The sequence below is a fragment of the Arachis ipaensis genome, chromosome B6 (assembly GCF_059453495.1).
Source record: "Arachis ipaensis isolate K30076 ecotype BB chromosome B6, ASM5945349v1, whole genome shotgun sequence".
NCBI classification, from domain to species: Eukaryota; Viridiplantae; Streptophyta; class Magnoliopsida; order Fabales; family Fabaceae; genus Arachis; species Arachis ipaensis.
In genome coordinates, this window is record NC_142441.1 from 56,491,632 (window position 1) to 56,563,720 (window position 72,089).

General features: G+C 38.8%; 2 non-coding genes across 2 annotated transcripts; both read right to left on the reverse strand.

The window, feature by feature from the left end:
- Positions 1-28,252: 28,252 nt before the first annotated feature.
- Positions 28,253-28,359, reverse strand: LOC148555679 (small nucleolar RNA R71). The gene has a single exon (XR_015888260.1). It is a non-coding gene; the product is annotated as a small nucleolar RNA R71 (small nucleolar RNA).
- A 9,509-nt stretch (positions 28,360-37,868) lies between these two features.
- LOC148555680 (small nucleolar RNA R71) lies at positions 37,869-37,976 on the reverse strand. Its single transcript, XR_015886718.1, has one exon. It is a non-coding gene; the product is annotated as a small nucleolar RNA R71 (small nucleolar RNA).
- Between the last annotated feature and the right edge of the window lie 34,113 nt (positions 37,977-72,089).

The window sequence follows — 72,089 nt, forward strand, 5'->3', positions numbered from 1 at the left end:
GAAAACAAAATTCTTGGAAATATTTATTGTTTTTCATCAAAATTACTTCCTATATGTATGTATGTATGTTGTGATGGATGCAATGCTCATAAAAAATTTTCCTAGTTCTATTCCTAATTTTCAATATCCAAAAACCATCATGAACAATTAGGACAAAATTGAACTAGGCACTATGCCATTCACATTATCCAATCACAACTTCTATCTATAAGCTATATATCAAGTAAAATAAAGTGCAAATGCAATACTAAAGATAAACTAAAGATAAACTAGAAGCAACTAACATATATACAAATGATCAAAATAAAAGTATAGAGTGCATAAGACAAAGTACTAAAAATATTCACAAAAGCATAATAATAACTAAAAATAAACTAAATAACAAGTGTTTAGGAGAGAGTTTTTACACCCAAAAAGTAGAGAATTCTACCCCACACTTAAGCATCACACAGTCCTCTATGCCAAAAAATCGGGATGGGGATGGCTGGCTCTATGAAGCTCCACCATCTAGCGGTGGTTGGTACTATGGTGGCTGGTAGATGATAATGTCTCAGGTCGGTTTAGCAACAACCTCTGCAGCTGCTGGCTCCTCAACTGCTCCCTCAGTCTTGGCCTTTGGCTCAGGTGTATGTGATGAGTGGACTATTGTCGATCTAGAATTTCTTAAAATAAGAATCTCTTCGTTGCAAGTATAGCCTAGACCAACAAACAATCCTCTCAATCAAAGTTTAGTTTTTTTCCAGATTCATATCATAACCGAGAGTAATGAAAGCTCAGATCGTTCTCCCTTGGAATGCAATTGGAAGTGTTACGGTCTTGGTTGTGGGGACAAAAAGGGGGTTTTTATAATCAAAGAACTAAAGATTAAAGGAACTCAAGAAATAAAAGAACTAAACAATGATCAAAATTGGGAATTAATGCAAGTATAGAGAAAACAAGATCAAAACTTAGGGTGGATGCTATAAATGCAATAAAGAGCCGTAACTTGGGAATAAGAGAATCCAGGGAATCCTATCATCGTCATAACCACAACTATGGCAATTATGATGAGTCAATCTCACCTAGTTAACCCGGAACATCGAGGAGTAAGTCAAGCAAGCATAATTGACCTTAATCCATAAGTCATGGCTAACTTAATGATAAACCCCAATTTTGTGGTTTATCTTGTGCTTATTTTAGGGGATTTTATCACCTTTTCCCACATTTATTCAATGAAATAGCATGGTTTTGTAATTCTCCCTTAAATTATGCTTAAGTGTAAAAACATGCTTTGTAGGCCTCTAAATTGGTAATTTTAACTCATTCTAATTCCGTTCGATGCCTTGATGTATTTGTTGAGTGATTCCAGGTTCATAAGGCAAGTATTGGATGGAAGAAATGAGGAGAAAAGCATACAAAGTGGAGAATGCATGAGGAAACAAGAATTAGGAATGCATCGATGGGCGCGCAAGCGTAGAAGGCATGCGCGTGCAGAAGTGACATCGCATATCGATGCACACGCGTACATGACACGTACGCGCAGATGAAGAAACAACCAATCAACGCACACGCACACATGGCACGTACGTGCCGTTACTCGCACGTGACCCACTTAAAGGCAAAACGCTGGGGGCGAGTTCTGAGCTGCCCAGGCCCAAATCTAACTTGTTTCTGAGTGTAATTCATGCAGAATTGAAGTCTAAGCAAAGGGGGAGCAATTAGTTAATCAACATGAGCCTTTAAATAGTTTTCTAGAGAGAGAAGCTCCCTCTTCTCTCTAGAATTAGGTTAGGATTAGGTTAAATTGTCTTGGATCTTGAATTAATTACTTGATTTCATCTTGTTTCTTTTACAATTTCTCATCTTGACTTTCTTAGTTGTAATGTTAATTTCTCATTTTGCTCTCTATTATGTTGATGAACATTGTTGGATCTAATTTCTTTTAATGCAACTTTATGTTTCCATGTCTCTTTTATGTTTGTCTTCATTGATATTGTTGAGTTCTTGCTTATGTTAGTTATGGGTTTCCTTAATTTTAGCATTTTATGATGTTTACTTTTATTGCACGTTAGGTGTTTGATAGAATGCTTCCTATAGTTTTTGAGTAGTTCTCTTGACCCTTGGCCTAGGCTAAGGGGATTGAGTGATCTTGAGTCCTTGGGCTTCATTGAATTGGTAATTTTAGAACCCTTAGGGATCAATTTGATAACCATTGACTCTACCCTACTACTAAGTTAATTGGTAGCTAGGTTGGGACTTATGGATTGATGTTCATCAAGCCATTTGACGTACTCCAAGCCTAGGAGTAGACATTACGTACTTGAGGCTTTAGTGAGTAAACCTAATGTGCTCGGTTCCTCATAATCATCAATATTTGAATTGTTGACAAGGATAGTGATCTCAGTTACCTAAGTCTTAGCCAGGAGTTCTTCATCTTGCTTTCTTTAATTACTTGCTTGATTTACTTTTTCTTTTTCCTCTTATAAACCAGAACCCTTTTGCCCTTTATAGCGAATAATTGACCACTTCATTGCAATTCCTTGTGAGACGACCCGGAGTTCAAATACTTTGGTTAATTATTATTTAGGATTTTGTTATTCGTGACAACCAAATTTTTGATGTGAGAATTATTTGTTGGTTTGAAGCTATGCTTACAACGAAGTTCTTATTTCTATGAGAGAAATTCTAGACCATCGACCAGAGCTCGCCCATCAAAATGGCACCGTTGCCGGGGAATTGCAATGGTGCTATGTTATTGGCTATTGTATATATTGTGAATAGCTTGATTTTTGGGTTGTTTGTTAGTTTTTGCTAGTTTTAGAATTTGGTTTTCTTTGCTTCTTATTAGAATTTGTTTTTGTTTTCTCTCTCACTATGAATTCTCATCACTTTGGCTATGAGTTTGGTTCAAACTATGTTGTAGAAAATGGAAGCTTCAATGAGGATGTGCATCAAGGATTTGGAAATCAAAGATGGGAGGAGCCCCAAGCTTATGGACAACCTTCTTGGCAACAACCTCCTCCGAACTCTTATGGGTATAATCCTAATCCTAATGCATACCAATCCAATGTGTGCGATGACCCTTATTGTGATTGTCAACCACAACCACCACATGCATATGAACCCCCTCTTCAACATTGCCCTCCACCACACTCACAAGCCTTCTACCACCATCCACCTCCATATGATCCTAACCCATATCCAACATTCCAACACCAATATGCACAAGAACCACAAAGTCCATACACACCACCTCAAGAATTTCACCAACATGAACCACCTTCCAATTACAACAACCTTCCCTCAAATAATGAACCCTCTCTTCCACCACCAATTCTTGATGAAGCCCTCACGCTAGACTTAAGAGATCTTGAATCTCATATCTTAAGGCAACACGAGGAGGATGAAAAGAAGTTTAAGGAGTTGAGAGCTAAGATGGCTATCATGGTAGAAGCCATTGGCAACATAGTCTCATCCTGTCTAAGCCTATGCGATCAAGGCACTCCCATTGTTGAATGTGAAGAAGCAACCAAAAAGCTTAGTGAGGGAGTGAATTTAAAGCTCCAAGGTGAGAAAGAGAAGTTAAAGTAAGAAATGCAACAAGAGGAGGAGGTGGAGATTATTGAACAAAAGGAAGTAGTGGTTGGAGCTTTAGGATATGTTGATTACATAGAGGAATCACAAATTGAAGAGCCTTCTTTCGTGGAGTTTGAAGTTGATGTTGAGGAGGAGAGTGCACAACCTCCAAGGCACAATGTGATTGGAGAATTGGAAGAAGTGTTCCAAGCAACAAGCCCTCCTATTTATGATGATTCCGAATCAACATGTGATCCTTTTGAGTATGATGAGTCCTTCCCCAATATGCTTGGAATTGATAATGAGGAAGACTTCACTAAGCCTCCTATCTATGATGAGAGTGATGGGGAAGAGGTAGAAGAACTTGGTGAAGAAGAATGTGAACTTGAGGAAGCTTGGCAAGAGGTAGAGCTTGAAGAACCTTGTCAAGTGGTGGACGCATCTAGAAGAGGATGGACGGGAGTGGAGTGTGCTTTGTCAAGATCGTTGGGAACTCCTCTACCTAGGTTGTCATCTAATCCTTCATTTGAGTGGGTAAAACTTCTAACTCTTAGCTTTATTATCCCACTTGAATATGGTTTGCTTGAGACAGATGGCCAACTTAGAGCGCTTTGTTGAATTAAGCGTAAGAAGAGGATGTTTAGTGGTTGGCGTTGTAAGTCTAGGCTCATTATGGTTGGAAGCTCGAAATTAAGGAGCATGGATTGGTGTAGTGCTCAATTGAATGGGTCTAGGAACATCGTTTGGTGCTTTCATGAGAATTCGGCTTTCTTACCACCCGGACGGAATCAAAGCGATCAATTTAAAGACGGGTGTGAAAACAAAGTATGGGATCCCAGATTTCAAAAGGAGGGTTAACTATGGGAGCCCATGGTTTGTGAAAGACTCCATCAAAGCTTGGAGTTATTAACTTTGAATGATGAAGCACAATGGAAGTCCAAGCATTGGTGGATGTTCAAGGATGGATTCAAGCCACCTTGATGAAGAGCTCCCCAAAAGTCCAACTTAAGGACAATAAACAAAAGTGCTAGGTGGGAGGCACCCCACCATGGTAAAATATGTCCCTTTTCTCTTTTGTAAATAATGGTAATTTAGGTTTAATTTCATGTTTTGTTTAGTTAGTTAGGTTTATTTGGGAGTCTAGTAGGTTAATTAAGGTTTTATGATGTTTTAGTAGCTATTTGGACGCTTGAAATGCTTGGTTTGGTGCAAAAATATAGAAAATTTTTGAAAAACAGAGCACCATCCACGCGCACGCGTGCTTCACACGTACGCATGACCCAAGTATTTTCGGCCATCCACACACACGCGTCATGCACGCGTACGTGTGGATTAAATTTTTCCACTTCCCAGCCATTTTTCCGAGAGTTGTGCCTGCAATGTGCGCGTTTTGTTCCTCTCGCGCAAAGCTATGCACGCGTACGTGCACTTCATACGTACGCGTCACTCTCGAAATAACCCACGAGGCGCACGCGTGCCTCACGTGTACGCGTCGTTTTCCCTTTACCAATCCATGCGCACGCATCACGGACGCGCACGCGTGGAATGTCCTGCATCCAACTATGTTCTTTTCTCATCTCTTTTCTATTTCTTTCCTTCTTCTCTCTTCTCTTCTTTCCTTCCACCCTTCAAACATCATCCAACACTACCAAACACCATGTAACACCATTTCTTTTAGCAGTTAGTTAGTTTAATTTTTGTTTTCCATTATAAGTGTTGGATTACTAATCTTGTTTATTGTTTACTGCTGCTCATTACTAAGAGGATGTTAGTTTAACATCATTGTTGTTATTGTCATTGTTGGATTCCTTTATTGAGGTTACAATTTATTACTTGGTTTTGGATCTTCATGTTGAACATTTGTGAATACCAAGTACATGTTACATTGCCTTCATGCATCTTAACTCTTTGAATTGCATGTTTTGGCCACCATGCATCCATCATCTATTGTTAGGCAATTGTACATTATCAATGCATTTTTTTAGGATGCTTGTTCCGATTGAGCATCACCTATTTCATGAATTGAGATTGTGGAATTGCGAAATTGGATCGAAAGCTTACCTAGTGACATATTTTTGAGCTTTTTAAGCTTTGTGGACCATGCTTGCTATGTGATTGATTTTGACTTCTATATTCTTTTTCCTAAGTTCCATAGCATCCATGTGTTCCACCTCTATGTCACTTAGGTGTTGCAACAACTTCAATATGTGTCATTGTTTGTTGTGTAAGTCTCATATACCATTTTGTTCACTAAGTTAACTTACACATCAATCAATGTCCATTAATTATCCAATTTCACAATTCCTTGACTTTTAGCTTGAATGCTTTTATGCTTCTTCACTACCTGTTTGGTTGCCTTAACCTACAAGTCTTTTAAAGTATCTCAAGCACACTAGAATGAGTGAAGTACATGTTTTTTTTTTGTGTGATTGGGACATAACTTTTTGTACTAGTGTGTGTGTATTCTAAACTGCGCACAATTTTAGAACCCACACAACTATCTTTCATCAATGTTACACCAATTCACCCACTCAATTCTAGTGATTTACCTCATTCCAATAATTCACGCTTCCTTATTTTTGTATTTTCTCATCTTACGGTGTGTATTTTGTTTTTCATGATTGATGCACCACAAGCAAAAATGGAAGCGGAAGGAAGAACACGCAGCACCAGGTGACCTACCAGATGAAGGTGGCAACTCGGAGAGTCACTGTACCCCTTTGCTCATTTAGTGCACCGAGGACGGTGAAAACTTTTGAGTGTGGGGAGGTTGTCTGACCATGTGGCATTTTTGGGTGACAAGTTTCTAATCCCAACACTTTTGCATTTCATTTTAGGATTCTTAGTTACATTTTCTTATTTTTCATATGTATATATTAAGCTTAGTCAAAATCATGATATTTTCCAAGGATTTTATCTATAAGGCACCCCTATTGATTGAAAAAAAATTTTTTTTAGAACTTGCTTGAATTATATACTTTGTGGAACATGATTTTTGAGCTAAGAACACAAGCATGCGAGTTTTGAGCCTTAATTGTGTGGTTACATTATATAAAACCACTTATTTTCATTCTTGTGTGCATTATTTTCTTCCTATGATTGTAATCTTTGATTTGTTTGATTTTTTATGTCCATTATTTTGTGTATACATGCATGTATATGATTGAGGCCATTGTTCAAATAGCTCACTTACCCAAATAGCCTACCTTTTATCTTCCATTGTTAGCCAATTTGAGCCTATGCTTAACCCATTTGTTCATAATTGTAGCACATTACAAGACTAAGTAAAAAACAATAAATGTCCCCTGTTTGGATCTTTGATTAGCTTAGGCTAATGAGAGTGTTCATTACTAGATTTTGGGAAAGTTGGGTACATTGGGTAAGAGATGAAAGCATGTTTTGTAGTTGGGTTGAAAATCTTGGGAATTGGGTACACACTCATATATTAATCATGTGTAAACCATATGCATTGATGCTCTTGTACATATTTTAGTTTAAAAAGAAAAATTAATGATAAAAGAAAGAAAAAGAATTGCAATAAAAAAGGGACAAAAATGCCCCAAGGTGAAGTTCAATAATAATCAAAGCATATGTATGGTGATCAAAAGAGAATGCATGAGTGTGTGAAAAAGTGAAGAATGGATAGCTAGGATTGTTTAGAATTGTATAGGTTGTCATAGGTTAGGTGGGAAGTTTAAGTTAATCAAAGATTCAAATCTCAAGCTCACTTGACCATATGCCCCCTACCTTGACCCTAGTCCCATTACAACCCATGGGAAAGTCCTCATGATATTTGTATGCATGCATAAAGTAATTGTTGATTGTTAGATGAAAAACAAATCTTAGAGAGCATGATTAGGGAAGACTTGAGTGAATCAACCCCATACACTTGAGTGCCTAGAGCGGATACACATCCGGCGAGAGTTCGATCGCTCAATTACATGTTTCCACCCATGATCATCTTTTCTTGCAAGTTTGTAAAATCTTTCAATGATTCAATTCAATTGTGGGTTGATTTGATTGCTATTACCTTAGCCCTTGTGTTTGTATATGTATTCTTGGAAATTGACTTGTTTTGACCAAGTGGATGCATTCATGTAGATAGATTGCATATAGATAGATTGCATTTAGTTAGTTTGCATTGAATAAATGTTGATACCCCTTTGCTTCTTTCTTGATTTTAGCATGAGGACATGCTTAGTTTAAGTGTGGGGAGGTTTGATAAACTCCAATTTTGTGGTTTATCTTGTGCTTATTTTAGGGGATTTTATCACCTTTTCCCACATTTATTCAATGAAATAGTATGGTTTTGTAATTCTCCCTTAAATTATGCTTAAGTGTAAAAACATGCCTTGTAGGCCTCTAAATTGGTAATTTTAACTCATTTTAATTCCGTTCGACGCCTTGATGTATTTGTTGAGTGATTTCATGTTCATAAGGCAAGTATTGGATGGAAGAAATGAGGAGAAAAGCATACAAAGTGGAGAATGCATGAGGAAACAAGAATTGGAAAAGCATCGATGGGCGCGCAAGCGTACAAGGCGCACGCGCGCAGAAGTGACATCGCATATCGACACACACGCATATATGACGCGTACGCGCATATGAAGAAACAGCCAATCGACACGCACGCACACATGGCACGTACGCGCCATTACTCGCACGTGACCCACTTAAAGGCAAAACGCTGGGGGCGATTTCTGAGCTGCCCAGGCCCAAATCCAACTTGTTTCTGAATGTATTTCATGCAGAATTAGTTAGTCAACATGAGCCTTTAGTTAGTTTTCTAGAGAGAGAAGCTCCCTCTTCTCTCTAGAATTAGGTTAGGAATAGGTTAAATTGTCTTGGATCTTGAATTAATTACTTGATTTCATCTTGTTTCTTTTACAATTTCTCATCTTGACTTTCTTAGTTGTAATGTTAATTTCTCATTTTGCTCTCTTTTATTTTGATGAACATTGTTGGATCTAATTTCCTTTTAATGCAACTTTATGTTTCCATGTCTCTTTTATGTTTGTCTTCATTGATATTGTTGAGTTCTTGCTTATGTTAGTTATGGGTTTCCTTAATTTTAGCATTTTGTGATGTTTACTTTTATTGCACATTAGGTGTTTGATAGAATGCTTCCTATAGTTTTTGAGTAGTTCTCTTGACTCTTGGCCTAGGCTAAGGGGATTGAGTGATCTTGAGTCCTTGGGCTTCATTGAATTGGTAATTCTAGAACCCTTGGGGATCAATTTGATAACCATTGACTCTACCCTACTACTAAGTTAATTGGTAGCTAGGTTGGGACTTATGGATTGATGTTGATCAAGCCATTTGACGTACTCCAAGCCTAGGAGTAGACATTACGTACTTAAGGCTTTAGTGAGTAGATCTAATGCGCTCGGTTCCTCATAATCATCAATATTTGAATTGTTGACAGGGATAGTGATCTCAGCTACCTAAGTCTTAGCCAAGAGTTCTTCATCTTGCTTTCTTTAATTACTTGCTTGATTTACTTTTTCTTGTTCCTCTTATAAACCAAAACCCTTTTGCCCCTTTATAGCCAATAATTGACCACTTCATTGCAATTCCTTTTGAGACGACTCGGAGTTCAAATACTTCAGTTAATTCTTATTTGGGATTTTGTTATTCGTGACAACCAAATTTTTGATGTGAGAATTATTTGTTGGTTTGGAGCTATGCTTACAACGAAGTTTTTATTTCTATGAGAGAAATTCTAGACCATCGAGCAGAGCTCGCCCATCACTTACCAAACTAGTTGGTAAAAAGCTAGCGTCAATGAAAACAAGAGTCAACTAACTACCCAAGAATTGCCACTAAATGTCAGAAATTATGACTTTAGTATCCTAGGAACTCAAATCCTAAGCCAAGGTGTGAAAATCTACTCAAATTCTAAGGTTGGCATTTTCACAAACAACTTGTGGGCATAAAGTAAAACATGGAAAATTGCAAAGACAAGTGAAAGCTATAACCCAAATATTCACAATATCAATAATTAACATTCAATCAAACATAAAGGAAGCATAAAACATTAAATTCATCTATCAAAATTCCAAGAAACCAAAATTGCATGTATAAACAAAGCATCTTGAACCATAAGAAAATAAAAGCAAAAGTAGTGGAATTAAAGAGGAAATTTAAGAGTACTTACAAAAGATGAGCAAAATCTAAAAGCAAAGTTTCCTATAAAATGCTACAAGGAACCCTAATTAAAAACCCTAAGAGAGCTCTCCCTAATCTACACTACTCTTACTCCTACTATATGAAAAATGTAAAAATAAAGTTCTAAGTCCTAATGCCTTCATATGTGTTGATACTCCCTTCATATAGCACTTCAATTTAGCATTGGAGCTTCCAAAATTGGGCCAAAAGTCCTCAGAAATTGCGCAGCACGTGTTTCATTAATGAAACCACGTGCAAGGTCTTGTGCGTACGCACAGATGATTGTGCGCATGCACAGATGGTTGTGCGCATGCACACATACAAATTTCCTCTTGTGCGTACGCACAGGTACTTGTGCGCACGCACACTTGCCTCTGTGTGCTTTTCGTTGTTTTCTTCATGTGTTCTCCCTTGTACATGCTTTCTTCCACTTTTGGCTATCCATTCTTGCTTAATTGACCTGAAATCACTCAACAAACAAGTCGTGGCATCAAATGGAATAAAACTGGAATTAAATTACTCAATTCAAGCACAAAATTGCATGTTTTCACATTTAAGTCCAATTTAGGGATAAAACAAAAAGTATGCTATTTTGGTGCTTAAGTTTGAGTTTATGTGATGAAATTCATTCAAATCAAGCTAAAATATATCGAAAAATATGGACTCATCAATTCTCCCACACTTAAACAATAGCATGTCCTCATGCTAAACCAAACAAGGAGAATAATCAAAGGGGTAGCAACTTATTGAATGCCATTATCTATTGCTGAAGAAAAATTTGATGGTATAGAATTTCACAATAAATTCTCGTTGCAAGTATAGTTTCTAAACCAACAAACAATCCTCACATCAAGTAAAATATGGTTGTCACTAGTTCAACCCCAATAAAATAACCGAGAGAATTAATCTCGGGTCGTTCTCCCTAGGAATTACAATGAAGTGTTTTGTTATTGGCTATGAAGAAATGTTTTGGGATTTTTATAATAAGAGATAAGAAATGTAAATAACAAGAGAAATAAGCTAATAACTATGAAAGCTCTTGGCAAGGAATGAGAATTAGAAGTCCTATCCTCATTATCATCATCAATTGTGACAAGAATTGTCCATTGCTCCATTTAGTTAACCTCTAACTATGAAGGGAAGTCAAGTGGATATAATCAAGTTGAGTCCACAAGTCCTAGTCAAATCATAGTGAAAGACTAGCTTTAGTGAAATTCAAGTCAACTAGTAACTTTCAATTATCAATCAACAAAAGAGTTTGATAACTCAAGAGTCTCCAATTACTCAACCCAAGCCAAGAGGAGAAAAATCTACACTAAAACCCAACCAAGCATTTTATCAAACACTTGGAAGGCATAAAAGAAAAGCATAGTAAAATGACAAGAAATATAAAATCTAACACTACCAAATGCAAGGAAATAACAAGAACAAAGCAATTAAACAATAAAAGAACATAAAACATAAATTACATTAATTGAAATCAAAGGGAACAAAAGTGCATGAACATAAAAATGACTAGAATAAGAAATTAACAAAAGGAACTAAAAGAGTAAAGATATAGCAACAAGAAATTGAAAGAAAGAATAGATGAAAACAAGAATTAAAATCTAGATCTAAGAAGAGATTTGAATCTAATCTAACCTAATTCTAGAGAGAAGAGAGAGCTTATCTCTCTAGAATTCTAACCTAAAACATGATGAAAACTAAACTATGACTCCTTGGTTCATTCCCCTTCAATTCTTAGGTTCAATAGGATCAGAAAATGAGTTGGATTGGCCCCAAAATGAGCTAGAAATCGCTGGCCATGTTTTCCCCAAAAATGGCCCACGCTGATCTGCGACGCGTGCGCGTGAATCTACATGTACGTGTCACCAAACGCAGAGAAACTATGACAAATTTTATATCATTTTGAAGCCCCGGATGTTAGCTTTCCAACGCAACTAAAGCCGCCGGATTTGGACCTCTATAGATCAAGTTATGACCGATTAAGTACGAAGAGGTCAGGATTGACAACTTTGCAATTCCTTCTTTTCTTCATGAGTTCTCCCACTTTTGTATACTTTTTCTTCATTCCTTCAACCCAATCTTTGCCTTCTAAACCTGAAATCACTTAACAAACATATCAAGGCATCGAATGGAATTAAAGGTGAATTAAAATTAACCAATTAAGGGCCTAAAAAGCATGTTTTCACACTTATGCACAAATTAGGAAAAAATTACAAATCCATGCTATTTCATTGAATAAATGTGAGAAAAGTTGATAAAATCCACTAAATTAAGCATAAAATGCACCACAAAATAGTAGTGCATCAAATCTCTCCACACTTAAACCAAGCATGTCCTCATGCTAAGAATAAAGAAGGACAAGAAAAGGGGGGTATGGACATTTATTCAATGCAAAGAAACTATATAAACCTATCTATATGAATGCAACTAAATGCAAAGTGATTCTACCTACTTGGTCAAAAGTAAATCAATCTTCAAGAATATATATGAGCAAATAGGGCAAAGATAGTATGACGATTCATGAATCCCACCAATTCAAATAGAAAAAATGAAGTTCAAATAGACTTGCAAGAAGAAAGCTCATGAAAGCCGGGAACAAGGAATTGAGCATCGAACCCTCACCGGATGTGTATCCGCTCTAGTCGCTCAAGTGTATAAGGTCGATCCACTCAATTCTCCTCCAATCATGCTTTCTAAGGTTTGTTTTTCATCTAACAATCAACAATTATTCAATGCATACATACATATATCATGAGGTCTTTTCATACGTTGTAATGGGGCTAGGGTGAAGGTAAGGATGCATATATGGTGAAATGGGTTTGAAATTTGAATCTTTGATTAACCTAAGCTCTCACCAAACACATATAACAACCTATACAATTCTAATACAATACCTAGCTACCCATGATTCCCACTTTTTTTTTCCATATACTCATGCATACTCTTTAATTCACATTCTATATGCATTGTTATTGTTACTTTACTTTGGGGCATTTTTGTCCCCTTTTTATTGCTTTTCTTTTTCTCTTTTTCTTTTTTTCTTTCATATATTTTTTTCTTTTTATTTTTCTTTATCATTTTTTTTCTTTTCAAGCTAAAATATATACAAGAGCATCAATGCAGATGGTTTAATATTTAATACATGAGTATGTACCAAATTCCCAAGATCTTCAATGAAAATAAAAACACACTCTTACCTCAACCAATGTCCCAAGTTTCTCCACACTTGAATGATATACACTCACTAGCCTAAGCTAATCAAAGATCCAAATAAAGGACATTTATTATTTTTTCACTTTAAGGCTTGTAATGTGCTAATATTAAGAACAAAATGGATTAAATAGGCTCAAAATTGGCTAACAATGGTTGATGAAAGGTAGGCTATTTGGGTAAGTAAACTAAATAAAATGATGGCCTCAATGATATATATGCATTCATACACAAAATAATGGACATAAAGAATCAAACAAATCAAAGATTACAATCATAGAAAGAGAAAAATCACACACAAGAATGGAAATAAGTGGTTATATGATATAACCACGCAATTGGGCTCAAAAACTCGCATGCTTGTGTTCTTAGCTCAAAAACCTTTTCCAAAATACATTCTTCAAGCAAGTTTAACAAAAAAATTTTCAAATTGGTAGGGTGCCCTAAAAACAGTTCCTTGGAAAAGAAATCATCACCCTAACCAAGTAGTCCTAACATAAAGAGAAGTAGTAAAATATGTACAAAGTCTAACTATTATGCAACCTATCATGCAATGCAACAACTAACTACAAAGAAAATTAAGAATTGGTGTTGAAAAAGGAAATTGTTACCCATAGAGATCGATCGGACAACCTCCCCACACTTGAAGATTACACCGTCCTCGGTGCATGCAAAGAAGAGCAAGGTGGATGGGTTGCTACAATTGATGAGCTTCCTCAAAGGATTGTGCAGGTGGAGTTGTTTGTTGCCCCCCATTTAGAAGCTTTTCCTTTTCCTCTTTTGGTGGTCAACCTAAAAGGAAAGAAAAAGAAAGAAAATTAAGCCTACAACAAAGATATCAAAGCAATAGAACATAGGCGGGGGCTAATGCCCAATAAGCGTAGGGTTCTCACTACATGTTAGCTACGCATGTAAGTGAGAGAGAAATATAGGCAAAGGGCATATCAACTAATACTTGATGCAAGAGTAAAGTCAAAGCATAAGTGAATAACATGAAGAGCGTGTCGAGCATCAAGTTCAAACAAAAGAGTGGGTCATGAAAGACATGTACGCTCATATCAATGCACAAAGGATATAAGGATCATCAAAGGTTAAGCATTGAATTAGAGATTTCATTACCCATCAATGTCAAACAATTCAAGGAGCACCAAGATAATCCAAAAAGTTCTCAACAATTGAGTAAGAGAATTCAACGGCATTATTAAAAAAGAAATTTAGAAAATAAAATAAGAACAAGCTATAAAAACAAAATTAAAATACAATGAATGAAAATAAGCAAATGCAATAAAAGAAAATAGAAGAAAAGAAAAAGAAATTTTTTTAGTATTTTATTTATTTATTTATTTATTTATTTATTTATTTATATTATTTATTATTATTTTTTTTATGAGAGGTAAAAGAAGAAAGTAAGAAAGAAAGAAGAGAGAAGAAGAAAGGTAGAAAGAAAGAAGAAGAAAAGAAGAAAGAAGAAGAAAGGAGAAAGGAGAAAGGAGAAAAATAGGGTGCAATCCACGCGTACGCGTCGCCCATGCTTACGCGTGGATTGCAGCAGGGACAATCCACGCGTACACGTCGCCCATGCTTACGCGTGGATTTTCACACAAAGTTGGCGCAAAGTAAGCACAACTCTCTGGTTTTTGTACCAGGAGTCCCCATATGGCAATCCACGCATAAGCATGGCCCACGCTTAAGCGTGGATTAACACTTTTTTTTTAAAAGAAGCCTAAAACATAATTTAACGTTCTCCTAACCTATAAACATTCTAAATCATCCAAAATTCAAATTTAACAACAAATCTTTTGCTTTTTGAAAAATTTTCAAATACAAAAACAAACAAAACTTACACTACAAGTAAAATACAATCTAACAACAACTAACCTACAACTTAAGGCACAATTCTAATCAAACAAACTAGCAACTAAAATACTAAAGCAAAAATATACAAAGAAGAAAATTACCTAACAATGGCAACTCAATTCATTCATTGATTATATATACAAGAGAATGGAAAAAGTTTACCATAGTAGGGTGTCTCCCACCTAGCACTTTTATTTATTGTCCTTAAGTTGGACGTTTGGTGGGGTCCTTGCTATGGTGGCTTATGCTTGAACTCTTCCTTGAATTCCCACCAATGCTTGCATTTCCAATAGCCTCCGGGATCCCAAACTAAGCACGTCAAGCTACCAAGAGATCTCAAGCGAGTACCAAGGCCCCAAAGTTGATGATTATCTATGTATATTCCGGGGTCCTATACTTTGTTTGTCAACCCCCTTTCTTCTTGATCTTCATGCTTCCATTTGGGTGACAAACTTATTGAATTCTCCTTGTAACTCCTACTCATCATCCTAAATTCCTTGAATTGAGCTTCACTCCAACTATGAATCCTAAAATTTGAGCTTCCTTCCACTATGCACCTTGATCCTTGTTGCCAACCAATACCCAACTCTTTTCTACTTTCTAACCCACACATAGCTCTAAGTTGACCATCCGTTTCTAGCAATGCATATTGATATGGGCCAAGGACATTAAAGGATGAGATGGTTACCCATTCAACTTGTAATTTGGATGGTGCCTTAGCAAGGAAGATATCTATTGGTCTTGACATTGTAGGCTCCACTTCCTTTGGTTCCTCCTTAGTGACTTCCATCTTTTGACAACCTTCTTCAATCTCCTCTTGTTTGCTAACTTCTTGCAATTCTTCCTCATTGATCAAGTCATGTGTTGGAGGTTGCGCACCCTCCTCAACATCGGTTTCACATTCAATGAAAGAAGCTTCAACAATGTAACCATTGTCATTTGATGTAGAGTTGTCTTCAATGATGGAGCTTCCTTCTTGTTCAATCTCCCCTAGATCTTCTTCAACTATTCCTTCATCTTCAAGGGTCTCTACTAACTCCACCTTTTGGGCCTCCTCTTGCTTCCCTTAAAGTATGATACGTGAATCCGATCCATTAAGTTCCTAAGACGATCCCTTCTCTCTTGTTCCATGTCAATCACATAATTGGGATCTTGTTGCTCTTGGCTTGATGGATACGGATGTTCTTCCATGGAGGGTGGTGATGAAAAGGAGAATTCATCATGTGGTTGGAAAGGAGGTTCATCCAAGCTTGGAGGTTGGAAGGTGTTTTGGTTGTTGGTAAAAGATAGGGGTATACGGGATATAAGCTCTTGGAAGGCGGAGGTGAAACGAGTGAGTGTGGTTTGGAGCTCTTCTTGGTCTTGAGAAATGATACCAAGTGTATCATCCATGGGGTAGTGATGTTGAAGTGGTAGTGGTTACATGGGTGCTTGTTCATAATGGTTGTAAGTGTGTGCATATGGAGGATATGGATTAGGATTGTATGGAGGTGGTTGATGGAAATAGGATGTGGGTTGGGAATATGGTAGTTGGAATGATGGTGTTTGAGGACTATATTGAGAGTATGGTGCATGGAATGATGGTGTTTGTGTGGCATAATCATAATAAGAACCATCATATCCATTGGAATGATATGCATTATAGGAGGGGTTGCAATCATAATAGCTTGGATGAGGAGGTTGCCATGGTGGTTGCTCATATGGATATAGCTCCCTTCTCAAGAATTCATCTCTCCCATAATGTGAGCCATCATTCAAGTTTCCATTACCTACAACATAGTCACAACCATATCCAAAACCACAAGGATGAGAATTCATATGGACAAAAGGAATTCAAAACAAAAGGAATTCAAAACAAAAATATCAAAAAGCCAAAGAAAAAGTAAACTCCTAAATACTAGCAAAACCAAGAATTAACCAAAAAGCAAGATATTCACAATATTAACATATTCACAATAGCCAATAACATAACACCATTGCAATTTCCCGGCAACGGTGCCATTTTGATGAAGAAAAATTTGATGGTATAGAATTTCACAATAAATTCTCGTTGCAAGTATAGTTTCTAAACCAACAAACAATCCTCACATCAAACAAAATATGGTTGTCACTAGTTCAACCCCAATAAAATAACTGAGAGTATTAATCCCGGGTCGTTCTCCCTAGGAATTACAATGAAGTGTTTTGTTATTGGCTATGAAGGAATGTTTTGGGGTTTTTGTAATAAGAGACAAGGAATGTAAATAACAAGAGAAATAAGCTAATAACTAAGAAAGCTCTTGGCAAGGAATGAGAATTAGAAGTCCTATCCTCATTATCATCATCAATTGTGACATGAATTGTCCATTGCTCTATTTAATTAACCTCTAACTATAAAGGGAAGTCAAGTGGATATAATCAACTTGAGTCCACAAGTCCTAGTCAAATCATAGTGAAAGACTAGCTTTAGTGAAATTCAAGTCAACTAGCAACTTCCAATTATCAATCAACAAAAGAGTTTGATAACTCAAGAGTCTCCAATTACTCAACCCAAGCTAAGAGGAGAAAAATCTACACTAAAATCCAACAAGAAAAGCATAAAAGAAAAGCACAGTAAAATGACAAGAAATATAAAATCTAACACTACCAAATGCAAGGAAATAACAAGAATAAAGCAATTAAACAATAAAGGAACATAAAACATAAATTGCATTAATTGAAATCAAAGGGAAAAAACGTGCATGAACATAAAAATGACTAGAATAAGAAATTAAAAAAAGGAACTAAAAGAGTAAATATGTAGCAACAAGAAATTGAAAGGAAGAGTAGATGAAAACAAGAATTAAAATCTAGATCTAAGAAGAGATTTAAATCTAATCTAAGAATTCTCTCTCTAGAATTCTAACCTAAAACATGATGAAAACTAAACTATGACTCCTTGGTTCATTCCCCTTAAATCCTTGGGTTCAATAGCATCATAAAATGAGTTGGATTGGGCCCAAAATGAGCTAGAAATCGCTGGCCACATTTTCCCCAAAAATGGCCCACGCTGATCTGCGATGCGTGCGCGTGGATTGACATGTACGCGTCACTAAACGCAGAGAAACTATGGCAAATTTTATATCATTTGAAGTCCCGGATGTTAGCTTTCCAACGCAACTAGAACCGCCTCATTTGGACCTCTATAGATCAAGTTATGACCGATTAAGTACGAAGAGGTCAGGATTGAAAACTTTGCAATTCCTTCTTTTCTTCATGAGTTCTCCCACTTTTGCATGCTTTTTCTTCATTCCTTCAACCCAATCTTTGCCTTCTAAACCTGAAATCACTTAACAAACATATCAAGGCATCGAATGGAATTAAAGGTGAATTAAAATTAACCAATTAAAGGCCTAAAAAGCATGTTTTCACACTTAAGCACAAATTAGGAGAAAATTACAAATCCATGCTATTTCATTGAATAAATGTGAGAAAAGTTGATAAAATCCACTAAAGTAAGCACAAAATGTACCACAAAATAGTGGTGCATCATCTATATACATGCAAGTATGTATATACTACATATACCTATCCATCTATCTATAGTTCCTATGATTTGGTGAAAACAAACAATCAAACTCCAAGCAGACATATAGGACCAAGCAAAGAAGTAATTCAATGCAAACAAAATCTAAAGAATTTATTTAACTCATCAAAATGAAGTAACTTGCAAGAATACATGATAAGAGATGTGGAAACATAGAATTGAGTAGTTGAACCCTCACTAGGTGTGTGTATACACTCTAATCACTCGATGTTTAGGGTCAATTCACTCAAGTCTCCTCTAATCATGTTTTCAAAGATTTGCTTTTCATATAACAATCAACAATTATGTGCATGAATGCAATTATCATGAGGACTTCATAGGGTTGTAATGGGGTTAGGGTTAAGGTAGGATAAATATGGCTAAGTGGACTAACCCAATTGAATCCTTGATTAGTTTAAGTATCCAACTCAACCTATATTACCCAAATCACAAAATATACAACCTAACTTTTCCATTCTCACTTTTCACACACACGGTTCTTCATTTACATCACATATGCATTCCTTATTCTTTTCTTTTCTCGTTGGGGGTAACTTTTGTCCCCTTTTTGATTTTTGATTTTTTTTTCAATCAAAATAAATGCATATGGTTCAATAGTTCATACATGAATGCACCCATTTTCCAAAATTTCAATGAAATACCCAAGGCAACATTTTCATTTACTACCAATGTTTCCCAACATTCTCCCACACTTAAATGAAACACACTCCTCAACCTAAGTGATAAACCACTATTTTATGGTTTATCTTGTGCTAATTTGAGTGGTTTTTATCAAGTCTTTGCACACTTATTCATATGATTTTCATGATTTTACAATTCCTTCCCAGATTTTGTTCTATGATTGAAAACTTGCTTCCTAGACCTTTAAATTGCATATTTTTAATTCCCCTTTATATCATTTGATGCCATGATCTGTGTGTTCAGTGTTTTCACGCTTTATAGGGCAGGAATGACTTAGAGGATGGAAAGGAAGCTTACAAAAATGGAATGAGCACAAGAGATAAAGGAGACAACCAGGGAGCATCGACTCGCACGCATGGCTCATGCGTGCGCGCGAATTGGAGTTTTGCACGGCGAAGCGTCCGCGTGCCTGACGCGTAGGCGTGACATGGAAGTTCGCCAAACGACGCGCACGCGTGACCTACGCGTAGGCGTGACATGCACGACCTGCAGAAGTCGCAGAAAATGGTGGGGGCAATTTTGGGCCGAGTTTGGACCCAGTTTTCGGCCCAGAAACACAGACTAGAGCCAGGGGACAAGCAGAGACTCAAGGGACATTCTCATTCGCACAGTTTTAGTTTGAGTTTTGAATCTTAAGAGAGAAACTACTACTTCCTCTAGGTTTTTCACATTCATAGATTTTTAGTTTTTATGCTTCTTATGCTTTTGCTTTGGATATTGAGAAGAGTCACTACCTCTGTTGAAGTTTCATTATTCTAGTTTATTTTCCTATTCCTTTACTCTTTTTATTGCCCATTAACCCTGTTTGGATAAGTATGTTTATGATTTTGGGATTTATTAATGCAAAGAACTATTTTTACTTTTAATTAATTTTCAGTTATTTTTATCATGTCTTCCTTTTATTCCCTTTTTAATACTCTGCAAGTAATTTTCATGTCAATGGAGTAGACTCCCAACTTGACTTAGGAGTTGATTAAGAGGAAACCCTTGAGTTGGAATATTCAAGTGTTAATTTTAATTGGAAGTTGTTGGCTGGCTCTCTAGTCTCTGACTCTAATCCTTCCTTGGGAGAGGATTAGGACTTGAGATATAGTTGGTTAGTTAGTTACTTAACTTTTCTTTATTCAGTAAGGGATGACTAAGTAGAACAGCAACCTTTTAATATTACACTTGGGAAAATCCAACAAGGATAGAACTTCCAATTAATCTTCTCCCGGTCAAGGCTTTTATTTGATTATATAAATTCTCTTGCTAAATTTTATTGCTTTCAAATACAATTATTTATTTTTCTGTTCTCCAACTCTCAAAATTTCTTGAAAAACTCCTGACTAATAAAATAGCACTCTTTTGTCAACTCGTTGGGAGACGACCTGGGACTCATACTCCCAGTATTTTCATTCTAAAATTTGTGACAACTCTTTCTAAATTGATAAGCGGATTTTCGTCGATTAGGAACTGTACCCGCAACGTTAATTCTATATTAATTTCTTAATCGACTAATTTCCGCCACGTCAATTTTTTGCGCCGTTGCCAAGGTATTGCAAACGTGTGCCTTATTATTGGTTATTGTAAATATTTGCTTCTTGCTTATTTGTTAGTTTTTGTTAGTTTTAGGATGTAGTTGCTTATTTTTACTAGTTTTTGTTTTTATTTTCTTTAGCTACTATGAATTTTCACCCCTTTGGCTATGAGTTTGGTTATAATTATGTTGCAGGAAGAGGAGATTACAATGAGAATATGCATCAAGGATGGGAGAATCAAAGATGGGCCCTCTTGGCAACAACCTCCACCAACATACTATGGTCAAGAGCCATTCCAAGAAGCATACCAAGATAACGGCTATGGTGAGCACCTTTCTGATTATCAACAACCACCACCATACACCTATGAACCCCCTCCTCAACATAGCTTTGAACCACCATACTCACAAGCTCTTTACCACCGAACACCCCCATATGACCCTAATTCTTACCCACCATACCAAGAACCTTATGAGCCATACTTAGAACCACCTTAATCCCAACACAACTACTCTCAAGAACCACCACCTCAATATACGCCATCTCCATATCCTTATCAAGAAGAACCACTCCGTATTATGAGCCCTTTCTCCCAACAAATGAACCCTCCTATCCACCCCAACCTCCATTGGATAACAACACACTTATCTCTAATCTCATTGGTCTCACCTCTAAACTCCAAAATCTTATATCCCGCAGGGACCAACCCTCTACCTCCAATATTCAACCCTCTAGCTTTAGTGCACCACCACCCTTCGTGCAAGAATACCCATATCCATCAACCCAAGAGCAAGATGATCCTAATTATGCTATTGACATGGAATAAGAGGGAAGGGATCGTCTTCGCAAATTCATACTTCATAAGAAGCTAGAGGAGACCCTATAGGTGGAGGTAGTAGAGACCCTTGAAGATGAAGGAGTGGTTGAAGAATTAGTGAAGGAAGACATTAAGGAGGAGTCTGATTTTGTATTAGAGCAAGTGGAGAAAGCCAAAATTATCACACAAAAGGAAGTGGTTGAAGACTTAGGAGATACGGAACCTCCATGGGAAAGTCCAGTCATAGATACAAGGGGTGGTGTAGAGCTCGAATGAATGGATCTAGGAAGCTGTTTTGGATGCCTTAGTGAGAATTCGGATTGCTTACCACCCAGATAGAATCATGATGATCAACTTGAAGACGGGTGTAGAATCAAGATTTGGGATCCGGGCATACAAGAGGATCGACTTTGGGAGCTCAAAGCTTGTGGAGAACTTCATCAAGGCTTGGTGAATTTATCTGGAGATGTTGAAGCTTATTGGAAGTCCATGCGTTGGTGGAAGTTTCAAGATGAATTCAAGCACAAGCCACCATGACAAGGAGCTCACCAGATGTCCAACTTAAGGACTTTAACTAAAAGTGCTAGGTGGGAGACAACCCACCATGGTATGATCTTTCATTTTTATTCTTAGTTTTATTTTTATCTTATTTTTATTAGTATTCATTCATAATCTCTGCATCATCACCTACATTCTGCATATAAAAAAAAGGGGCAACCCACGCGTGCGCGCAGGCCACGCGTGGGCGTCGATTCCAAATTTTGTTATCCCATCCAACGAACAGAAAGTTGTGATGGAATCGTGCGGCTGGTGTGCTCTACGCATACTTTGACCCACGCGTACGCGTCTAGAACGCGTGCGTGTCACTTGCAATATGGGAAACCCACGCGTACGCATCAAGCACGCGCACGCGTGGATATAGCAATCGACGTAAATGGGTGTTTGACCCGAGAGTTGTGCTGACCTCGCGCTGGAACTGTGCTAGAAGCACAAAACCACCCCACGTGTACGCGTCCCTGACGCGGGCGCGTCCTTTCGCTTCCAGACCATCCACGTGTACGTGTGGGTGACGCTTACACGTCGAATGGCCAACTCAGTTTTCACACGTGCGGGTGATGCTCATGCGCGTCGCGCTCTATTTTTCAATTCTTACTTCTTTCCTCTCTCCTTTCTACTTCTCTCTTCCCCCTTTCTTACTTCCTTCTTCTTTACTTCTTTACCTTCTCATCCTTACTCCCTTTCATTCCATTTTACTTAATTTATTTGCATACTTTCATTCACTGCATTTTAATTTTGTGCATACTTTTATTTTCTTTTCTAAGTTTATTATTTTTCCTTTAGTGTTAAATGCTCTTATTCAACTGTTGTCTCTTTTCTTGTATTATTTTGGTGCTTAGTGACTTGTTTTATATTGCTGGGTATTATTATTCATAAGTCAATGCTAATCTTTTATGATACTTATATTCCATTTGTATTTATATGCACTTACACTATCTTTCAGTACCCACTCTCTCTCCCATTATTGCATTTTTGCACTATTGGCATGCCATGTACTTCTACTATCTTCCTACTTGCATGTTGTAGCTACCATGTAATTGAGACTCTCATTATTTAGCATTAACCCACTCATACTTTATTTGTTTTTCTCATCTTTTTTTCTGGGTTACTTTTCTTCCCTTTTCTCTTCTTTCAGGATGGCCATCAAGAAGGGAAACAGAAGAACTTCTATATGGGACAACAGACAAGTCCCTCTGCACAACCTTTGGAGAAAAACATCAGTTGGAACAACCTGTCCACTGGCACATCTTAGCATGCACCGAGGACGGTGCAATCTTTAAGTATGGGGAGGTCGATACCGACTTCCATGGGTTAGTCATTTCCTATTTCAACACCAATGTTTAATTTTGTTTAATTTTCCTTGTTAAATTACTTATTGCATTTGCATGTTTGATTGCATGTTGCTTGATTTTGTGCATATTTTACCACTACTTGGTTGGAGTGATAAATTCTTTTAAAGACCCTATTTTAGAGCATTTCACTAATTCAAATTAAAAAATTTGTGTTAAACTTATCTCAAGATTGTAAATTAGAACATGGTTTTTGAGCTAAGAACACACAACCTGTGAGATTTTGAGCTTAATTATATGGTTACATTATTTAACCATGAATTTTTATTCTTGTGTGTTTTCTTCTCTATGATTGCAATCTTTACTTTGTTCCATTCTATATGTCCATTGTTTAGTGTATTTACATGCTTGCATATGATTGAGACCATCATTTGTTATTAGCTCACTTATTCCAAATAGCCTGCCCTTTCAATCACCGTTGTTTGCCACCTTGAGCCTTTTTAATCCCCTTCTGTTCTATATTTTACCACATCACTAGCCTTAAGCGGAAAAACAATTAATTACCCCAAGTGAATCTTTGGTTAGCTTAAGTTAGAGATTGTGTATCAATTAAGTGTGGAAAACTGTGGGAACTTGGATTGATGAAAGTGTGTTGTGTTTTAGTGACAAAAGTATTGGAAATTTGGGTGCATACTCATATGAGACCAGAAAAATTAAAAACTCATGTGTATTGATATGTTATGTTTGCTTTCAAAAAAAAGAGAAAGACAAAAAATATTCAAATAATTAAGTAAATAAGCGAATAAGGGGATAAAATTATCCCAATGCTAAGTTTAATAAAAGATCATTGCATATGGGGTGAAATTAAAAGTTGATACATGAGTATGTGGTGTAAAAGTAGGAATTTTGGGTAGCTGGCATAATTTTAGAGTTATATAGAGTGTGTGTGTATTAGGTGAGAACTTAAGTTAGTCAAAGATCCATATTTTAGCTCACTTGGCCATACATATATCCTCACCCTTGATGAAGGAAAAATTTGATTCCACACAAACTCACCAGTAAGTGTACCGGGTCGCATCAAGTAGTAATAACTCACAGGAGTGAGGTCGATCCCACAGGAATTGATGGATCAAGCAACTTTAGTGAGATGATTAGTTTAGTCAAGCTAACAGTGGTGAATTAGGTGAAATTAAAGCAGTAGAAAGTAAATTGCAAGAATTATTAATTACAGAAAGTAAAATGACTGAAACTTAAAGAGCAAGAAAAGCAAATTGCATCAAATGTAAAGGGAATTGGGTGCTGGGAAATTAAATGAAAGTAGTAAATCAGAACTCTGAACAATTGCAGAAGACTTAAATTGCATGAAAAGTAAATTCAGATCACAATAAGCTCAAATGTAAAATTGCAGAAAGTAAAATTGCAGGAGAGAAGTATCAGAAACTAAAATTTCATAAACCAAATTGACAATTGCAGAAAGATAAAAGTGTATCAACTATGCTAAGCTCTCTAGAGTCTCTAATCCTCCAAGAGAGATCTGGAGTCTCTAATCCTCTAGCCTGAGCTTCCTATTCTACTCCTACTCCTACTGTGCGCTTCCTTTTTCCTAACAGAACTAAAGCCTTTTTATAGGCATTCCTAAATTACAAAATGAAATTCAAATTGAAAACAAATGATACTAAAATGCAAAATTCCTATTCTAGATAATCCTTGAGCCTTTGAGTGATGTCAATTGGGCTCTGCTTGCTTTGAATTTCACTTGGGCTTTGAATCAGATAAATTGAGCAAAAGTGATGCTTCTAGGAGAGTGGTGATGCCAGGGCATTTTGGCCAGTTTCACTGACCTTTTCTTTACTATTTTAGGGTAATTTCATGCATTTTCTTAGGAAATAAGCAAGTTTTGGGCAGAATTTCACTTACATCTTGATTTTTAGCATACATTATGCACTTTATATGATTTCATGAGAATTTTGCATGAATTAAATGACAAATTGGATGATGCATGTCTCATGATGTGGATTAGAACTTTGATGCACTTTATTGCTTGATTTTAGGACAAAGGAAGCAAGAAAGAGCCACGTTAGCAGCCACGTTAGTCTAACTAACGTGACCACCAATGCGGAATGGGAGCTAGCTTGCAACGTTAATAAGAAAAGTAATCGCCAATAACGTCCTCGAAAGCCATCATAGCCCACGTTAAGAGTCACGTGAACTCTAACGTGGAAGAAAGAAATAAGGCCAACGTTAGTGACACTCACCTTTGTCACTAATGTTGGACCAAGCTCATAAGTGGCCACGTTAAGAGCCACGTTAACTCAGTTAACGTGGACTCTAACGTTGGGAAGCAAAAGAGAAGCCAACGTTAGTGACACTCACCTTTGTCACTAACGTTGGCCAAGCTACAATGAGCCACGTTAGTTGCCACGTTAACTTAGTTAACGTGGAAGCTAACGTGGAGAAAGCAAACAATCGCCAACGTTAGTGACACTCACCTTTGTCACTAACGTTGGAATGAGCCACAATGAGCCACTATGAGCCATGTTAACTTCCACGTTAACTTAGTTAACGTGGAAGCTTACGTTGAGGATAGGATGATGAGCCAACGTTAGTGACACTCACCTTTGTCACTAACGTTGGAGATGGCTATCATTACCACGTTAGAAGCCACGTTAACTTAGTTAACGTGGACTCTAACGTGGGAAGTAGGGGTACCTTGGAACGTTAGTGACAAAGGTAAGTGTCACTAATGTTCTCGAAGAATTGGCAAGCCTACGTTAAGAGCCATGTTAACTAAGTTAACGTGAACTCTAACGTAAGGAGGGAGGACTCTCAACGTTATTGGAAAAGGTGAGTCCCAATAACGTGTGCGAAGGACCAAGAGGCAACGATAGTGGTCACGTTGGTGCCACTAACGTTGAAGTTAACTTGGATTATCCCTGGGTGAGGAACGTTAGTGAAAAAGGTGATTGTCACTAACGTTCTCGAACCCACACTCTCACTTAACGTTAACGTCACTAACGTCCTGAGCTAAAGACCCTTCCTACTTCACACTTTCTCTCTGCAAGTAAAGCTAAGCCCACTGCAGAAGATAACTACTTCAAACTCAAGATCCAAAGGCCCATATCCAAGACTTGAAGAATCAACTAGAAGATCAGAAGAGTAGTATATATAGGGGTAGTTTTGAATCAGGAAATAGCTTTTGGGAGGGATAGAAAATTGAGAACTACTCTCTGTATAATTTACTTTCTCTGCACTTCTAGTTCTAGTTTTCATGATGTATTCTCTATCTTTGTTTTCCATTTCTAGAGCTATGAACAACTAAACCCCTTTCATTGGGTTAGGGAGCTCTGTTGTAATTTGATGGATCAATACTAATTTTTATTACTCTTCTTCTATCTTTTCTCTTGATTTTACTAGAAAGCTTTCAATCTTCATCCAATTGGGTAGTTATCTTGGAAAAGAAGCTATTCATACTTGGATCTCTTCTGAACCTTGGAAGAGGAATGAAGAGATCATGCTAGAAATGCTTTCTCATGTTGGACCAAATTGGGTTTGGTTGGGTATGGTGACTATAATCCTACCAACACTTGATTTGGGAATGCATGTGGTATAATCAGTGACCATACTTCATCTCTTCTCATGAGCAATTGACCGAGGAATTGGCTATTAATCAAGATTTGAGAGATTCAATTACCAAGGAATTGGAATTCGATCACTTAAGATTTCCAAGGAGATCAATGAATACATTGATTGAGGAAGAGATGAAAATGAACTTGATCCGGAGAATGCAACATCTCCTAAGCCCAATGAATCCCCATTTCTGATCTTACCCATTCTCTTTAATTTCTGCAATTTACTTTCATGAGCATCTTCTCCATTCCCATTTACAATTCTGCAATTTACTTTCCGTCATTTACTTTCATCTCTTTACTTCCAGCATTTACATTTTCTGCTATTTACTTTCCCGCCATTTAATTTCCGGCAACTCTCAAACCAAATTCTGCTTCGCTCAACTAGAACATTCCTCTAATTAAAGTTACTTGCCCAATCAATCCCTGTGGGATTCGACCTCACTCTATTGTGAGTTTTTACTTGACGACAATTCGGTATACTTGCCGAAGGAAAATTGTTGAGAGACAAGTTTCCGTGCTATCAAGTTTATGGCGCCATTGCCGGGGATTGATTTTGTATCAACAATGACTAAATTGGAGGATAACTAGATTGAGCATTTTTCTTTTGTTTGATTTAAATTTCTGTTTGAGTTAATTACTTTCAGTTTTGGTTATTTTCCTCCCTTCCCCCCTACTCCTTTTTTTTTAGTTATTTACCATTCAGTTCACTAACCCACTAACTGTTTGATATATTGCATCACTCACACTAACAGCAATTTTAACAAGAGTACTTTCTGCATCTATTTCCTTGCTTGTGCCTTGTTGGTTGTATGACAGGGAGAAGAAGCGGGGCTTCAACTTCCTTTGATTCTGAACCTGAGAGGGCCTTCCTTAGATTAAGGAGGAAAGCAAGAGGAAAGAGAGTAGTTGGTGCTGAGGAAGAGGAGGAGTACTTTGAACCGGACATGGATGAAAACATGGAGAACCATCATGAAGAAGAGGCTCACAACCATGGCAGAGAAGGTCCAGCGCATCAAGCTGGACAAGAGAGAAGAGTTATGGGTTCTTACATCAACCCAAACCCAGGAAACTGTGGAAGTAGCATCCAAAGGCCAACCATACATGCCAACAACTTTGAACTAAAGCCACAACTCATCACCCTTGTTCAGAACAATTGTTCATTCGGAGGAGGTGTCCAAGAAGACCCCAATCAACATCTAACCGCCTTCCTGAGGATATGTGATACTATGAAGTCTAATGGTGTTCATCCTGACACCTATAGACTACTTCTATTCCCTTTCTCACTTAAGGACAAGACTTCTAAATGGCTGGAATCCTTCCCAAAGGAGAGTTTAGCAACCTGGGAAGATATGGTGAACAAATTCTTGGCAAGATTCTATCCTCCTCAACGGATCAACAGGCTGAGAGCTGAGGTGCAAACATTCAGGCAGCAGGATGGTGAGACTCTATATGAAGCATGGGAGAGGTTTAAGGACCTGACAAGAAGGTGTCCACCAGATATGTTCAATGAATGGGTGCAACTACACATTTTCTATGAAGGCCTCTCTTATGAATCAAAGAAGGCAGTAGACTATTCATCCAGGGGATCTCTGAACAAGAAAAAGACCATTGAAGAAGCCATAGATGTCATTGAGACTGTAGCGGAGAATGACTACTTCTATGCTTCTGAAAGAGGCAACACTAGAGGAGTAATGGAGCTAAACAATGTGGGTGCACTGCTGGCCCAAAACAAGCTTATTATCAAGCAGCTGGCTGACCTCACCAAGAAGATGGAGAGGAACCAAGTGGCAGCAATCACCACCTCATCAGCAACCCAAGAGGGAGTGAATGCTGAGGCAGAGGTGGAGCAAGAACAAGCCAACTACATTGGAAACTCACCCAGGCAGACCCATGATCCTTACTCCAAAACGTACAACCCTGGTTGGAGGAATCACCCAAACTTTGGGTGGGAAAATCAACAAGATCAAAGCCAAGATCAGAGACGTCACAACCCCAACAACCATGCAGCTCACCAACATTCTACACAGAGATCATATCAACACCACCCTAACAACACCTCTCCACATCCATAACAAAACCAAAATGACCCAACTCACCTATCTACTCTCAACTCACCATCTTCTGAAGATAGACTCTCCAAAATTGAGACTCTGCTTGAGGGCATATGCAAAGAGATTCAAGACAGTAAGGCATTTCGAGAAGAAGTGCAGTCCAATATGCAGAATCAAGATGCTGCCATCAAGAAACTTGAGACACAAATTGGCTACCTATTCAAGAGAATTTCCAGCCACAACCCTCGCAGCGATACAGACTCAAACCAAAGGGAGGAGTGTCAGGCTATAACCCTCATAAGTGGAAAAGAATTGAAGGAGACTCCCAAGCAACCCCAAGAGAAAGATTCAGTTGGAAAGAAGGAGGAACAAGATGAAGTTCAAATCCCCACCTCCAACTCACGTCAAAAGGAAGGAGAGCTGAAGCCATATGTTCCGAAAGTACCATATCCTCAACAACTGAAGAAGAAGGGGGATGATAGCCAGTTCTCCAGATTTTTAGAAATCTTCAAGAAATTATAGATTAATATACCCTTTGCTGAAGCAATAGACCAAATGCCGCTCTATGCCAAGTTCTTGAAGGAATTGATGACAAAGAAGAGAAGTTGGAAGAGCAACGAGACGGTGATACTAACCGAAGAATATAGTACTATCATTCAGCATAAACTACCCCAGAAATTGAAGGATCCTGGGAGCTTCCAGATCCCTTGTATTATAGGGGGGATCACAGTGGAGAAAGCTCTATGTGACTTAGGAGCCAGCATAAATCTGATGTCAGTAGCTATGATGAGGAAAATGAAGATCGAGGAGGCTAAGCCAACAAAAATGGCCCTACAACTGGCAGACCGATCGTTCAAGTTCCCTCATGGTGTAGTGGAAGATTTGCTGGTGAAGGTGGGGGATTTCATTTTCCCAGCAGACTTTGTGGTGTTGGACATGCAGGAGGAAGCCAAGGCCTCTATCATCTTGGGAAGACCGTTCTTAGCTACTGCTGGAGCTGTCATTGATGTCCAAAAAGGTGATCTCACCTTGAGATTGCATAATGAAAAGATGACATTCAATGTGTTCAAGGCCATGAGTTACCCACCAGAACAATGGGGAGAATGTATGAGGTTGGACTCACTGGAAGATGCAATGCAGGAGAGTTTTGAAGAAGAAGAACCTGAAGGGTTAATAGAAGAGGGATCAACGTCTAGTGAAGAGGTTGCAACAGCAGAGATTCATATACGAGGTGCACCAAAGGAAGAGAATGAAAAGTTAGAAGCACCCAAACTTGAACTCAAAACACTGCCATCCACTCTCAAATATGCATACTTAGGAGAGAATGAAAGCTACCCAGTGATCATAAACTCATCCCTCAGCCAAGATCAATAGGATGAATTACTCCAAGTGTTGCGAAAGCATAAGGATGCCATTGGATGGACCCTCGCTGACTTGAAAGGAATCAGTTCGGCCATATGCATGCATAAGATACTGTTGGAAGATGATGCCAAACCATCCATTCAATCCTAAAGGAGGCTGAACCCAATCATGAAGGAAGTGGTGCAGAAAGAAGTTATGAAGTTATGGCAGGGACGGGTAATCTACCCGATCTCAGACAGCCCCTGGGTCAGTCCCGTGCATGTCATGCCTAAAAAGGGAGGGATCACTGTAGTCCACAATGAGAAGAACGAACTAATTCCTACAAGGACCGTCACAAGATGGCGAATGTGCATAGACTACCGAAAACTCAATGAGGCTACACGAAAGGATCATTTCCCCCTCCCATTCATGGATCAGATATTGGAAAGACTCGCAGGACACGTATATTATTGTTTTCTCGACGGTTATTCAGGATATAACCAAATAGTGGTTGATCCCAGAGACCAAGAGAAAACCTCATTCACTTGCCCATATGGAGTGTTTGCCTACAGGCGCACGCCATTTGGGCTATGTAATGCACCAGCAACTTTCCAACGCTACATGCTTTCTATCTTCTCAGATATGATAGAGAAATTCAATGAAGTTTTTATGGATGATTTCTCAGTATTCAGAGATTCCTTTCCTAGCTGCCTGAATCACCTAGCCTTGGTATTGAAAAGGTGCCAAGAGACCAATCTGGTCTTGAACTGGGAGAAATGTCACTTTATGGTGACAGGAGGAATAGTCCTTGGCCATAAGGTTTCTAACCAAGGCATTGAGGTGGACAGAGCTAAAGTGAAACTTATTGAAAAACTTCCTCCACCTAGTGATGTCAAGGCAATTAGGAGCTTTTTAGGGCATGCTGGCTTTTACAGAAGATTTATTAAAGATTTTTCAAAGATAGCCAAGCCCTTGAGCAATCTCCTTGTATCTGATACACCATTTATCTTCGATGAAACATGCATGCAAGCATTCAAGAATTTGAAAAAAAGATTGTCCTCTGCCCCTATCATTTCCCCACCTGATTGGAACTTACCCTTTGAATTGATGTGTGATGCATCTGACTTTGCAGTTGGGGCCGTGTTAGGGCAGAGGAAAGATAACTTAGTCCATGTGATATACTATGCTAGCAAAGTCCTCAATGAAACTCAAAGAAATTATACCACTACTGAAAAGGAGTTGCTAGCAATAGTTTTTGCATTTGACAAGTTTAGATCATACCTCATTGGTGCTAAAGTGATTGTTTTCACAGATCACACAGAACTTAAATATTTGTTTGCCAAGCAAGAATCAAAACCAAGACTAATAAGATGGATTTTATTGTTACAGGAATTCAATATTGAAATCAGAGATAAGAAGGGAGTAGAGAACAAAGTAGCGGATCACCTATCCAGAATCCCTCGTGATGAAGGTAGAACACATGATACTAGTGTAAATGAGCTCTTCCTTGATGAGCAGTTGATGACAGCTCACCAAGCACCATGGTTCGCAGACATTGCCAACTTCAAGGCAACTGAGGCCTTACCTCCAGAGATCAATAAACATCAAAAAAGAAAGCTCATAAATGATGCAAAATATTTTGTCTGGGATGAGCCATATCTCTTCAAGAAATGTTCAGATGGAATCCTGAGAAGATGTGTTTCAGAAGAAGAGGGACGGGAAGTCCTGTGGAATTGCCACGTCTCATGCTATGGAGGCCATTTTGGAGGGGACAGAACTGCAGCAAAGGTGTTACAAAGCGGATTTTTTTGGCCCACCCTTTTCAAGGATGCTAAAGAACTAGTAAAGAGCTGCAATGAGTGCCAAAGATCTGGAAACTTGCCCAAAAGAAATGAGATGCCACAAAATTTCATCTTGGAACTAGAACTGTTTGATGTGTGGGGAATCGATTTCATGGGACCATTCCCAACCTCATATTCAAACAAGTACATTTTGGTAGCAGTAAATTACGTTTTCAAGTGGGTAGAGGCTATTGCAACTCCAATGAATGATAACAAGGTGGTCATGAACTTCCTCGGGAAGAATATCTTTAGCCGATTTGGAGTCCCACGAGCACTCATCAGTGATGGAGGGAGCCATTTTTGTAACAGACCACTAGAAGCTCTTCTCCTACGATACGGGGTAAAACATAAGGTGGCCACTCCTTACCATCCCCAAACAAGTGGGCAAACTGAGATATCCAACAGAGAGCTAAAAAGGATCCTGGAAAAGTCTGTGGGTGCATCAAGAAAGGATTGGTCGAAGAAGCTGGATGATGCTCTTTGGGCATACAGAACAGCATTCAAAACTCCACTTGGAATGTCCCCATATCAACTAGTGTATGGGAAAGCTTGTCATTTACCACTGGAGCTGGAACACAAAGCTCTCTGGGCTCTCAAGATACTGAATTTTGACAGCATTTCTGCTGGTGCAAAGAGGATCTTGCAGCTGCAAGAAATGGAGGAATTTAGATTGCAAGCCTATGAAAATGCCAAGATTTATAAAGAAAAGGCGAAAAGAAGACATGACCTGCACCTTGTACCCAGGAGTTTCGAAAAGGGGCAGCAAGTACTCTTCTACAACTCCAAATTGAGACTGTTCCCAGGAAAACTCAAATCAAGGTGGTCAGGACCCTTTTTGGTCACAAAGATCTCACCATATGGGCACATAGAAATCATGGATGAAAGATCGGAGAGGACTTTCACTGTGAACGGACAAAGGCTCAAACACTATATGGGCAACATGGGAGAAAACCCCAAAGTGAAGTATCATCTCAAGTAATGAAGGAATCGTCGAGCTAGCGACGCTAAAAGAGCGCTTTGTTGGGAGGCAACCCAACCTGAGGTAGTTTCTTTTTCATTCTCATTTCAATAAAAATCACAAGTTGTTTCCCTTGTATTGCGAGGAGCTAAGTTTGGTGTTCTACATCAAGAAAAAACCTAAGAGTGAAAGTGTAGTTTTAAGTTTGGTGTTCTACCAAAGATATTAGTTATAATCACACTACACTCCAATGACAAATTGCTAGCTCCAACCACTCAAGGGGACTACTTGGCAGTAGTTTAGTCTGAAGTTAATGGTTGTTTTGTTAATAACAACATATGAGGATCTCTGCAAGTATGCAATTTGTTGTACAAGGCAAAGAACTAAGTTTGGTGTTCACACACCAAATTAAGTTCAGAAAATTTGCAAGCATACATGCAAGCTAACTATGTCTCAAGTGCTTTGGAAACAAGCAACTTCCAATGACTTTGCAGGAACCTTATGAGGAAATGGTGCACCATCATCCACGAAAGTGAAGGAGCAAAAACTATGGATGAGGACAACAAAGGGACAGCAAGAAACCATCACCCGAAGGTTCTATTGTTACTTAATTCCATAAACTTAAAATGCTAAAAATTGGAAGTCAGAAGGAACTTGATTTATAGTTGCTCATTAGTTTAGATGATTAGAGTTTAATGGTTGCTTTATTACTTTTGTCATATGTGTACTGTCCACGATACCTGCTTCAATTCCATCCTGCTTATTGTGTTGCTTGTCTCCTTTTGAATCAAATAAAAAGAGAATGATTGTTATCAAAGACCAGAGTGGAGTTCATATTGTGGAGTAAGTTCCTTAGTGTGTGATGTGGTCATAAGTTAGCTAAGTTGATTCACCAACAAAGGTGGGAAGACAACTATCTGTCCTGAATCATATGCTTAAAACACACCCCATGAGACTAGTGATGAGCGGATAATTTATACGCTTTTTGGCATTGTTTTTAGTATATTTTTAGTATATTTTAGTTAGTTTTTATTATATTTTTATTAGTTTTTAAATAAAAATCACTTTTCTGGACTTTACTATGAGTTTGTGTGTTTTTCTGTGATTTCAGGTATTTTCTGGCTGAAATTGAGGGACCTGAGCAAAAATCTGATTCAGAGGCTGAAAAAGGACTGCAGATGATGTTGGATTCTGACCTCCCTGTACTCAAAGTGGATTATCTGGAGCTACAGAAGCCCAATTGGCGCGCTCTCAATTGCGTTGGAAAGTAGACATCCTGGGCTTTCCAGCAATATATAATAGTCCATACTTTTCCCGAGATTTGATGGCCCAAATAGGCGTTCCAAGTCAGCTCAAGAATTCTGGCGTTTAACTCCAAAACTGGCACAAAAGCTGGAGTTAAACGCCCAAACTGGCACAAAAGCTGGCGTTTAACTCCAAGAAAAGTCTCTACACATGAAAGGTTCAATGCTCAGCCCAAGCACACACCAAGTGGGCCCGGAAGAAGATTTCTGCATTAATTACTGATTTCTGTAACCCTAGGCTACTAGTTTTCTATAAATAGGACCTTTTGCTATTGTATTTTTCATCTTGGGACGTTTAGTCCTTAGACCTTTGAGGCTGGCCATTCGGCCATGCTTACACTATTTGTTCTTATGTATTTTCAATGGTGGAATTTCTACACACCATAGATTAAGGTGTGGAGCTCTGCTGTTCTTCATGAATTAATACAAGTACTATTGTTTTTCTATTCAACTCAAGTGTATTTCTTCTCCAAGATATTCATTCGTTCTTCAACTTGATGAATGTGATGATCCGTGACACTCATCATCATTCTCACATATTAACATGTGCCTGACAACCACCTCTATTCTACTAGCAATGGCTTGAATGCGTATCTCTTGGGTTTCTAATCTAAGATTGGAACCTTCGTGGTATAGGCTAGAATTGTTGGCGGCCATTCCTGAGATCCGGAATATCTAAACTTTGTCTGTGGTATTCTGAGTAGGATCTGGGAAGGGATGACTGTGACGAGCTTCAAACTCGTGATTGTGGGGCATGTGACAGACGCAAAAGGATCAATGGATCCTATTCCGACATGATCGAGAACCGACAGCTGATTAGCCGATGTTGTGACAGAGCATCAGGACCATTTTCACTGAGAGGACGGGATGTAGCCATTGACAACGGTGATGCCCAACATAAAGCTTGCCATGGAAAGGATTATGAATGATTGGAAGAAGGCAATAAGAAAGCAGAGGTTCAAAGGGAACAAAGCATCTTCATACGCTTATCTGAAATCCACCAATGAATTACATAAGTATCTCTATCTTTATTTTATGTTTTATTCATCTTTTAATTATCAACCCTCCATCACCATTTGAATCTGCCTGACTGAGATTTACAAGATGACCATAGCTTGCTTCAAGCCGACAATCTCCATGGGATCGACCCTTACTCACATAAGGTTTATTACTTGGACGACCCATTGCACTTGCTGGTTAATTGTGCGGAATTGTGACAAAGTGTGATTCACGTTTGAGAGCTCCAAGTCCTTTGGCGCCATTGTTGATGATCACAATTTCGTGCACCAAGTTTTTGGCGCCGTTGCCGGGGAAGGAACGAATGAACGAACAACAATTTCGCATTTGTTTCCGGCAACAACAATGCCAAGTTTGGTCCGGCAACAACACCAAGTTTTTGCCGCCGTTGCCGGAGATTGTTCGAGTTTGGACAACTGACGGTTCATCTTGTTGCTTAGATTAGGTATCTTTTTCTTCAGAATTTTTAAGAATGAATTCTAGAGTTTCAAGGTGATGTTCCCACCATCACAAAAGCTGATTGATTCCCATCAATTTAGCTATTGAATGTAATGTCCTGCTGAAGCTTGGCCAAACATGTCTAATCTTTTTAGACTGAAGCTTTAGACTAACATTGCATGATTCCTGGAATTCTTATTAAAAGTTTTGATTCTCTTTATTTTCTTTTCTATATAATTTTCAAAAAAAATACAAAAATAATTTTAAAATCATAAAACCAAAAAAATTTTATGTTTCTTGTTTGAGTCTAGTATCAATTTTTAAGTTTGGTGTCAATTGCATGTTTCTATTTTTCTTGCATTTTTCGAAAATTACATGCATGTATCTTCATTAATCTTCAAGTTGTTCTTGATGATTTCATTGCTTTGATCTTCAAATTCTCTTGTTTTGTATGTTTTGTTGTTTCTTACATGCATTTTTACATTGTTATAGTCCTTAGTATACAAACTTTTAAGTTTCGTGTCTTGCATGCATTGTTTACTTTATCTTAGTTGCATTTTTATTATTTCTCATCATCAAAAATTCAAAAAATATTTTTAAACTATGTCTTTTCAAGTCAATAATACAGAGAATTGAAGATTCAGAACATTCAGCAGAGGAATCAAACAGAAAAAGCTGGGCGTTCAAAACGCCCAGTGAAGAAGGAAAACTGGCATTTAAACGCCAGCCAGGATACCTGGTTGGGCGTTTAACGCCCAAAAAGGTAGAGATTTGGGCGTTAAACGCCAGAATGGGCACCATTCTGGGCGTTTAACGCCAGGATGACACTAGAGGAAAGATTTTGTTTTTAATTCACATTTTTTTCAAGTTTTCATAAATCAAATCTTTTTCAAATCATATCTTTTCAATCATATCTCTTTCAAAATCAATTTCTTTCCATTTTATATTTATTTTTTACTATTTTCAAAAATCCTTGCTTCAATTCAAGATTTACTTCAAAATTTTCAAGTTGTTACTTGCCTATTAAGAAAGGATCAAACTTTAATTTTTAGAATCATATCTTTCAATTTCTTGTTAGTCAAGTAATCAACTTCAATTTTAAAAACTTTCTTTTTCTAAATTGATTTTTCAATCATATCTTTTCAACCATATCTTTTCAATCACATCTTTTTCAAAATTAATTTTCAATCATATCTTTTTAATTTCTGATTTCAAAATCTTTTTCAAAAATCACTTTATTTCTTTCCCAATCTTAGTTTTCGAAAATCTCAATCAAATTTTCAAATTTTTTTTTAAAATCTTTTAATTAATTTTTGAAAATTCTTCCCTCTTCTCACATCCTTCTATTTAAGGGACTAACACTCCTCCTCAAGGTACAATTCGAACTCTATTCCTCTTAATAAGTTCGAATTCTCCTCTCTCTACCTCCTCCTTCTATTCTTCTTCTCCTCTGACACCTCAAGGAATCTCTATACTGTGACATAGAGGATTTCCTACTTTCTTGTTCTTTTCTCTTTCATATGAGCAGGAATAAAGATAAAAGCATTCTTGTTGAAGCTGATCCTGAACCTAAAAGGACCTTGAAGAGAAAGCTAAGAGAAGCTAAAGAACAATTCTCTTTAGAGGGCATAACAGAACTCTTCAAAGAAGAAGAAACCATGGCAGCCGAAAACAACAACAATGCCAACAATGCAAAGAAGGTGCTTGGTGACTTTACTGCACCTACTCCCGACTTCTATGGGAGAAGCATCTCAATTCCTGCCATTAGAGCAAACAACTTTGAGCTTAAGCCTCAATTAGTTTTTCTAATGCAACAGAATTACAAATTTCATGGACTTCCATTGGAAGATCCTCACCAGTTTTTAGCTGAGTTCTTGCAAATCTGTGACACTGTCAAGACCAATGGGGTTGACCCTGAAGTCTACAGACTTATGCTCTTTCCTTTTGCTGTAAGAGACAGAGCTAGAGCATGGTTGGATTCACAACCTAAGGAAAGCCTGAACTCTTGGGAAAAGCTAGTCAATGCCTTCTTGGCAAAGTTCTTTCAACCTCAAAAATTGAGTAAGCTTAGAGTGGAAGTCCAAACCTTTAGACAGAAGGATGGTGAGTCCCTCTATGAAGCTTGGGAGAGATACAAGCAATTGATCAGAAGGTGCCCTTCTGACATGCTTTCAGAATGGAGCATCATAGGAATCTTCTATGATGGTTTGTCTGAACTATCCAAGATGTCATTGGATAGCTCTGCTGGAGGATCTCTTCATCTGAAGAAGACGCTTGCAGAAGCTCAAGAACTCATTGAAATAGTTGCAAATAACCAACTCATGTACACCTCTGAAAGGAATCCTGTGAATAATGGGACAACTCAGAAGAAAGGAGTTCTTCATATTGATACTCTAAATGCCATATTGGCTCGGAATAAAATATTGACCCAACAAGTCAATATGATTTCTCAGAGTCTGTCTGAAATGCAAGCAGCAACAGGTAGTACTAAGGAAGCTTCCTCTGAAGAAGAAGCTTATGATCCTGAGAACCCAGCAATGGAAGAGGTGAATTACATGGGAGAATCCTATGGAAACACCTATAATCCTTCATGGAGAAATCATCCAAATCTCTCATGGAAGGATCAACAGAGACCTCAACAAGGTTTTAACAACAATAATGGTGGAAGAAACAGGTTTAGCAATAGCAAGCCTTTTCCATAATCTTCTGAGCAGTAGACAGAGAATTCTAAGCAAAACTCATCTGACTTAACAACCATTGTCTCTGATCTAATCAAAACCACTCAAAGTTTCATGACTAAAACAAAGTCCTCCATTAGAAATTTGGAGGCACAATTGGGTCAGCTGAGTAAGAAAATTACTGAACTCCCTCCTAGCACTCTCCCTAGCAATACAGAAGAGAATCCAAAAAGAGAGTGTAAGGCCATAACCACATCTCACATGGCCGAACATGGAGAGGAGGAAGAGGCAGTGATTCCCACTGAGGAAGACCTCAATGGACGCCCACTGACCTCCATGGAGTTCCCTAATGAGGAACTATGGGAATCTGAGGCTCATACTGAGACTGTAGAGATTTCATTAAATCTACTTCTGCCATTCATGAGCTCTGATGAATATTCTTCCTCTGAAGAGGATGAAGATGTTACTAAAGAGCAAGTTGCTAAGTACCTTGGAGAAATCATGAAGCTAAATGACAAGCTATTTGGTAATGAGACTTGGGAGGATGAACCTCCATTGCTCATCAAAGAACTGGATGACTTGACTAGGCAGAGATTACCTCAAAAGAGACAGGACCCTGGAAAGTTCTCAATCCCTTGTACCATAGGCACCATGACCTTTGATAAGGCTTTGTGTGACCTAGGGTCAAGCATAAACCTTATGCCTCTCTCTGTAATGGAGAAACTAGGGATCATTGAGGTACAAGCTGCAAGAATCTCACTAGAGATGGCAGACAATTCAAAGAAACAGGCTTATGGACTTGTAGAGGATGTCTTGGTGAAGGTTGAAGACCATTACATCCCTGCTGATTTCATAGTCCTAAAGACTGGGAAGTGTATGGATGAATCCATCATCCTTGGCAGACCCTTCCTAGCCACAGCAAAAGCTGTGATTGATGTTGACAGAGGATAATTGATCATTCAAGTGAATGGAGACTCCCTTGTGTTTAAAGCTCAAGGATATCCCTCTGTAACCATGGAGAGGAAGCATGAAGAGCTTCTCTCAATACAGAGTCAAACAGAGCCCCCACAGTCAAACTCTAAGTTTGGTGTTGGGAAGCCACAACCAAACTCTAAGTTTGGTGTTGAACCCCCACATTCAAACTCTAAGTTTGGTGTTGGGAGGTTCCAACATTGCTCTGAACATCTGTGAGGCTCCATGAGAGCCCACTGTCAAGCTATTGACATTAAAGAAGCGCTTGTTGGGAGGCAACCCAATTTTTACTTATCTATGTTAAATTTCTATTTTCTATTGTTATTTTATGTTTTCTGTAGGTTGATGATCATGTGAAGTCACAAAAACAATTGAAAAATCAAAAACAGAAGGAAAAACAGAATGAAAAATAGAACACCCTGGAGGAGATAGTTACTGGCGTTTAAACGCCAGTAAGGGTAGCAGAATGGGCGTTAAACGCCCAATCTGGCACCATTCTAGGCGTTTAACGCCAGAAAAGGGCACCAGACTGGCGTTTAATGCCAGGAATGGGCAAGAAGTTGGCGTTAAACGCTAGAAATGGGCAGCAGCCTGGCGTTTAACACCAGGATTGGCAGAAAGGGGAGTTTTGCACGCCACTTGGTGCAGGGATGAGATATCCTTGACACCTCAGGATCTGTGGACCCCACAGGATCCCCACCTACCCCACCACTCTCTCTCTTCTTCACCCATTCACCAATCACCTCAATTCCTCTTCCCCAAAAACCCCTCACCTATCAAATCCTACTATTCTCTTCACCACTCACATCCATCCTTCATAAAACCCCACCTACCTCACCATCCAAATTCAAACCACTTTCCCTTCCAAACCCACCCTCTATAGCCAAACCATACACATCTCTCTCACTCCTATATAAACCCATCTTCACTCTTTCATTTTCACACAACCTAAACACCACTTCTCCCCCTTGGCCAAAACACAAAGCCCACTCCATCTCCTCTATTTCTTTTTCTTCTACTCTCTTCTTTCTTTTTTTGCTCGAGGACGAGCAACCTTCTACGTTTGGTATGGTAAAAGCTAAAGCTTTTTGTTTTTCCATAACCATTTATGGCATCAAAAGCCGGAGAAACCTCTAGAAAGAGGAAAGAGAAGGCAAAAGCTTCCACCTCCGAGTCATGGGAGATGGAGAGATTCCTCTCAAGGGTGCATCAAGACCACTTCTATGAAGTTGTAGCCAAGAATAAGGTGATCCCCGAGGTCCCTTTTAAGCTCAAAAAAGGCGAATATCCGGAGATCCGACATGAGATCTGAAAAAGAGGTTGGGAAGTTCTCACCAACCCCATTCAACAAGTTGGGATCTTAATGGTTCAAGAGTTCTATGCCAATGCATGGATCACCAAGAACCATGATCAAAGTGCGAACCCGGACCCTAAAAATTGGCTTACAATGGTCCGAGGGAAATACTTAGATTTTAGTCCAGAAAATGTGAGGTTGGCATTCAACTTGCCCATGATGCAAGGAGATGCACACCCACACACTAGAAGGGTCAACTTTGATCAAAGGTTGGACCAAGTCCTCATGGACATTTGTGAAGAGGGCGCTCAATGGAAGAGAGATTCAAGAGGGAAGCAAGTTCAACTAAGAAGGCATGACCTCAAGCCCATGGCTAGGGGATGGTTGGAGTTCATCCAACACTCAATCATTTCTACTAGCAACCAATCTGAAGCTACTATAGACCGGGCTATCATGATACATAGCATTATGATTGGAGAGGAAGTGGAAGTTCATGAGGTTATATCCCAAGAACTCTACAAGGTGGTGGACAAGTCCTCTCCTTTGGCAAGGTTAGCATTCCCTCATCTTATTTGTCACCTTTGCAATTCGGTTGGAATTGACACAGAGGGAGACATTCTCACTGATGAGGACAAACCCATCACTAAGAAAAGGATGGAGAAAACAAGAGAACCTCATCAAGAGCATGAGGAAATTCCTCATCATGAAATCCCTGAGATACCTCAAAGGATGCATCTTCCTCCACAAAACTATTGGGAGCAAATTAACACCTCCCTAGGAGAATTAAGTTCCAACATGGGACAACTAAGGGTGGAGCACCAAGAGCATTCCATCCTCCTCCATGAAATTAGAGAAGATCAAAGAACCATGAGAGAGGAGCAACAAAGGCAAGGAAGAGACATTGAGGAGCTCAAGCACTCCATAAGATCTTCAAGAGGAAGAACAAGCCGCCATCACTAAGGTGGACCCGTTCTTTAATTTCCTTGTTCTTTATTTTCTATTTTTCAAAAATTGTGCTTTATGTTTATTTATGTTTGTGTCTTTATTACATGATCATTAGTGTCTAAGTGTCTATGCCTTAAAGCTATAAAAATGAATCCATCACCTTTCTTAAATGAAAAATGTTTTCAATTGAAAAAGAAAAAGAAGTACATGAATGAATGCTTGAATAGTGCATATTTTTTAATTTGATTGTTTATGAATGTTAAAATTGTTGGCTCTTGAAAGAATGAAAGGAAAAGGAGATATGTTATCTGATGATCTGAAAAATCATAAAATTGATTCTTGAAGCAAGAAAAAGCACTGAAAAAGCTTGCAAAAAAATAAAAAGGATATATGCGAAAAAAAAAGAAGAAAAAAAAGAAAAAGAAAAGCAAGCAGAAAAAGCCAATACCCCTTTAAACCAAAAGTCAAGGGTGATAAAAAAGGATCCAAGGCTTTGAGCATCAGTGGATAGGAGGGCCCACAGGAATAAAATCCTGGCCTAAGCGGCTAAACCAAGCTGTCCCTAACCATGTGCTTGTGGCGTGAAGGTGTCAAGTGAAAACTTGAGACTGAGCGGTTAAAGTCGAGGTCCAAAGCAAAAATAAGAGTGTGCTTAAGAACCCTGGACACCTCTAATTGGGGATTCTAGCAAAGCTGAGTCACAATCTGAAAAGGTTCACCCAGTTATGTGTCTGTGGTATTTATGTATCCGGTGGTAATACTGGAAAACAAAGTGCTTAGGGCCACGGCCAAGACTCATAAAGTAGCTGTGTTCAAGAATCAACATACTTAACTAGGAGAGTCAGTAACACTATCTGGATTCTGAGTTCCTATAGAAGCCAATCATTCTGAACTTCAAAGGATAAAGTGAGATGCCAAAACTGTTCAGAGGCAAAAAGCTAAAAGTCCCGCTCATCTAATTAATAATGATCTTCATAGATGTTTTTGGAATTCATTGTATATTCTCTTCTTTCTATCCTATTTGATTTTCAGTTGCTTGGGGACAAGCAAGAATTTAAGTTTGGTGTTGTGATGAGCGGATAATTTATATGCTTTTTGGCATTGTTTTTAGTATGTTTTTAGTATATTTTAGTTAGTTTTTATTATATTTTTATTAGTTTTTAAATAAAAATCACATTTCTAGACTTTACTATGAGTTTGTGTGTTTTTCTGTGATTTCAGGTATTTTCTGGCTGAAATTGAGGGACCTGAGCAAAAATCTGATTCAGAGGCTGAAAAAGGACTGCAGATGCTATTGGATTCTGACCTCCCTGCACTCAAAGTGGATTTTCTGGAGCTATAGACGCCCAATTGGTGCACTCTCAATTGCGTTGGAAAGTAGACATTCTGGGCTTTCCAGCAATATATAATAGTCCATACTTTGTCCGAGATTTGATGGCCCAAACAGGCGTTCCAAGTCAGCTCAAGAATTCTGGCGTTTAACTCCAAAACTGGCACAAAAGCTGGAGTTAAACGCCCAAACTGGCACAAAAGCTGGTGTTTAACTCCAAGAAAAGTCTCTACACATGGAAGGTTCAATGCTCAGCCCAAGCACACACCAAGTGGGCCCGGAAGAAGATTTCTGCATTAATTACTGATTTCTGTAACCCTAGGCTACTAGTTTTTTATAAATAAGACCTTTTGCTATTGTATTTTTCATCTTGGGACGTTTAGTCCTTAGACCTTTGAGGCTGGCCATTCGGCCATGCTTACACTATTTGTTCTTATGTATTTTCAACGGTGGAGTTTCTACACACCATAGATTAAGGTGTGGAGCTCTGCTGTTCTTCATGAATTAATACAAGTATTATTGTTTTTCTATTCAACTCAAGTCTATTTCTTCTCCAAGATATTCATTCGTTCTTCAACTTGATGAATGTGATGATCTATGACACTCATCATCATTCTCACTGATGAGCGGATAATTTATACGCTTTTTGGCATTGTTTTTAGTATGTTTTTAGTAGAATCTAGTTACTTTTAGGGATATTTTTATTAGTTTTTATGTTAAATTCACATTTCTGGACTTTACTATGAGTTTGTGTGTTTTTTCTGTGATTTCAGGTATTTTCTGGCTAAAATTGAGGGACTTGAGCAAAAATCAGATTCAGAGGTTGAAGAAGGACTGTTGATGCTGTTGGATTCTGACCTCCCTGAACTCAAAGTGGATTTTCTAGAGCTACAGAACTCAAAATGGCGCGCTTCTAATTGCGTTGGAAAGTAGACATCCAGAGCTTTCCAGCAATATATAATAGTCTATACTTTGACTGAGTTTAGATGACGCAAAAGGGCGTTGAACGCCAGTTCTACGCTGCTGTCTGGAGTTAAACGCCAGAAACACGTCACGAACCAGAGTTGAACGCCAAAAACACGTTACAACTTGGCGTTCAACTCCAAAAGAAACCTCTGCACATGGAAAGCTAAAGCTCAGCCCAAGCACACACCAAGTGGGCCCCGGAAGTGGATTTATGCATTTAAACTTAATTCTGTAAACCCTAGTAACTAGTTTAGTATAAATAGGACTGTTTACTATTGTATTTAGCTATCTAGGGACGTCTGGTTCTTAGATCATGGGGGCTGGCCATTCGGTCATGCCTGAACCTTTCACTTATGTATTTTTCAACGGTAGAATTTCTACACTCCATAGATTAAGGTGTGGAGCTCTGCTGTTCCTCATGAATTAATGCAAAGTACTACTGTTTCTCTATTCAATTCAAATTATTCCGCTTCTAAGATATTCATTCGCGCTTCAACATGAATGTGATAAATGTGACAATCATCATCATTCCCTATGAACGCGTGCCTGACAACCACTTCCGTTCTACCTTCGATTGAATGATTATCTCTTGGATCTCTTAATCAGAATCTTCGTGGTATAAGCTAGATTGATGGCGGCATTCATGAGAATCCGGAAAGTCTAAACCTTGTCTGTGGTATTCCGAGTAGGATTCTGGAATTGAATGACTGTGACAAACTTCAAACTCGCGAGTGCTGGGCGTAGTGACAGACGCAAAAGGAGGGTGAATCCTATTCCAGTATGATCGAAAACCTCAGATGATTAGCCGTGCTGTGACAGAGCATTTGGACCATTTTCACAAGAGGATAGGATGCAGCCATTGACCACGGTGATGCCTCCAGATGATTAGCCATGCAGTGACAGCGCATCGAACCATTTTCCAGAGAGGATGAAAAGTAGCCATTGACAATGGTGATGTCCTTACATAAAGCCAGCCATAGAAAGGAGTAGGACTGATTGGATGAAAACAGCAGGAAAGCAGAAGTTCAGGGGGACGAAAGCATCTCTATACCTTTATCTGAAATTATCACCAATTATTACTTGGACGACCCAGTGCACTTGCTGGTTAGTTGTATCGAAGTTGTGAATGAAAAACGATTTATTAAGACGGCGTACAGAGTTTTTGGCGCCGTTGCCTGAGATCACAATTTCATGCACCAAGTTTTTGGCGCCGTTGCCGGGGATTGTTCGAGTTTGGACAACTAACGGTTCATCGTGTTGCTCAGATTAGGTAATTTTCTTCTTATTTTGTTTTCAAAAAAAAAAAATATTTTCAAAAATGTTTCAAAAATTTTTCCTTTATTTTCGAAAAAAAAAATTATAAATCTTTTCAAAAATATATTTGTTCCGAGGGTTACCTGAAACGGGAGGTCGATCTCGGACGAGATCTTCTGTGCTGGTCGGAGCTGTTGTGTCCGACTTGTTGATGGTGGCCGGAGCCGCCGCGTTCGACTTGTTGGACTGGCTGCATTGCTGCTCCTTGGTCACCGGATGGTGGGGGGTACCTGCAAGAGACTCCGATGCTTAAGTTAGCATGGGTATTAAACAGGTTTTATGTAGAATCAGAGTATGAGTTATACCTGGGTGCTCCAGTGTATTTATAACGGTGAGATGTGACCTTTTGGATAAGATAAGTTAGTTATCTTATCTTATCTTTATCTTTGAGTTGAGGTCAGCGTATCTTTCAGCGGAACCGCCTTCATCTCTATAGGCATAAGCCGCCTTAGGATTCGGGTCGTGCTCCTCTATTTGGGCCCTTAACTGGGCTCTCCTGTCGATTTGGCCGAGCTCTTTGAGGAGAGGTCGGATAGTCTGACCTGAAGAGTTTGGTTGCTTTATCTTGAATCATCCCAGATCAGACAGCTCGACCTAGGGTATGAACAGTGCCCCTGCTTGAGCTTGATCTTCTTTTTGAGGTCGAGTCCTTGACTTCGGTCCTTCTTAAAGTCAAACTCAAGCATTTGTCGATTCCTTCCTTTGTAGAGTCTTTTTGAATGTAGAACGTTTTCCTCTAGAAGCACGCGCTTTTGTATTAGCACTTTTTTGGGAACGCAAGCGGTTTTAATATCCGCATTTAATTGGCATTAATTTTGCCCTTCATTCTCTCTTGGCTTTTATTTTGAATTTTGCGATCAAAAAACGGTTTCTCTTCTTCATTTCTTCTTTGTAACTTCTCCCTTTACTCTCTCTTTTTCTGTTTCTCTCATCTTCTCTCTGTCTTTCGCTTGCGTTTCTGCTTTCTTTGTGTTTGCGGCGTCGTTTGGCGTTTTTCTGGGCAGCCTTTATTCCTGCGCTTCCGTTCTTCCTCGAAACTTCTTCTGTCTCCAGGTTAGTCCCATTTTGTATTTTCCTCGCCGTTTTTGACTTTGTGATGGAGTTTTTGATCTTCTTTTTGGAGAAAGTTTGGATCTTTCTGTTTTTATCCTGCTTGACTTTGTTGCATGCTCTTGGAATTTCTTCATTTTCTGCATGATTGCTTTTTGCTTAATGCTTTTAAGGTTTTTGCATGCTATCGCCTTTTCTGTTTTGTGCTTTCGATGGTGGTTTTCACCTAATTCTGAGAAAGGTTGTGTCTTTGGTGATTTTATGTTTGGCATTGTTGACGTTCGATAGTGCTTTCGTTGGTAGACTGTAGAAAGATAGTTACTTTTGCGTTTTTTAACTTGATGGACGAAATGCTTGCTACTTTAGGTCTTCTTTCCTTGTTTTGAGAGATACTGGGATGTAGGTTTTTCCTAGGAACCTTGCTTTGTTATTGCCTCCAAAGGATGCCCCAGGACTTTTGGTTTGAGTCTTGGGGTTTTCCTTTTGTTTATCCGTCCGTCGAGATGTTTTGACCCATGCCCGAGATGTTTTTGAGTAATCCGCTCTTCTTTTCTTTTTGTAGGATCTTAGTTGACCTCATGTCTTCCCGAAATAATGTCGTAGCGACGCCTTCCCAGGTCCCTACGGGTATGGCCGTTTGGGTGGACTCCATGGTTCTCATGTGTGTCTCGCTGGTTGACTCTGAGTTTTGTTCTCAGCTTAGGCAGTTTCACAGCGTCTGTAGTAACTCTGGTGATGAGAAGAATTATGAGTTTTGTTCTCCATCATTTGGAGTTTATGGCTCAGAATCATGTGAGGATGGCTTTTATGTCGACTGCACTTCATCGTACTGCCCAGAATCTTCCTCTTCACGCTACCAAAGCGTTTATGGAGGAGGCGAAACGAGAGTTTGACCGGATGAAGGGTTTGAAGGAAGAGCTCGAGGTGAAAGTGGTCAAGTTGGAGAAGGACCTCGAAAATGAGAAGGCGAGTTCTGAGGCGCTGGCTACTTCCTTGAGGTTGGCTGAGGATGCGGCCATGATGCACAAAGACAGCTATGTGACTTCCTATAGGGAGGGGAGGCGCCTGAGGGAAGAGCTTGACAATGCCCGGGAGGATTATGCTGAGCTCCAAGGTCATCTTGTTGGCAGCGTAACTGCTGCTTACGAGAACTTGAAAGAACAAGTCCGAATTATTGCTCCCGAGGCCGATCTTACCCTTTTTAGCTTGGATAATGTTGTCAGAGATGGCAAGATTGTCCCTGATGATGAGGGTGATGATGATGAAGTTGTTCCTCCCCTTGTGTCTTCCACCAAAGCGCCGACTTCTTCCGCTCCTCCTGTTGTGCCTGACCTGGATTGCCAGATCCCGAATCGGGAGGATGGGACTGTTGATGCGGTGCCGATTCAAGCTCACCCTCCTTCTCCTGGTCCTGATGTTGCCAAGAAAGCTCATGATGCTGCCGGAAAAACTTCTGATGTTTGTTGATTGTAGTTGGTCCGGCTTGTGGGCGTTTTTTGAAACTTTATTAAGATGTTGACTTTTTAGTTGCTTTCCTAGTAACTTTTTATTAAAAAATAGTAGCTTGCTACCCTTTGGGTAGTCAGTGTTGGTGGCCCTTCGAGGCCTTTATAACTTTATATAAAGCCTGCGGATGTTGAACTCTCCCAATTCGGACTTCTTGAGTTTTTGACTCTTTGTAGCTGTAGGGGTCCAATTTGGTTTTCTTGCTTTGTGTTCTTTAGTGCCTTGTGACCGACTTCTTTGCGTTGGTCCCCTGATAGACTCCTTTTTGTAATCCTCTTTCTTGGACCTTCGTGAGGTCTCTTTCAGGGATTGCTTGGATTTTTGTAGGGGACCGACTTCGTTAGGTCGACTTCTTCTAAGTTATTTCGTAATCCTCTTTCTTGGACCTTTGTTAGGTCTCTTTCAGGGATTACTTTTATAACTTGTCTTTTGTAGGAGATCGACTTTGTTAGGTCGATCTCTTCTAAGTTATTTCGTAATCCTCTTTCTTGGACCTTTGTTAGGTCTCTTTCAGGGATTACTTTTATAACTTGTCTTTGTAGGAGGTCGACTTCGTTAGGTCGATCTCTTCTAAGTTATTTCGTAAGCCTCTTTCTTGGACCTTTGTTAGGTCTCTTTTAGGGATTATTTTTATAACTTGTCTTTTGTAGGAGATCGACTTCGTTAGGTGGATCTCTTCTAAGTTATTTCGTAATCCTCTTTCTTGGACCTTTGTTAGGTCTCTTTTAGGGATTACTTTTATAACTTGTCTTTGTAGGAGGTCGACTTCGTTAGGTCGACCTCTTCCTAGGTTATTTCTGTAATCCTCTTTTTTGGACCTTTGTCGGGTCTCTTTCAGGGATTACTTTTATAACCTTTTTATCTTGGGCTGACTTTGCTAGGTCGAGCCCTTCTAAGTTAAAGTAATCCTCTTTAATAGGGTTGGCCAGACCTCTTTCCAGGGTTTACTTGTAACTTGGGTTGACTTGGTCCGACTTCTGGACGTCGGCCAGTCTTTTAAGTTTTTTTTATTAGCTATCCGTAAGACCTCGTCAGGTTCTTTTTGAGATTGCTTTCTATAACTTCTTACATTATTCTGTGTTCATCTTTGCCGATTTGTAGAAAGTGGTTGGCATCTCTAACTCGTCCTTTGGGTGAATCGCATTTTCACCTTTATCGGACGACTCATCTTTATCGTGGTCGTGCAGTGAAATTGTTTTTCACTTTCTGCCGACCTGTAGCTTTATAATCGGACGATGAATACTTCAGATTAATGCGTCTTGAAATCTTTGTAGAATACCTAGATAAATTTTATTCAAAGAAAAATGCAAATATATACATATGGGAATTTTTTCATCCTCTTAAGTTGGGTATGATCTATGTCTCAACCTGGTGCCTCATTAAAAAACCTTCTCAGGAAAAAGAGTGCATCCACTGGTGAGATCCTTTACCTTTTCTAACTGTAGTACCTTCTTAGGGTGCAGGCGTGCCATGACCTTGGGAGCTCCCGTCCGCTGAGTTCGGACACTCTGTAGTAGCCCTTCCCGAGTACTTCTATGACTCGGTATGGTCCTTTCCAATTGGCTGCCAGCTTTCCCTCTCCGGGTCGAGTTGTTCCGATGTCGTTTCGGATTAAGATGAGGTCGTTTTCAGCGAAACTTCTTGGTACTACCCTTTGGTTATATCTAGAAGCCATTCAGCTTTTTAGCGCTTCTTCTCTGATCCGAGCTCTTTCCTGAACCTCTGGTAGTAGGTCGAGTTCTTCCCTCTGGAGTTGGGAGTTTGCTCTCTCATTATAATGGACTGCCCTATGCGATCCTTCCTCAATTTCTACTGGAATCATTGCCTCCGTTCCGTATGTTAGTCGGAATGGGATTCCTTTGTGGTGGAATGTGGCGTCGTTCGATATGCCCATAGGACTTGTGGGAGTTCCTCTGCCCAGGCTCCCTTCGCATCCTACAATCTCCGTTTTAACTCTGCCAATATGACTTTGTTGGTGGCTTCGGCCTGTCCGTTAGCTTGGGGGTGTTCGACAGAGGTGTACTGGTACTTTATATTTAAGTCGGCTACTAATTTTCTGAAGCCCGCATCTGTGAATTGGGTGCCATTGTCTGTAGTTATTGAGTACGGAACCCCAAATCTTGTGATAATGTTTCTGTATAAGAATTTTCGGCTTCTTTGGGCAGTGGTATTGGCTAATGGTTCTGCTTCGATCCACTTTGTAAAGTAATCTATCCCTACTATGAGGAATTTAACTTGCCCTGATCCCTGGGGAAAGGGGCCGAGAAGGTCGAGTCCCCATTTCGCAAAAGGCCAAGGCGCAGTTATGCTGATGAGTTCTTCTGGCGGGGCGATGTGGAAATTGGCATGTTTCTGGCATGGTGGACATGTCTTTACGAATTCTGTAGATTCTTTCTGTAAAGTTGGCCAATAAAACCCTGCCCGGAGTATCTTTTTGGCAAGAGCCCATGCTCCGAGATGATTGCCGCAAATGCCGCTGTGTACCTCTTCTAGCACTTCCCTGGTGTGGGAGGTCGGTACGCACTTTAGTAATGGTACCGAGATCCCTCTTTTGTACAGGATGTTGTTTATGATGGTGTAGTATTGTGCCTCCCTTTTTAGCTTCTTTGCTTTCTTTTCTTCTGCGGGGAGCGTTCCTTTTTTGAGGTAGTTAATTATGGGGATCATCCATCCTTGGTCCTGGCCTGTTATGGTTAGGACTTTTTTTGTTTCCGAGATTGATGGGTTCTGTAGCATTTCCTGGATGAGACTTCTATTATTGCCCCCTGGTTTGGTGCTGGCCAGTTTTGAGAGTGCGTCAGCTCGAGCATTTTGCTCACGGGGTATGTGGCAGATCTTGTATTCCCCGATTTGTTCGAGCTGTTGCTTGGTCTTATCCAGATATCTTTTCATGGTGGGATCTTTGGCCTGGTAGCTCCCTGCTATCTGTGATGTGACCACCTGCGAATCACTATAAATGTTAAGTTTTCGAGCTCCCACCTCTTCAGCCAATTTTAGACCAGCTAGCAATGCTTCGTATTTCGCCTGGTTATTTGAAGCCGGGAATCCGAACTTGAGGGAGAGCTCAACTTGGGTTCCCTGGTTGCTTTCTATTATAACTCCTGCGCCACATCCCGTTTTATTCGAAGAACCATCTACATACAGATTCCACTCTATGGGGGCTTCTAGGGCATCTGTGAATTCGGCGATAAAATCGGCCAGGTATTGTGATTTGATGGCGGTCCGAGCTTCATATTGGAGGTCGAATTCTGACAGCTCGACTGCCCATTGTAGAATTCTGCCTGCTAAATCTGTTTTTTGCAGTATTCCCTTTAAGGGCTGATTAGTTCGAACTTTAATGGTGTGGGCCTGGAAGTAGTAGCAGAGTCGCCGAGATGTTAAAACGAGAGTGTAAGCAAATTTTTCTATTTTCTGATAGTTCAGCTCGGATCCCTGCAGTGCTTTGCTAATGAAGTAGACGGGTTGTTGCCCGTTTTCGCTTTCTCGGACTAGTGCTGCCGCTACTGCCTTGTCCCCTACTGCGACATATAGTATGAGTGGTTCTCCTTCTTGAGGTCGGGATAGGATAGGTGGCTGTCCTAAGAACTTCTTAAAGTCTTGGAACGCTTGTTCACATTCTGTCGTCCACTCGAACTGTTTTCCCTTTCTTAAAGTAGCATAGAAGGGGAGAGATCTTATTGCAGCTCCTGCTAAGAATCGGGATAGGGCGGCCAACCTCCCGTTGAGTTGTTGTACTTCTTTTACGCAGGTTGGGCTTTTCATGTTGAGTATGGCTTGGCATTTATCTGGATTTGCTTCGATTCCTCTTTGTGTGAGCATGAAGCCCAAGAATTTGCCTGCCTCTACCGCAAAGGTGCATTTTGCTGGATTGAGTCGCATATCATGCTTCCGGATGGTGTCGAACACCTGAGCTAAGTCGGTTAACAGTGTCTGTTCGCTTTTTGTTTTAATTAGCATGTCGTCCACATAAACTTCCATAATTTTCCCGATGTGATCCGAGAAGACTTTATTCATCAATCTTTGATAAGTGGCTCCTGCGTTCTTAAGGCCGAAAGGCATTACGATGTAGCAGTAGTTCGCCTTTGGCGTTAAAAACGAGGTCTTTTCCTGGTCCGGTGGGTACATGGGGATTTGGTTGTATCCTGAATACGCATCCATAAACGAGAGATATTTATATCCAGAGGAAGCATCTACCAGGGCGTCAATACTCGGGAGTGGGTATGGATCCTTTGGGCAAGCTTTGTTGAGATCTGTGTAATCGGTGCACATTCACCACTTCCCACTTGATTTTTTCACCAAAACGACGTTGGCTAGCCATAGTGGGTATTTGACTTCCCTTATAAATCCGGCTTCCAGCAGTGTTTGCACTTGCTCTTCCACAGCTTGGGATCGCTCTGGCCCAAGTTTTCTTCGTCTCTGCTGGACTGGTCGAGATCCTGGATAAACTGCTAATTTGTGACACATTAGTTTAGGGTCTATGCCTGGCATGTCTGCGGCTTTCCATGCAAAAAGGTTGGCATTGTCTCGCAAAAATTGTATTAGCAGTTCTTTTAAATCTCCTTTGAGGATTGTGCCGATATTAGTTGTTTTTTCCGAGGTATTCCCGATCTGAATTTTTTCTATCTCACCCTCTGGTTGGGGGCGAAACTCTTCTCGTTGTTGAACTCTGCCCAGCTCGATTGTGTGGAACTCTTCTCCTTTACCCCTGAGGTTGAGGCTCTCGTTGTAACAGGGACGCGCCATCCTCTGGTCTGCTTTTATCGTGGTTATCCCTTTTGGAGTTGGGAATTTCATGCATAGGTGTGGGGTTGAGACTATTGCACCAAGTTGGTTGAGCATGGTCCGGCCTATGAGAGCGTTGTAGGCTGAGCTTACGTTGACTACAATGTAGTCTATTTTGAGGGTCCTGGATTGGTCTCCCTTTCTAAAGGTGGTATGCAGTGGTATGTATCCTAGTGGCCGAACCGGAGTGACTCCTAGTCCGAACAAACTGTTTGGATATGCTTTAAGTTCTTTTTCTTCTAATCCAAGTTTATCAAAGGCTGTTTTGAATAAGATGTCGACAGAACTCCCTTGATCTATTAACGTCCGATGTAGGTTGGCGTTTGCCAATATGATAGTGATAACCATGGGATCGTCGTGTCCTGTAATGATGCCGGTTGCGTCCTCTTTAGTGAATGTTATCGTTGGGATGTTGAGTGTTTCTTCCTCTCCTTCGACATGGTATATTTCTTTGAGGTATCTCTTACGAGAGGATTTGGAGATTCCTCCTGCTGCAAAGCCGCCATGTATCATGTGGACATGTCTTTCTGGCGTCCGAGGTGATCGTTCCGCTCGTTCAGTGTCATCCTCCCTTCGTCTCTTTCTTTGCTCGTCATCTCGGGTGGCCAGGAATCGATCTAGTTTTCCTTCCCTCACCAATTTTTCTATGATGTTCTTCAAGTCGAAGCATTCGTTAGTGGAGTGTCCCCGGACCCGATGATATTCACAATACTCCTTTCGGTTTCCTCCTCCCTTCTTGCCTTTGAGTGGCCGTGCTGGGGGAATTTTTTCCGTATGGCAGACTTCTTTGTATATTTCGACCAAGGATGCCCTAAGAGGAGTATAGTTATGGTACTTCTTAATTTTCTCCCCTTGTCTGTCGTCTTTTCTTTTGGATTCCTTGTCTCTGTCACGGTAGGAAGCTCCCGATTTCGAGGATTCTCCTAATCGAGCATTTTCTTCCATATTGATGTATTTTTCTGCTCGCTCCTGTACTTCGTCGAGGGTAGTCGGGTACTTTTTTGATATAGATTGACTAAAAGGTCCCTCTCGTAGGCCGTTGATGAGTCCCATGATTGCGGCCTCCGTGGGTAAACTTTGTATGTCCATGCATGTTTTGTTGAATCTTTCCATGTAGTTGTGAAGGCTCTCCCGATCTCCTTGTTTGACTCCTAATAAACTGGGGGCGTGCTTAGCTTTATCTTTTTGAATGGAAAATATGGCTAGGAATTTCTTAGCTAAGTCGTCAAAATTTGAGATGGATTTTGGGGGTAACTTGTCGAACCACCGAATAGTTGTCTTTGTGAGAGTTGTTGGGAAGGCTTTACAGCGAACAGCATCTGGGGCGTCAGTGAGGTACATTCTGCTTCTGAAGTTACTGAGATGGTGGTTGGGATCCGTGCTGCCGTCATATAGGGCCATATTCGGGAGTTTGAAGTCTTTTGGAATTTTGGTTTTCATGATTTCCCTAGTGAAGGGGTCTTGCTCTTTGTGTGAATTCTCTTCGAGATTAGCGCGAGGGGCTTTTGATTTGAGATCGGCTTCCAATTACTGCAGTTTTTCTTCCAATTCCCAACGTCGCCGCATCTCTCTTTGTAGATCTCTTCCGATTTCCCTTTGTTGGTGGGTTTCTTTTTCCAGTTGTTTTAGGCGATCTAGGAGTGCTTCTATGGCTCCTGAATTTGGTGAGTCTTTGTCTTGGTTGGTCTCCGGAGTGTCTTGTAGCGTAATGTTCGCATTTTTGTACGGTGTTCGATCCTCCAGACCTGAATCGTGATCGTTGTCATGGTTGTCCGCCATGATGATGGGATGACTTCCAGGTTCCCCAGAAACGGCGCCAATGTTCCGAGGGTTACCTGAAACGGGAGGTCGATCTCGAATGAGATCTTCTGTGCTGGTCGGAGCTGTTGTGTCCGACTTGTTGATGGTGGCCGGAGCCGCCGCGTCCGACTTGTTGGACTGGCTGCACTGCTGCTCCTTGTTCACCGGATGGTGGGGGGTACCTGCAAGAGACTCCGATGCTTAAGTTAGCATGGGTATTAAATAGGTTTTATGTAGAATTAGAGTATGAGTTATACCTGGGTGCTCCAGTGTATTTATAACAGTGAGATGTGACCTTTTGGATAAGATAAGTTAGTTATCTTATCTTATCTTTATCTTTGAGTTGAGGTCAGCGTATCTTTCAGCGGAACCGCCTTCATCTCTATAGGCATAAGCCGCCTTAGGATTCGGGTCGTGCTCCTCTATTTGGGCCCTTAACTGGCCGAGCTCTTTGAGGAGAGGTCGGATAGTCTGACCTGAAGAGTTTGGTTGCTTTATCTTGAATCATCCCAGATCGGACAGCTCGACCTAGGGTATGAACAATATTGTTCTTCAGAATTTTTAAGAATGAATTCTAGAGTTTCATGAAGCATGTTGAAGCCTGACTGGCTGTAAAGCCATGTCTAAATTTATTTGGACTGGGGCTTCCAACCTAACATTATCAAGAGCAAGCTAGTTGTTGCTAATCCACCTGCTACTGCTCCTGATCCACCTGATTTACATGCTAAAGCTTGACTGGCTATTAAGCCATGTCTAACCCTCAGATTGGAGCTTTAGACTAAGAGTGCAAGATTCCTGGAATTCATATTAAAAATTTTGGAATCCTTATTTTTCTTTTTCACAAATAATTTTTGAAAAATACCAAAAAAATTAGAAAATCATAAAAATCAAAAAAATATTTCATGTTTCTTGTTTGAGTCTTGAGTCAATTTTAAGTTTGGTGTCAATTGCATGTTTTAAAGTTTGCATAAAATTTTTGAAAAATTCATGCATTCGTAGTGTTCTTCATGATCTTTAAGCTGTTCTTGGTAAGTCTTCTTGTTTGATCTTGATGTTTTCTTGTTTTGTGTCTTTTCTTGTTTTTCATGTGCATTTTTGCATTCATAGTGTCTGAACATGAAATATTTCTAGGTTTGGTGTCTTGCATGTTTTCTTTGTATATAAAAATTTTCAAAAATATGTTCTTGATGTTCATCATGATCTTCAAAGTGTTCTTGGTGTTCATCTTGACATTCATAGCATTCTTGCATGCATTCATTGTTTTGATCCATAATTTTCATGCATTGCATCATTTTTCATGTTTTTCTCTCTCATCTTTAAAAATTCAAAAAAAATAAAAAAAAAATATCTTTCCTTTTTTCTCTCATAAATTTCAAAAATTTGAGTTGACTTTTTCAAAAATTTTTAAAATTCAATTGTTTCTTATGAGTCAAATCAAATTTTCAATTTAAAAAAAAAATTTCTTATCTCTTTCAAATCTTTTTCAAAAATTATATCTTTTCCATTTTTTTTATTTTCGAAAATTTCAAAAATATTTTTCAAAATATTTTCAAAATCTTTTTCTTATTTTTATATCATATTTTCGAAAATTACATCATTAATTAATGTTTTGATTCAAAAATTTCAAGTTTGTTACTTGCTTGTTAAGAAAGATTCAAACTTTAAATTCCAGAATCATATCTTATGATTTCTTGTGAATCAAGTCATTAATTGTGATTTTAAAAATCAAATCTTTTTCAAAACTAATTTCAATCATATCTTTCTATCATATCTTTTTTAAATCTTATCTTTTTCAAAAATTTGATTTTAAAATATCTTTTCTAACTTCTTATCTTCTTATCTTTTCAAAATTGATTTTCAAAATTTGTTTCAACTAACTAACTAACTTTTTGTTTGTTTCTTATCTTTTTCAAAACTACCTAACTAACTCTCTCTCTCTAATTTTCGAAAATATCTTCCCTCTTTTTCAAAAATTCTTTTTAATTAACTAATTGTTTCAAATTTTAATTTTAATTTTCGAAAATCACTAACCATTTTTCAAAAATAATTTTCGAAAATTCTTTTTCTCTCTCATCTCCTTCTATTTATTTATTCATCTACTAACACTTCTCTTCATCTCACATCTCTGCTCTCCTCACCCTTGTGTTTCTTTCTTTACATTACATTCTTTTCTTCTTCTTTTCTTCTACTCACACAGGGACCTCTATACTGTGGTAAAAAGAATCCCTATTATTATTTTTCTGTTCCCTCTTTTTCATATGAGCAGGAGCAAGGACAAGAATATTCTTGTTGAAGCAGATCCAGAACCTGAAAGGACTCTGAAGAGGAAACTAAGAGAAGCTAAATTACAACAATCCAGCAAGCACCTTTCAGAAATTTTCGAACAAGAAGAGGAGATGGCAGCCGAAAATAATAATAATGCAAGGAGAATGCTTGGTGACTTCACTGTACCTAATTCCAATTTACATGGAAGAAGCATCTCCATCCCTACCATTGGAGTAAACAATTTTGAGCTGAAACCTCAATTAGTTTCTCTGATGCAGCAAAACTGCAAGTTCCATGGACTTCCATCTGAAGATCCTTTTTAGTTCTTAACTGAATTCTTGCAGATCTGTGATACTGTTAAGACTAATGGAGTATATCCTGAAGTCTACAGGCTTATGCTTTTCCCTTTTGCTGTGAGAGACAGAGCTAGAGTATGGTTGGACTCTCAACCCAAAGATAGCATGAACTCTTGGGATAAGCTGGTCACAGCTTTCTTAGCCAAGTTCTTTCCTTCTAAAAAGCTGAGCAAGCTTAGAGTGGATGTTCAAACATTCAGACAGAAAGAAGGTGAATCCCTCTATAAAGCTTGGGAGAGATACAAGCAACTGACCAAAAAGTGTCCTTCTGACATGCTTTCAGAATGGACCATCCTAGATATATTCTATGATGGTCTGTCTGAATTAGCTAAGATGTCATTGGATACTTCTGCAGGTGGATCCATTCACCTAAAGAAAACGCCTGCAGAAGCTCAAGAACTCATTGACATGGTTGCTAATAACCAGTTCATGTACACTTCTGAGATGAACCCTGTGAGTAATGGGACACCTCAGAAGAAGGAAGTTCTTGAAATTGATACTCTGAATGCCATATTGGCTCAGAATAAAATATTGACGCAGCAAGTCAATATGATTTCTCAGAGTCTGAATGGAATGCAAGCTGCATCCAACAGTACTCAAGAGGCATCTTCTGAAGAAGAAGCTTATGATCCTGAAAACCCTGCAATAGCAGAGGTGAATTACATGGGTGAACCATATGGAAACACCTATAATCCCTCAGGGAGAAATCACCCAAATCTCTCATGGAAGGATCAACAAAAGCCTCAAGAAGGCTTTAATAATGGTGGAAGAAACAGGTTTAGCAATACCAAGCCTTTTCCATCATCCACTCAGCAATAGACAGAGAACTCTAAACAAAATACTTCTAATTTAGCAAACTTAGTCTCTGATCTATCTAAGGCCACTGTGAGTTTCATGAATGAAATGAGGTCCTCCATTAGAAATTTGGAAGCACAAGTGGGCCAGCTGAGTAAGAAGATCACTGAAACTCCTCCTAGTGCTCTCCCAAGTAATACAGAAGAAAATCCAAAAGGAGAGTGCAAGGCCATTGATATAACCATCATGGCCGAATCCAAAGAAGAAGGGGAGGACGTGAATCCCAAGGAGGAAGACCTCCTGGGACGTCCAGTAATTAATAAGGAGTTTCCCTCTGAGGAACCAAAGGAATCTGAGACTCAACTAGAGACCATAGAGATTCCATTAAACCTCCTTATGCCATTCATGAGCTCTGATGAGTATTCCTCTTCTGAAGAGAATGAGGATGTTACTGAGGAGCAAGTTACCAAGTACCTTGGTGCAATCATGAAGCTGAATGCCAAATTATTTGGTATTGAGACTTGGGAAGATGAACCTCCCTTGTTCACCAATAAACTGAGTGATCTGGATCAACTGACATTGCCTCAGAAGAAACAGGATACTGGAAAGTTCCTAATACCTTGTACCATAGGCACCATGATCTTTGAAAAGGCTCTATGTGACCTTGGTTCAAGGATAAACCTCATGCCCCTCTCTGTAATAGAAAACCTGGGAATCTTTGGGGTGCAAGCTACTAAAATCTCATTAGAGATGGCAGACAATTCTAGAAAACAGGCTTATGGACAAGTAGAGGACATGTTAGTAAAGGTTGAAGGCCTTTACATCCCTGTTGATTTCATAGTCCTAGATACTGGGAAGGATGAGGATGAATCCATCATCCTTGGAAGACCCTTCCTAGCCACAGCAAGAGCTGTGATTGATGTTAACAGAGGTGAACTAGTTCTTCAATTGAATGAGGACTCCCTTGAGTTTAAAACTCAAGGACATCCTTCTGTAAATATGGAAAAGAGGCACAGTAAGCTTCTCTCAAAACAGAGTCAACCAGAGCCCCCACAGTCAAACTCTAAGTTTGGTGTTGGGAGGCCACAACTAAACTCTAAGTTTGGTGTTGAACTCCCATATCCAAACTCTAAGTTTGGTGTTGGGGATTCTCAACAATGCTCTGAACATCTGTGAGGCTCCATGAGAGCCCACTGTCAAGCTATTGACATTAAAGAAGCGCTTGTTGGGAGGCAACCCAATTTTTATTTATCAAATTTTTATTTTCATTTTTTTTCATGTTTTATTAGGTTCATGATCATGTGGAGTCACAAAATAAATATAAAAATTGAAAATAGAATCAAAAACAGCAGAAGAAAAATCACACCCTGGAGGAGGATCTCACTGGCGTTTAAACGCCAGTAAGGAGCATCTGTCTGGCGTTCAACGCCAGAACAGAGCATGTTTCTGGAGTTGAACGCCAGAAACAAGCAGCATCCTGGCGTTCAGACGCCAGAAATGCACAGTGAAGAAGAGCTGGCGCTGAACGCCAGAAACAAGCATCTGGCTGGCGTTCAACGCCAGAAATATGCTGCATCTGGGCGTTGAACGCCCAAAACAAGCATCAATTCGGCATTTAAACGCCAGAATTGCATGCAAAGGCATTTTACATGCCTAATTGGTGCAGGGATGCAATTCCTTGACACCTCAGGATCTGTGGACCCCACAGGATCCCCACCTACCACCACTCACTCTCTTCCCTCTTCTCAATGTTCATCCTCTCTTCCCAATAAACACTCTTCCCCAAAACTCTTCACCAATCACCTCAATCTCTCTTCCCTATCACTACTTCACCACTCACATCCATCCACTCTTCTCCATAAACCCACCTCATAAACCCCACCTACCATCAAAATTCAAAATCAATTTCCCACCCAAAACCCACCTTTATGGCCGAACCTTAACCCCCTCCCTTCCCTATATAAAGCCCTCCATTCTTCTTCATTTTCACACAAAACAACCCTCTCTTCCCCTTCTTGGCCGAAACACATCTCTCTCTCCCTCTCCTCCATTTCTTCTTCTTCTTCATCTCTCTCTTTTCTCCTTTTTAGCTTATTTTGTGCTTTTTTTGCTTCGTTTTCTTCTTATTTCCTACAAAGTTTATAAAAGCAAAAGATCAAAGAAATATACTATTTAAGCATAAAAGCATTCAATATTTAAGCACTAATCATCAATTTCTTTTATAAAAAAGCATAGAAAAACACGACATGATGACATGTCATCACAACACCAAACTTAAACCTTGCTTGTCCCCAAGCAAGAAAAGAATCATGTAGTAAATTTTGACAAACCAAGGTGAGAAGAATAGCAATTTGATGTTCATGGTTGACTAGTTTTCTATGCATGCTACAATCACAAAAGAAATGTAAATGATTGATGCTTCTATCTAGCTCATTTTATGAAATCTTTTCCTTATATTTCATCCTTGAAACAAGCTTTTCATTTTCTCATTAGCTTCTCCTTTTGGGTGTTTTGCCCCATGAGTTGATAACAAAACTACGACTCTAAATGCTTTATTTTCAAGTATTACCACTTGATACATAAGCACCACAAGCATTTAACTAGAGGACTTCATTAAGCTCATTTGTTTCTTTTCTTGACTCTCTAATCTTGATGCTCAGAGCCTTGAGCTTTGAGGGAGTGCTTTTGCACTTGAGCCTAGCCTTGACTCTAAGTGTTTTATTTTCAAGCTTTTTGCCTTATACATAAACACCACAAGTACTTAACAATTGAATTGTCATTGGTACTCAGAGCCTTCAGCTTCCTCATTCTTTCCCTTTAGCTTTTCTTGCCTCAATTTGCAATTGCTTCTTCAAGGTTTTCATGATTTCAAAAATTTTATAAAATGTCCTAGATGAAAACTTCAATTAAATACAATTTAATGCAATTAACCATACTAGCCTTTGAATACTCATAAGCTCATGCTAAGTTCTTCTTTAATGACCTTGTTTGTTTATGATCATGATGCTTTATTGCTTTTGAACTCACAAAAATCAAGATGGTAGTCATAATGTCACAGCAAAATGTTACAATTTAGCAATCAAACTATGCTTATTCACATCACACATGCATACAGAGAAGATAAAGACAATCATGCAAATTAAAGTATTGGAAATAAGTAGGAGGAAAAAGGAACGTTACCACCTTGTAATTCATCTTCACTGTTGTTGTCCTCTTCCTCCCATTCTTCCTCTTCCCGTACTAACTTTAGAGTGTTTTCTTATCCTCAAGCAACAATTGAAACAGTGGTGATGGGGTCTAAGATGGATCATGAGTGTCTTACACAATGAAATATCAGTAGTACATGTGTTTAAGCAAGCAAAATTAAGAATAACCATGAAGGCACATGAAACAGAGGCATTGTAATTACAAAAATAAGAGGGTGTGCATGATACATTGCATAAAAGATAAGTGGCACACCAAACTTAGTGTGACACTTTCACTTGGAATTGATGCAAGTATCCAGTATAGATTTGGAAACAAATTTCGTTGCATAGCAACACTAAACTTAGAATGCAGTCACTTATGACATGTCATCATTGAAAGAATTGAAGATTGATGGTTTAGAGGTTATAGTAAACTCTCGTTGCAAGTATAGTTACTAAACCAAGCAATCAACCTTTCTCACAAACGTTTTGGTTGTCACAAGTAACAAACCCCTAAATAAATTGATAACCGAAGTATTCAAACATCGGGTCATCTTTTCAAGGAACTACAGGGAAGTATGTTCTTATTATTGGTTATGGAGATTGTAAATTGGGGTTTTGAGAATGAGGAGTGAATAGTTTAATTAGCAAATAAAGTAAATGAAGAACAAGCAATTTAAATGGCAAGTAAAATAAATAAATGATTGTAAATAAACTTTTGGCAAGGTATGAGAAATTGGAGGTCCTATCCTAGTTATCCTTATCAATGATGATGAGAATTGAATCTTAATTCCACTTTGTTAACCTTTACTAAGATAAAGGAAGGTCAAGGGATTAATTAGGTTGATCTTCAGATCCTATTTATTTCCTAAGAAAAGATTGGGATTATTGAAGTTCAATTTAATTAACAAAGATAACAATTATCAATCATGTTTGAGTTTGATAACTCCTGAGTTACTGATTTCTTAACCAAGGCCAAAAGGAGAAAAGTAAATCTACTGGAATAAAAATGCCGTCAGATGGGAATAACAATAATGTAAATAAAAGAAAAGCAATAATAATCTGAAATACCTCAATTAACATTAATTCAAAGAGTAATCTGTAACATAGAAGAATTCATAAATTAAATTGCGAAAGTAAATAAAAGGGAATATTGAACCTGATAAAGGGATAATCCTGAAAGCGAATAAAATCCTAATTCTAAATCCTAATCCTAAAGAGAGAAGAGAGAGGAGAGAACCTCTCTCTAAACTAAATCTAAATCATGAAAACTAACTAAAGTGGAGACTCTCCTTTGAATGGATGCATTCTCCCACTTCATAACCTTTGGTCTATGCCTTCTGGACTTGGATTTGGGCCAAAAAGGGCTTCAGAATTCGCTATGAGCGTTTTCTGCAATTTCTGGTGCGTGGCCTCTGTCACGCGTCCGCGTGGGTCATGCGGTCGCGTCATTCAGAGTTTTCCTTGCTACGCGGTCGCGTCAGTCATGCGACCGCGTCATATGTGTTTCGCTCGAGGCGCGCGGTCGCTTCAGTCATGCGGCCGCATCAATGCCTTTTCGCGCTGGCATGCGGCCGCGTCGCCATGCGATCGCGTGGCTGCCAGTTTCTTCAAAAACTCTGTTTTGTGCTTTCCTTCCATTTTTGTATGTTTCCTTTCCATCCTTTGAGTCATTCCTGCCTTAAAAGATCTGAAACTACTCAACACACTAATCACGGCATCGAATGGAAATAAAGGGTAATCAAAATAATTATTTTTAAGCATAGGAAACATATTTTTCACATACATCACATAATAAGGAAGGGAAAGTAAAACCATGCAATTAATATTAATAAGTGGGTGAAGGATTGAATAAATCACTCAAACTAAGCACAAAATATATCATAAAATATGAGTTTATCAACCTCCCCACACTTAAACAATAGCATGTCCTCATGCTAAGTCCAAGAGTAATGTTAGGTTAAAGTGGTGGAATGCCATGCAATGCAATCTATTCTAAATGTAACTACCTACATGAATCACACAATTCTTAATTGTTATTCACTTGTATATAAAGCTTACATGTAGTTGAATTAATTCACATTCTCAAGGAGTCATATATATATATAGCCAAACCTTAGATAGTTGATAAAGCACTTTTACAGTTGAGATAGGAGAGAAAAACATTTTATAAACTTGCAAGACAATTAATAATTCAAGCAGAGATATATGTTAATGAGCTATTGAACCCTCACTGGATTTTGTGTTTACTCTCTAGTCACTCAGTGTTTATTGGGTTTATCACTCTATTCTTCTTTTTATCCTTACTTTCTATAACTTTGTTCTTCATCTAACCAATCAACAATTATAGAATATAAACATACCAAAAATCATGAGGTCTTTAGTTAAGGTTGTAATGGGGCCAAGGTAAAGGTAAGGGTATATGTATAAAGCTAAGTGAGCTAATAAGTGAATCCTTAATTAGTCTAAGATCTCACCTAACATACATACTTTGTAAAGCAAAACTTCTTTACCTATGTTCCAACTTTTTCCCACTTTTGGTGTTACATGCTCATGTTTCAATGTTTATTATTTTTTTTATCCTATGTGCATTGCTTTATTTCACATTTGGGGAATTCTTTTGTGTCCCCTTTATTCAAATACTAAAAAATAACACTTTTTTTTTAAATGCACATGGTAATTCAATTATTATGATTTCACATGAGCATTGATGCCAAGGCATCTTAGGCTAGTTTCACTAGCCTTTTTCTTTTATTTTTAGTTGTTTTATGCATTTTCTAGAGCCTTAAGTAATCATTTTGGGCCAAATAGTCATGCTTGTCTTAAATCATTCAACATGAAGATTTTGATGCAAATTCCATGAGTTTTTAGTTATATTACTTGAATGCTATGAATGGAAGATTTCTCATGAAATTTTGCAAGACTTTGATGCAATTGTTTGGATGATTTTAGGGAAGAAGAGGCTAGGCAAGGAAGCAACAAAATCAATAAAGGAAGCTTGAATATCACATGTGGAGTTTAAGTTCCAGTTTAAGCTTAAACTGGAACTTAAACTGCCAAGCCATATAATGCTGGAATTGAAGTTTAACCTCCAGTTTAACCTTAAACTGGAGGTTAAACGCCAGAAGTGAGAATCTCACCAGGGGAGCATTTCCACGTTTAACCTCCAGTTTAACCTTAAACTGGAGGTTAAACGCCAGAAGTAAGAAAGGCACCAGGAGCATTCCACGTTTAAGCTCCAGTTTAACCTTAAACTGGAGCTTAAACGTGTTCGACTATTTTTCTCCTCCAGGGTTGCTTTCTCATTTCCACGTTTAAGCTTCAGTTTAACCTTAAACTGAAGCTTAAACGTGCTCGAGCTTGTGCCTCCAGGGAGTGCCAGCGTTTAAGCTCCAGTTTAAGCTTAAACTGGAGCTTAAACGTGTTATATGGAACAGCTTGACCATGCCTTCTTCAAACATAAATAACTTGAGCTACAAAACTCCAAATGAGGTGATTCAAAATGCATTGGAAAGAGAACATCTAGAGCTTTCCAAGCATATATGGCATGCATGGTGGATACTAAAAATTGAGGGAGAAAACAGCCCCGTAATGTGCATAGAAGAGCATAGTACCAACATGCAATCAGGCCAGCTGACCTCTTCACCTTCCATGAAGTATAACTCGAGTTGTAGAAATCCAATTGAGGTGCTTCCAGTTGCGTTAGAAAGCTGACATCCATAGCTTTCCAACGAGGTATAATAGTCTATATTTGGCATCAAATTGGCAAGGTTGACAAGAGAACAAAGTGACGACTCAAGAAAGGGGGGTGCAACGTTTGAGTGTAGTTTAATGGATCATTATCCTTTTTGGATCAATTATGTCACTCTACCCTTCAAGCAAGCAAGGCCCATCAACAACACCAAATCAAGGCCACAAGAACCATCTAGAATAGTTTATTTTCATTTGATTGTAATTTGCTTTGAATTTCATTTTCATTTTGTAATTTAGGGAGCCTATTTAAAGGCCTTAGTTTCTGCATTTGAGGGGGACGGAGGATTGGAGGGGAATCCAGCCCCTGAGGGGGACTTTTTAGACTGGGGAACTTTTCTTTTCATTTTTGCTAGTTTTGGTAATTGAATTCAGAGCTATGACTCACTAAACCCCTTTCATTGGGTTAGGGAGCTCTATTGTACTTCAATGAATCAATAATAGTTTTATCTTCTTCTTCAATCTTTTCTCTTGAATTTTGTTAGAAAGCTTCTCGATCTAATTCCATTGGGTAGTTGTCTTGGGAAAGAAACTACCCATAATTGGAATCCTTCGGAACCTTGGGAAAGGAATGGAGGATTCATGCTAGAGAAGCTTTCTCACAGTGAATTGGATTGGGGTTTGGATGGATATTGTGACATGTAATCCTACCAAATTGTGGTTCATGAAACTGTGTGGTATAATCAGTGATCGAGCATCATCTCTTCTTATGAACATTTAAACCAAGGGATTGGGAATTTGTTCGTTTTTAGAGAGAATTGGTGAGCCAAGGGATTGGGATCCAATCATATAAGATTGCCAAGCAAAATTCAATGAATGCATTGGTTGAGGAAGGAATAAAAATGTTTTAATTCGGAGATCTCAATATCTCCTAACACCCAATGAATTCCCCATTTCTGATTTCTACTTTCTCTTTACATTCTGCAATTACATTCATGCAATCACCCCCATTCCCTTTTAATTTCAGCAATCTAGCTTCTGCTCTTTAATTCATGCAATTTAAGATTCCGCCATTTAAATTTCTTGTCATTTACGTTTCCCGCCAATTTTACATTCCGCAATTCTCATCTAAATCTTGATTCCGCTCAACTAGAACAAACTTCTAATCCGAATTGCTCACTCAACCAATCCTTGTGGGATTCGACCTCACTCTATTGTGAGTTTTTACTTGACGATAACCGGTGCACTTGCCGGAAGGAATTTTGCCGATCGTGCAATTTCCTAAATCGTAGCATAACAAGTTTATGCGCATCAAGTTTATGGCGCCGTTGCCGGGGATTGGTTTTCGATTGACAATTCTCCAATTGGAAGTTAACTAGATTGAGCAATTTTTCTTTTCTTTTGTTAATAGTTTTTGTTTCAGTTTATTACTGCTAATTTCTGCAAATTTTAATTTGTTTTCTTTGCTTATTCACTTGTTAGCATACTAACCACTAGCTGTTTGTGATATTGCCTCACTATGGAATTTCCACTATCTTTGGATGAGTATTGTTTGAGACTGAGCACATTGCAAAAAAGAAAGGAGTATCCATCATCTTTTGGTCAATCAAAATTCATGAGAAACTCTCCACCACCACAGAATGATTCATGTTATTATGCTCATGGTGGGTGGGAGTATCAGGAACAGGAAACGGGGTACTTCCCAGAGCCACAAAATGGTCCATGTTTTGGTGAATTTGATCACTACTCAAGTTGTGGCTGGGAAGATCAAAACCAAAGAGATTTCACTTATTCACACCCCATTCATCAAGAGCCATCACCTCTGAATTATCCAACCTCACCTCCTAGTTTTACATATCCAAATTCTTCATCACTTGAGCATTTCTCAGCACAAAATTCCTTCTCAAATTCATACAATTCATTTCACTATCCACAAGACTCATTCCACTACACACAAGAGTCATACCACTACCAACACTCCAACCAAAGACTCTATCAGCCCACACAAAACACATACTCCCAGCCACCATATCACAGCCAAGATAATCAACCTCATCAACCCAATCCGAACCAACAATTTCAAGATCAATTAAACAGGATAGAAGGAATGATTGCAACTATGGGCAGAGATGTGGCCGATTTGAAAAGCTTTAAGGAAGAAGTGATATCCAACTTACAAAATCATGGTGCTGCCATTCAAAAGCTAGAAGCACAAATTGGATATCTATCAAAGCAAATCCCTACCCACAATTCTTCTAGTGATACCATGGCAAACCCAAGGGAGGAATCAGAAGAACAAGAAAGGGAGAAAGTCAATCAAGGGAGATCACACTCCAATGACACAGAGAGTTGCAAAGAGGAAGGGTTCATTGAACCACAAATTCAGGAAGCTTTTGATGAACAGGATACTCCAACTGTCCAACAACAACCAAGTTCTGAGATCAAGGATGTGAAGGCAGTAGAAACAAGCACCAAAATGAGGATTGTGACCGAGAAACAAAGGATCATATCCATGAAGAAGAGAAGGTCGAAGAACAATCCAACTCCTGAGCCAACAAGCAAGTTCACTCAAGCCAATCACAAGGGAAAGCTTGCTGGAAAGAAGCATTCACAACAAGGGGCACTAACTAGCTCCTTTATCCACTTGAAGTCATTCCTCTTAACAAACTGGAAGAAGAGGAAGAAAGTCAGGAACAGCATGTCAAGCTAATGACGTTAAAGAAGCGCTTGTTGGGAGGCAACCCAACCAAAGGTAGTTTTTCTTTTCTAGTTATTTCAATAAAAGAGTTAAGTAGATTTATCTGTATTGCAAGGAGCTAAGTTTGGTGTTGCACACCAAAACAATTCAATGGTGAATGTGAGATTCTAAGTTTGGTGTTCCACAAAAAAAAAAAACTTCATTAAAAGCACATTTCTACCTCAGCATGACTAGTCACTAGCTCCAACCAATCAGGGAAACTACTTAAACAATAGTTTAATTTCTAGTTCATAGTTTCTTTTTCTAGTTCATAGTTATTTTCTTAATAAAAGCACATGAGGTTTTCTGCATATGATCCCAATTGCTGCATATGGCAAGGAACTTAGTTTCGTGTTCACACACCAATCTAAGTTAAGAGGCCTACAAACATCCATGCATGCTAACCAATTCTCAAAGTGCTTGGGGAACAAGCAACTTCTAATAGCTTTGCAGGAAGACAATCAATCTCATGGAAGGAATATACATCATCATCAAAGAGAACACCAAGGCTAGGAAGGATGATGAACAACAAAGAAGATGCTAAAAGGTTGTATTGTCACTTAATTACTTGTACTTTGAATTGCTGATATTTGAAGTTTGCATGCACCCCTGCTTTAAGTTTGAGTCATTGCAGTTTTTGTTTGTCTGTTTGTTTAATTTTCAAATAAGTGATAGTCTAAGTGTCTGGATAACTTCATCTTCTTAAACAAATGCTTGCCATGCTTGTTCTGTTTCCATAAAATAAAAGAAATGTTTGAACAAAAGTAACTCAATTCCATTTGGTAAGAAATCAAATAAGATTAAGTGTTGGTATGCATGTTTGATTGAATAGTCAGCTCACTAAGAAATAAAGTTAGAATTGTCACTTTTAGTGAAAATTAGGATGCTGTCTATGGATCTTGATGAATAAATGTCTTTGGCCATGAAAAAGAAAGAAAAAGAAGAAGAAAAAGCCACTGAAAAAGGGCAACCAAAAAGCAAAAAAAAATTGAGAAAATAAGCTAGGCACCAATGGTTTGAACTTCTGAGACAAATGCCTGTGGTGTTTATGTATTAAGGATATGCTTGGATGAATAGGTTCTGAGGAGTGTTTCAACACTTGGTAACTTGGGTTAACTAACCCGGGATTATCAACCAAAAGTCCATTATCAAGAGCAACCTAAATACAAAACATTTAGTCACACAAAGAGGTGCTGGGCACCAATGTCTCAAGAAGAAATGTGAACTAAAATGCCTGTAGTGGATATGTGTAGTGCACTAATAAGAAAAAGAAAATGCCAAAGGCTTGAGCAACACATGACACTGAGCAACAAGGAGCAAATAAGCTCAAAGAAAAAGAAAAACAAAGAAAAGAAACTTGCCAAGGATATGTGAATAACAAGAGGCCATAAGCAGTGTTTTAGTGGAAACATAAAAAGTGACATTCTTACCTAAGAAACAATAAAGTGATGCTGCAACAACTTTCTGCATGAACACCCCATTAATCAATGTCAATTACTTACTGATATGGCTAATGAATTTACTTTCTGTTTCATTCTTTCTTCTCAATAATTCAGAACTTGCTTGGGGACAAGCAAGGATTAAGTTTGGTGTTGTGATGCCAAGGCATCTTAGGCTAGTTTCACTAGCCTTTTTCTTTTATTTTTAGTTGTTTTATGCATTTTCTAGAGCCTTAAGTAATCATTTTGGGCCAAATAGTCATGCTTGTCTTAAATCATTCAACATGAAGATTTTGATGCAAATTCCATGAGTTTTTAGTTATATTACTTGAATGCTATGAATGGAAGATTTCTCATGAAATTTTGCAAGACTTTGATGCAATTGTTTGGATGATTTCAGAGAAGAAGAGGCTAGGCAAGGAAGCAACAAAATCAATAAAGGAAGCTTGAATATCACATGTGGAGTTTAAGTTCCAGTTTAAGCTTAAACTGGAACTTAAACTACCAAGCCATATAATGCTGGAATTGAAGTTTAACCTCCAGTTTAACCTTAAACTGGAGGTTAAACGCCAGAAGTGAGAATCTCACCAGGGGAGCATTTCCACGTTTAACCTCCAGTTTAACCTTAAACTGGAGGTTAAACGCCAGAAGTAAGAAAGGCACCAGGAGCATTCCACGTTTAAGCTCCAGTTTAACCTTAAACTGGAGCTTAAACGTGTTCGACTATTTTTCTCCTCCAGGGTTGCTTTCTCATTTCCACGTTTAAGCTTCAGTTTAACCTTAAACTGAAGCTTAAACGTGCTCGAGCTTGTGCCTCCAGGGAGTGCCAGCGTTTAAGCTCCAGTTTAAGCTTAAACTGGAGCTTAAACGTGTTATATGGAACAGCTTGACCATGCCTTCTTCAAACATAAATAACTTGAGCTACAAAACTCCAAATGAGGTGATTCAAAATGCATTGGAAAGAAGACATCTAGAGCTTTCCAAGCATATATGGCATGCATGGTGGATACTAAAAATTGAGGGAGAAAACAGCCCCGTAATGTGCATAGAAGAGCATAGTACCAACATGCAATCAGGCCAGCTGACCTCTTCACCTTCCATGAAGTATAACTCGAGTTGTAGAAATCCAATTGAGGTGCTTCCAGTTGCGTTAGAAAGCTGACATCCATAGCTTTCCAACGAGGTATAATAGTCTATATTTGGCATCAAATTGGCAAGGTTGACAAGAGAACAAAGTGACGACTCAAGAAAGGGGGGTGCAACGTTTGAGTGTAGTTTAATGGATCATTATCCTTTTTGGATCAATTATGTCACTCTACCCTTCAAGCAAGCAAGGCCCATCAACAACACCAAATCAAGGCCACAAGAACCATCTAGAATAGTTTATTTTCATTTGATTGTAATTTGCTTTGAATTTCATTTTCATTTTGTAATTTAGGGAGCCTATTTAAAGGCCTTAGTTTCTGCATTTGAGGGGGACGGAGGATTGGAGGGGAATCCAGCCCCTGAGGGGGACTTTTTAGACTGGGGAACTTTTCTTTTCATTTTTGCTAGTTTTGGTAATTGAATTCAGAGCTATGACTCACTAAACCCCTTTCATTGGGTTAGGGAGCTCTATTGTACTTCAATGAATCAATAATAGTTTTATCTTCTTCTTCAATCTTTTCTCTTGAATTTTGTTAGAAAGCTTCTCGATCTAATTCCATTGGGTAGTTGTCTTGGGAAAGAAACTACCCATAATTGGAATCCTTCGGAACCTTGGGAAAGGAATGGAGGATTCATGCTAGAGAAGCTTTCTCACAGTGAATTGGATTGGGGTTTGGATGGATATTGTGACATGTAATCCTACCAAATTGTGGTTCATGAAACTGTGTGGTATAATCAGTGATCGAGCATCATCTCTTCTTATGAACATTTAAACCAAGGGATTGGGAATTTGTTCGTTTTTAGAGAGAATTGGTGAGCCAAGGGATTGGGATCCAATCATATAAGATTGCCAAGCAAAATTCAATGAATGCATTGGTTGAGGAAGGAATAAAAATGTTTTAATTCGGAGATCTCAATATCTCCTAACACCCAATGAATTCCCCATTTCTGATTTCTACTTTCTCTTTACATTCTGCAATTACATTCATGCAATCACCCCCATTCCCTTTTAATTTCAGCAATCTAGCTTCTGCTCTTTAATTCATGCAATTTAAGATTCCGCCATTTAAATTTCTTGTCATTTACGTTTCCCGCCAATTTTACATTCCGCAATTCTCATCTAAATCTTGATTCCGCTCAACTAGAACAAACTTCTAATCCGAATTGCTCACTCAACCAATCCTTGTGGGATTCGACCTCACTCTATTGTGAGTTTTTACTTGACGATAACCGGTGCACTTGCCGGAAGGAATTTTGCCGATCGTGCAATTTCCTAAATCGTAGCATAACAAGTTTATGCGCATCAAGTTTATGGCGCCGTTGCCGGGGATTGGTTTTCGATTGACAATTCTCCAATTGGAAGTTAACTAGATTGAGCAATTTTTCTTTTCTTTTGTTAATAGTTTTTGTTTCAGTTTATTACTGCTAATTTCTGCAAATTTTAATTTGTTTTCTTTGCTTATTCACTTGTTAGCATACTAACCACTAGCTGTTTGTGATATTGCCTCACTATGGAATTTCCACTATCTTTGGATGAGTATTGTTTGAGACTGAGCACATTGCAAAAAAGAAAGGAGTATCCATCATCTTTTGGTCAATCAAAATTCATGAGAAACTCTCCACCACCACAGAATGATTCATGTTATTATGCTCATGGTGGGTGGGAGTATCAGGAACAGGAAACGGGGTACTTCCCAGAGCCACAAAATGGTCCATGTTTTGGTGAATTTGATCACTACTCAAGTTGTGGCTGGGAAGATCAAAACCAAAGAGATTTCACTTATTCACACCCCATTCATCAAGAGCCATCACCTCTGAATTATCCAACCTCACCTCCTAGTTTTACATATCCAAATTCTTCATCACTTGAGCATTTCTCAGCACAAAATTCCTTCTCAAATTCATACAATTCATTTCACTATCCACAAGACTCATTCCACTACACACAAGAGTCATACCACTACCAACACTCCAACCAAAGACTCTATCAGCCCACACAAAACACATACTCCCAGCCACCATATCACAGCCAAG